Source organism: Mytilus edulis, chromosome 6, assembly GCF_963676685.1.
Source record: "Mytilus edulis chromosome 6, xbMytEdul2.2, whole genome shotgun sequence".
Lineage (NCBI taxonomy): Eukaryota > Metazoa > Mollusca > Bivalvia > Mytilida > Mytilidae > Mytilus > Mytilus edulis.
Window position 1 is genome coordinate 56,691,870 of NC_092349.1, and position 55,834 is coordinate 56,747,703.

Consider the following 55,834-nt stretch of genomic DNA (forward strand, 5'->3'; position numbering starts at 1 on the left):
GTTATCTATTCCTGGGGTAAAAAAATCCGTAGATTTTCGAAAAATTTTAAGTTTTGTCAATAGGAAATTTATTAAAATGATCATATAATTGATATTCATGTGAACACCGAAGTGCTGACTACGGGGATGGAGATACTGTCGGGGACGAAACGTCCGCCAGCAGTGGCATCGACCCATTGTGAAAATAGTTATCGCAGGTACCAGGATTATAATTTAATACGCCAGACGCGCGTTTCGTTTACATAAGACTCATCAATGACGCTCAGATGAAAAAACTTAATAAACCAAACAAGTACAAAGTTGAAAAGCATTGATGACCATAAATTCCAAAACGTTCTGCCAAATAGGGCTAAGGAAATCTATTCATGGGATAAGAAAATCTGTAGTTTTTGGAAAAAATTAAAGTTTTGTCAGGAAATTTATAAACAATTATAAAAATGATCATATAATTGATATTCATGTCAACATCAAAGTACTGACTACTGGGCTGGTGATACCCTCGGGTACGAAACGTCCACTTCAAAAGGGGATTATGGGGTAGACAGAATATTTTTTTTCTTCTTCAAACTGCGGATTAGATTTTTTTTCAGGAAAAAAACATACTCCAACTTCTTTTTGAAGTTAAATTGTCGGTCCCCTGACATTTCTAAAGAGCAATGTTCTACATTAGTTTAAAGTGAATTCACACAAATAAAAGTAGACTATTTATCTCCTGATAAACATTTTTTTTTCTAATAATCTTAACAGTGTATAACATAAACGCATCATAAATACCAGTATTGAAGATTGTACACAGGACGCGCGTTTAGTCTAAATGATCATCATTGAAGCACGAAACAAAAAGTTCATAAAGGCAAATAAAGTATGGAGTTACAGAATATTGAGGACACAACACATTGAAAGGGCAAATAAAACAAATGTGATTTGTTCCTTGGGTAGAAAATCCTTAGTTTTTCGATAAATATCAAAGTTTTGATAACAATAAATTTATAAATATGACAATAGCAATGATAATTCATGTCAGAACTCATTGTCAGAAAATAAATGAGCTTGTCCGAACTTCTATTTCTGAAAAACAATTCAAAGAAATACTAAAAATTCTATATTCAATGTGAATCAGTATTCTCAAATTCTATTATGGATATTAAATTATGATGATTTTGGTTTGATTTTCTATTTGTTTTATTTATGTAATTTATCTATGTCATGAATTGTTAGCTACACATAATTGAAATCAACAATACAAAAGTTTTGTTGGAATATAAAAAAAAGTTTTAATATATTTGTTAGATTATCCATAACATTCAATTTGTTTCCACTAACAGTGAAGCGCAAACATAACAGCATTTTGACATTTAAATTCATTAAATAAAAATGTCACCAAAGAAAAACACTTTAAAATATTACATGTATTATGTATGAAATACTGCCACTATTTATATATTCATATATATGTATACAACATGTACAATATAAAAGCAAACTACCCAGCAGAGATAAGCATGCCAAAATCTCACTAATAATGCGTTCTTAAAAGTATTATATAGTATTATGCATACAATGTAGTAGTCATGTCAACCCCTAGACATAACCGGATGTTTTGAAGTCATTTGAGTATGTACGTTCATATATAAAACCAAATAAATATTATGAAAAGATATATTAAGTTAGTCATCTATAATGATCCACTGTGGTTCAGTGTGGGACTTCTGTTATAGTGTAATTGTCTACTACATATTTATCGCTATATTTGTATAAGGATTCTCAAAAACACATAGATATAAGAAGATGTGATATGAGTGCCAATGAGACAACTCTCCATCCAAGTCACAATTTGTAAATAGTTAAACATTCATTATAGGTCAAAATATGGACTTCAACGGTACTGCATCTAGGTCTCGGATGTCTGGTAGTCTAAGTAATTACAGCTATGTCTCGGATGTCTTGTAGTCTAGGTTATTACAGCTAGGTCTCGAATGTCTGGTAGTCTAAGTAATTACAGCTAGGTCTCGGATTTCTTGTAGTCTAAGTTATTACAGCTATGTCTCGGATGTATGGTAGTCTAAGTAATTACAGCTAGGTCTCGGATGTCTGGTAGTCTAAGTAATTACAGCTATGTCTCGGTTGTCTGGTAGTCTAAGTAATTACAGCTATGTCTCGGATGTCTGGTAGTCTAAGTAATTACAGCTAGGTCTCGGATGTCTGGTAGTCTAAGTAATTACAGCTATGTCTCGGATGTCTGGTAGTCTAAGTAATTACAGCTATGTCTCGGTTGTCTGGTAGTCTAAGTAATTACAGCTATGTCTCGGATGTCTGGTAGTCTAAGTTATTACAGCTAGGTCTCGGATGTATGGTATTCTAAGTTATTACAGCTAGGTCTCGGATGTCTTTTAGTCTAAGTTATTACAGCTATGTCTCGGTTGTCTGGTAGTCTAAGTATAACTAGGTCTCGGATGTCTTGAAGTCTAAATAATTAATCTTTTAATCACTAGCCTGTCAGCATTGTGGTTTTGTGTTAGAATCCAGCATGTGTCAATTGTGCTTGATTCAAATCTCAATTGACTAGGTTTTCATGTAGAAGTTTTGATACTTTTTGCGGGGCACTCTGACTTCCTATGCCTATAATTACATTAGATGTACCTTTCATTATAATACATTATTCTGATTGGCTTATTGCAATCTCACGTTATTCTTTAATCAACTTAATTTCAAAATGAATTGTAACATGCAAGTTGCAGTTCTACAAATTAAAAAAAAAACGAACAGGTAAATAAAAGATAAAAAACTTGATAGTTATAGTGTCTTCCTGATCATGCTGATCGTAGCGAAAAAATGGAATTATAAGTATTGAATGCTTCTTTAGTAATTTCACAGTGTTGTAAAAGCGTTGACCGTGCGCACATACAAAATGCACTTCGGTCAACGCTTTTACACTCCAATGAATTTGCAAAAAGAAGCATTCAATTTTTAAATAAAAGTTAGCCATAACGATAAAACCAATAGTTCTGTAAGCTTTACACAAATACACTCAATCCATGTAATAACATAAAGATGGACATTTTCAATCTAGTTTGGTAGTTAAATACTTTAAATGGAACTAAACAAGATCAACGGGGAAGTGATTATTAGTGTATATAAAAATTTCATATACATAAAAAATTAAAATGTACATGCAGAGACATATTGTTTTGTACAAGAACAAACCATTTATACATCATGTTAACCGTAATATAAAAAAGAACTAGCTATGATTGTTAATGTAAAAGTTAAAATAGAAATATGTACATTGTGTGCTCCATTCCCGCCAATAGACGGACAGTTTGGCCCTTGGCACTCCATAGTTTCTGAAATAGAGAACGAAAATGATGATAAAAAGAATGATATTTAAAAATGGAAGGAATGTGACATATTCATCTTGGTCTATTTTGTTAAGGATGTCCGCTACTCGGGTTTAGATTTTTAGTCAGATATTCTAGTTTTATTTATATTGTGCCCTAGAAAATATTAGGCCGATAACCCTTACTTTTCTGTTCATAATTTTATAACATTTAGTTAAAAAGTTATTTTTGAAAATCCTATTCATTTTCAGTTTTTAGAATATTAAAAAGTAGGCCAAATCGAGAAAGCATTATTTCCCGCATAATTTTCATTTGGTCATATCATAAAAACAAGCACAAAGACCTGTCATTTTAATTTCTAATTTTTTAAAACCATCAATTAATAAAATTCTTTTAACTAGATATAGGAAGATGTGGTGTGAGTGCCAATGAGACAACTCTCCATACAAATAACAATTTAAAAAGTAAACCATTATAGGTTAAAGTACGGCCTTCAACACGGAGCCTTGGCTCACACCGAACAACAAGCTATAAAGGGCCCCAAAATTACTAGTGTAAAACCATTCAAACGGGAAAACCAACGGTCTAATCTATATAAACAAAACGAGAAACGAGAAACACGTATATATTACATAAACAAACGACAACTACTGTACATCAGATTCCTACTTTGTAATTTTGAAACAGAGGAGAGAACATACTAAACATAACAGAAACGCATTCTCTTGGGAATTTTTTGTCATAAAATAAAAAATAAGTGCAAACTTCTTTTATAAAATGAAAACATATACTTATCAGCATTCTATGTCTTGGTTTATTTTATTCTTATCTGCATCCTGTGTACATCCGTGTATATTTGGTGTAAGTTTTGAGATATCAAAAACAAAATTTTAAAAAATATAGGGTATTCGTTTTTAATTTCACATAAACCAAAAAGGAAAACATAAGTGTTTTCGTTTTTCGTATTTGATTTCACTTAACAAGAAACAAAATCCACATTCGGATTCAAACTCGGTATTGAGTTCTATTAATTTCTCGTTTTGTTCTTCAGCCATTTTTTTCGTTTTTGCTGTTATATTTCTTTTCATTAGTAATTCTGTTAGAGTAAAACAAATTAGACCACCGTGTAAGTCCTAATCGTAAAGGTTAGCGGAGTCATAACATAAAGCATCATGTCACAGTGAACTTGACATATACCAAATTAACATTTGGCTTATACCAGACAGTGACTTTAGTACCACTTTTATTACTGTAAATATACATTTATTTCAACATATACAAATCTTTCAACAAATTCGGAAACAATTACATTCATTCATACTCTAAATATAAAACCACAAACTACAATGAAACAAGGACTGACGGACTAATGAATTCGACAATGCACTTTTAAAATTACGCCATGAATTAATATCGCCAATAAAACAATTTCTAGCTGTAATTCAGTAATTTGAACTTTACCATAAAACTATGTAAAAAGTACGGAAAAGCCGTATTGCAGATTATGATAAAACTATCATAATATTTCCATTTAACTTTTAATGAATGAAACTCTATCGAGAAACTAAATAATATTTTCCAAATAACAAAATTAACTAACCTGTAAATATTGCTTTAGCTTTGAAGCGTCAGCTTTGAAAGGCTGCTATTCATAAAATTTAATGAAATCCTAAATCTCTATATAAAAATAAGGCGTACACATATTTTCCCGCGCTCGTGCAATAATACTTTATTTTATTTAAATCGTTCAGGTGTGAAGTGACGTGTATATGAAATTGTGCAGTGACGTATATTAGAAATGTCGTCAGTCTCAGTCAATCGTCATAATGAGTATGATGAAACAGACAATGGAATGAATGAATGAATGAATGAAATGAACTGATGAATAACCATTTAATATACACATAAATACGACGGTGACAATCATAATTTTTATGATAGAATGTAAGTTGTAACGTTGCACAGAATAACTTTGTTTCAATGAATATAGAGAGCTCGGTGGCCGAGTGGTCTAACTCGTTCAACTATTGTACCACCAAATCAGATAAAATTCAGATCTATCACACCTTGTGTGCTCGTCAAAGCATAACGAATTAATGAACACAACTATCCTGCAAACACTAAGCATGCTAATGTTGTGAATTTGAGCCCGCACGTGGCACGTGAGTTCAATCTTGATTAACAAGGATTGTTAGTTCTCCTGCCGAATGTCGATGGTTCTAACCGGGCACTCTGGCTTTAAACGGGGTTATACCTACCAATCAATCAGGGTTATACCTACCAATCAATCATATGAACGAATATGCACTAAAGTAAGCAAATACTAACATCATTCTATACAATGTGTACGCAATTTCCGGATATGTTCTCTTCCGTATATATATTCTGTCTACTCACCAAAAAGTACAAATGAAGCGTTCCCTTTACCAAACCGGTTCTGCGCATGACAATAAAACTTCCCAAAGTCACTACCCTGAACAGTCTTAATAGTTAGTGAGTACCACTTCTCGTCAGCTTTTAATCTCTGGTCATCTTGTTGATTCAGATCATATTTGTCATTATCCTGAATTTGGTCGAGAGAACCTGTAGCTGGATTTACTTTATACCAAATAACCTCTGCTCTTGGGTTTGCTGTAATATATGTCAGTTAGTTTTATTTGTCGTTTCATCCACACACGGAATATCTTTCTTTTGAGCCCTGCGTTTTTGTAATAATTATCATCATTTCCATGGGCTTTGTTTGGATAGTCATATGCATATTATTGTAATTGTAATTTAACATATTATGTTATATAAAAACACAAAGAGAATTTGATGAGATGCATGCTTAACGTCAAGTGATAAATATTACAATCAAAGTATGACTAGCACCTGATCATTTTACTAAACCCTAAATTGTAAATGATCGACTTTGCTCTGGAACATGCAAGAACTCGCTAACAAATTTTGTGTCTTTTATTCATATAAAAGTTGTGTTTTGGCTTCGTGTCTATGTTACGAGTTAAGCTATTTTCAACTGAATTTTTGAAGTAATTTCTTATGTCTGTTCTGTTACACCACTGTCCCAGGTTCATGGAGAGTTGAGTGCTCACAAACATGTTTGACATGGTCAATTTCTGTATGTGTCATTGGCCAAGTCTACATGGTTTTCTTTGGTTGCTGTCTGCCCAATTTTTAATTATTGTTTCGTCATAAATCAGGCCGGTTTTTTAATTTTTAAAATTTTAAATTGTTTCACATTTTTCATGTCGGAATATTAATAGCAGACTTTATGGTATGATGTTTTTGATGTATTTCAATACCGGAAAGTTGCATGAATTTCTTTGTCTTCGTATCGAAATAATATGTAAAAGTTCGACATGTACAAGTAATTATTTCGAAGCGTTTTGAACAATGTTTTCAATCATACCCTTACCTGCTACAATGCAGTCTAATTTGGCACTAAATCTCCTGTTCTGAACTTGGCCTACAGTATCCATCTGAGCCTCACAATATGGTGAAAACGTAACCTCTATCTGAACAGCATAATCTGCTGGGGGCTTCACATTATTGTCAGCTATACATAAAAACTGTCCACGGGTTGCTGCATTTATATTGTAGATTTCATAAACTCCGCCCTGTTTAGGAAGAAAAGTAGTCTCATACTTAATAATAGGATGATTTAAAAAGATGTGGTTAGGTGTCAATGAGACAACTCTCCATTCAAGTCACAATTTGTAAAAGTAAATCATAAAAATCAAAATTATATGTTTAACAATCAAGGATCTTTCTCTTCCCCACAACACCATGTAGAAAACTGAAGCAAAACACATTTGACATACTCAGTACTTGTATTTTGACATGATTGCTCAAGGTTCTGCCTTTCTCAGACTTTTAAAATACGCATTTATACAAAATCTGTTGGAGATGTACTGATTGATACTTAAATGTGGGAGAATGTGCTTTTAGTTGCTATTTTTTTTTTTATAGCTTCCTGCCAATATGACCAGTCAAACATATTTTCAACTGCTTTTTACCATTTGTTCTTTTTTTTGTTCTATTATACCAATGTCCATAGAGTTTTATGCAGAGTTTTGAGTGTTCATATGTTTGATCTCACCACATTCCAAATGTACCTATCCAAAGTCCAAAGTCTGTGGATGTCGTTGGTTGCTGTCTGGAGTTAAAGTCAGGAATATGACAGTATATCTATATTCTGTTGATGTGTTTGAGCTTTTGATTTTGTAATTTAATTAGGGACTTTCCGTTTTGAATTTTCCTTGAAGATCAGTATTTTTGTGATTTGTTTTTAATTTCTTTTTCGTTTATCGTTTAGTCATAAATCATGACCTCTTGTCTTTTATTTTTTGTTATTTCACGTTTTGTCATGAATAGACCTTTTATAGTCGAATATAAAGTGTGGGTCTTGATCTTTGTAAGCCTATAGTTACTTTTTTAAGTGCCAGTCTCTGTAAGAATCAGGCAATTTAGGTAAAAATTAAAACATGATCAGAAAAAACCCACCGAGCTTATCATGCTATTTAATACTAACCATCATCCTGAGTTAAAAAGTATTAGTCTTTCATTTGTGTGTGTCTGGTAATATCAAATAACTTGGTTAGAAAATTGGTTAGAATGATAGCAAATTACAGAGTTATCTCCCCTTATTCGTCAATTTCTAGTGCATTTCAACCAAATTGTATCTTCTATCACCAGAACAGAAAATGGAAATGAATGTTATTTTTGTGCATATCTACATATTATGAACTGAAATCAATGTCAAATTGGGTGGGTTTTTTGCATGAACCCCCTCAGGGGGTTCATGCTTATATATTGGCGAGATCCCAACCCTCCCCCTAACCTGGGACAGTGGTAAAACAGTACAACATAAGAACGAACTATCAAAATCAGTTGAAAAAGGCTTAACTCATCAGATGGACAAAAATACAAGTGGACGTGGCCCGGTACTTATACATCCCGACACAAAAAGACACAATGAACAGATGTTAGTATGGATTTAGAAGTCTTTGCTTATATTTTGTATAGTAATATATTCACATAGTGGAATGTTAGAATTTAAAAATAGATTCATTCGATAAATAAAAAGTCCATCCGTAAATACTTGACGTTCGTGTTTATTGACATTATATATATTCAAAAGAATTTGAAAAAAATTACTAACAGGAACGTTAGTTTATTACAAAATTTTAATTCAATTTTTGTTTGTTTGTTTTAATAGTTTAACCTTATACATGTAGCATCTAAATATTTGTACTATGGTACGGTTTTGAAAATTGTATTAATTGTGTTGACCAACTATCCTACACGTCTTGATTCATTCACATTATAGATCACATTTCAAAAGCACACTATATATATCGGTAAATGCGTTCTCAAAAATTCCGGATAAAATGTCAATTACAAAATAATCCGGAGTCAAACCATTTAATGTAGGCCGTTTGACATTCGATTTCAACTATTAAATTAAGATATGTGATGACGCAAATGCGTATTCTTTTCCTGAGTATCAGTGAGATGCTTTCTATTTACTATTTCGTGCGCTAAAATACTACTTGCATGCAATACTATTAAATTCACTCGTGGAAGCTTATTTTCGTTTTTGTTATCTAAATTCAGGACACGGCAGAAAGAGATTTACATGTGACTTTCAAGCACGGTCATCATTACTAACGGTATTCTGACCTCGAGTTGTGTCTCTTTTGTTTCTTTTTTGAGTCACTGTCCTCTTATAAACTTTGATCTTTTCAAAAAGCTGAGGATTGTCTACCCAAGGAATAGATTCCTTAACTTTGTAATGTATTTAGACTTTTAATTTTTTTTTCATTCGAGCGTCACTGAGGCTTTTTTTGTAGACTTAACTCGTGTCTGGCGTTTTTTATATCTACATACCTTTTTATATAAATTGGTTATTTTGAAAGTGTGTACAGGTATTCATAAACTTCTGAATTAAGAAATTCTTTGGCAAAACTAAGTTTCTCTGTATAATGTTTGAATTGATTTAAGTAAAATCAGGAAATCCTTAAAATTTGAGATGTTTAATGAGACCAAAATAAGTCTCTTCAGAAGAGGTCCCAATCGATTGCATACCACAGGTTTAACCGCAAACAACATCTACCATGAGTAAAGACAGCTTCAAATACGAGTTGAGAAGTTGATAAAGGCATTCATTTAGGAAACAAAATATAAAGATATGATAGATAAAATAAATGCATCCAGAATTCCAGATTATAAAGCAAACTGAGTGCATAAATTTATATTGCGATAGGTTTGTGCAATTTGCATAAGTCATCCGGTTAGTATAGAAATTAGGATTTGCCAATGGGTTATAATCGTAAAAAATATGTACATTCTCAAGTAATATATAAAATAGTCGAGCTTTAAAAATAACTATTCAAATAGAAGCTGTAAATATATACGTTCAACTGGCTTCTTCTATTCACAGTCAATTATTTCATTTCAAAAGCAATCACAAATTCAGCAACAATCTTTTGGTGACCCGGCAGTCAGCGGTCTTAGGTTCATGTATTGCTTTTTTTTTTTTTAAAGAAAGCAACTTGTTTGGTCATGTTTTCACCACTGCCTGATTCTTAGACAGACTGGCACTTAAATTCACGTCGTTTTGGTTATATCCAACTGGCAATCTCCTTATTTCATAATATGTGTGAACTCCTGTCCTCTTGTAAAATAGCAAAACATCAAAGGCTCAAAGACATCAAACGAATGGAAAACAACTGTCGAAATCAAGACTTGAGCTGCGTCGGATAGAAATCGACCGTATGCAAGAGCATGTACACATATACATATATAAAACTTTGATCGAGTTTGGAATAACTAAGATATAAAATCTGCATTTTGGTCCGTTTAAAAGGGTTGTCTTCTTATGAAAACCTACTTTTGGAACAATTACAGACTTTCCGTAGAAATTTTTTTATCCCAAAAAAAGGTTAACAGAGGTATTGATTTTCGTTTGCATAAGGTCGATTTCTACCCGACGCAGCTCACTTGTTACAGTCTTTTTCTTATGAAGAAAAGTGTTTATTAAACCTAGGTTTAAAGCTAGCTAAACCTTTCACTTGTATGAAAGTCGTATGAAAGTCGCATCAAATGCCATTATATCAACGACGATGTGTGAACAAAACAAACAGACATAAAAGGTAGTGTAAGCAGCATCTGCTTCAAATGTGACACCCGTCATGTTGTTTAAAAGTTTGGCAAGAGTATATAATCTATATAAGGATCTGTTATGTTAAAAGCAAATATCTAAACCACGCCTTACCCAATGTTGAAATCCTCCTCCTGGCAATGGTAGACCGTCGCCTCGTTTCCATGTTATATTTGGAGTAGGAATACCGTTTGCTTCACATTTCAGTGTTATATTAGATCCTTCCTGGACAACTATATTTGATTTACTATCTAATTTTACTGTTGGTGCAACTAAAACATATTTGAAAAAAAGATGAATGCATACAGGTTTGCTTATTTCTCTTTGATTATATGCATTGACTGAACTATAGTACCGTTTAAAATTATATGACATGCTTATCTTGTCCCTTTCTTGTAATAAATTGCCTTGGAAAGTCCTTGCTTGGATTTTTTTTTTGTCATTATCTAGAATTAGTTTTTACTGATGATCGTTGTTCAGTATCTTACCAAATTTGCCGTTTATTTCTATATTGGCGAATATTCTTGTTTTTTTCACGTCTGTATACCTGTAATATGCTTACAACCTGATGTGATAACTAGGAAAATGCATACATTTCGTTGATAATATAGCGTTCGGACTACAGCACTTAGGTATGTAGGGAAACAGCTGATGGATGCAAGAAGAATTACAATCACTAAATATAGCATATATATATCCTCCCCTACCTCACCGTCGAAACAAGACAACAAACAAACAAAAAGGAGAATAAACAGAAGTACAGAAGTTATCGAGAAAAAAAGGATCAGTAGTATACCGCTGTTCAACTGTCATAATTCGATTAAGTAAAAACATAATCGTGTTTAAAATACAAGGGTGTGCAATTCGCCGTTTCAGAATCAAATGCATTCTGGGTAATATTTTCAAAAATGTACATCGAAACGTCATGATTAGTTGAAAACGTCCAAAACAATGGAAATTCAACCAATGTCGTGACGTTATTTTCATTTTGGGATACGAACAATGAAATTATCCATAGTCCTTTAGATTCTGAAACGGCCAAATTGGTTTTTATTTACTTACTCTGAACAGTTAGAAGACCAAGCTTTTTCGGCCATTGTAAATAGTTCTGATTGGAGAGTCTGATCATACACGTATAAGAGCCGGCATCATTTTCAGTCAATGCCCGGATGACAAGTTGATACAGTTCTCTATTATTAATAACAGATTTTCTGACATAATATTTCGGATGACCTTCAACTACATCATTAACATGGATCTTTTCATTGGATGATATTAGTAATGGTGTTCCTGATGGTGTTGTTTGTTTAACCCATTGTAGCTGTAATACAGAGAGATATATGTTTTGTAATAACACAATCAGTTGCTGTTTTATACAAAAAAAATGAAAAAATAGAAGTTTGATATCTACCAGAGACAGTCAAGCTTAATACATTTTTTTTTTAATTTAAACACAAAAACAAGTCATGTTTTCTCAACACTTCATTGACATGTTAATGGGTCAGTTCACCTACATTCTAATTATTGTCAAAAAAAAAAAAATTTTAAATTTATTTCATAAGTGATTGAAAAATAAAAAATAGATAAATTTAATTAAATCATTTATATTTACTTAATTAAGTAATTCTTAATTGACTAGGATTGTCAGTTGTCCTATCGAAAGTGGTTTTTTCCAGACACTCAGACTTCCTCCTATTATAAAAACTGACCACCACGAAGTAGCCTAAATGTGGCGCTTATAAGTGGCATTAAAACACCAACAATCAATAATCAATCAATCAATTAAATAATTTATTAATAGACTTACTACCGCTGATGATGGGTTCAGGTTAATTACCGAGCAGTTGAGATACCCAATCTGACCTTGTTGTTTCACCTCTGGTAAAATAGCATCAACAATTTCTGGTCTCGTACCCATAGAGCTTACTGCATAAGAAAAATATCAACAGTATAAAAAATAATGTTGTATAAAAATAAGAAGATGTGGTATGATTTCCAATAACACAACTAGCTCTCTACAAGAGACACAGAAATTAACAACTACAGGCCACCGTTTAGCCGTCAACAATGAATAAAACCCATTCTGTATAGTCAGATATAAAAGACCCCGGAATGGCAATTCAAACAAGAAACCCAACGGTCTGTTTATGAACAAAAGTATGAATGAAAAACAACTACTATGGTATGATATACAGCAACAAACGACTACCACTTAAGTACACTCAGGTTTCTTATTCTACAGACAAATACAGAATGTGGCGGGGTTTGAAAGCACCAACCCTCCTCTTACTTGGGACAGTTGTGTAGAAGAAAAACATAAGAACAAATTATAAAATTAGCTGAAAAGGCTTAACTCGTTAAATAGATACAAAACAAAAATGCATCTAATAGAGTGGATGTGGCAGGGTACATTTTTGTACTTGTCCATACCCACAACAAAAATACAGTTAGTATAGATGCTGAGAGTACTTGCAGTTACTGGCAGCTAGTTTAAAGCCAATAACAACTAATTCTGAAAAATCTTGCATTTCATACAAAACATTTCTAACAGTACACATCCAACATCCAATGAATTAAGGGTATTCAGACGGACGTCATTAATTAACAGTTAGGGAAAAAAAACATGTAATGGCAATTTCGACAGATTGTAGAGCAAGTACATTAAAAATATTTTTAGATTATGTATAATTAACAAAATCAATATTTATATACTATTAAAACAATATTCAAAGATATGATTATAGTTTGAGTTGGTAACATATTAGAATATAGAATGCATTTCTTTCTGACCAAAATTTTGTAAACGTTGTGTGGCGTTTGTTGTTGTTTTATAAATGCTACAAAAGTATAAACAAATACATAAATCTTTAGTAGTTACTGACCCTGTTTGAACTTTCCAAATAATGCATGCACATGTTGTTGGTAAACAGACTTTTCAAACGTAGAAAAAAAATACATTGTTTAATCAGATTAAAGTTTGAAACAAATTCAGCGTGTGTACTAACAAACGATGAACGAACAGTAGACGCATCTTTAGCGAGTGCATAGTTTGTCAAAGTTTATGTAAACTTTACAAACGTATGCAAGAAACAAATGACCAAAACATGTGCTTGCCTATAGTAAGCCCTTTGCGTCTTTTGTGTTAGAAAAAATTGCTCCCAAAGTTTATTCAAAAGATCGATAGGTCTATCCGGTTTGTATATCGTCTGTAAATTTCCAGGCTCGGTAAACATCATCACCTTTAAAAATTAGGATGCGCTATCCCGTTTGAAATAAGTTTTACAGGTATTACCAAACCTCTAAACAGTAAAAAACAAAAACATATGCAATCAATTATTTTTTAAAACATAAAATTTTTTTTAAACTAAAACTCGGTTTTGAATTTCTTTTTTTTATTAAAAATTCAATGAAAACAAAGTTATATGTGTGTTCACTTCTTTTTCCCTTGCGAAACAAATTATATGTCAACTTTAAAAAAATCTTTAACCAAACACTCTTGAACTGAATTTTAATGTGCGTATTGTTATACGTTTACTTTTCTACATTGGTTAGAGGTATAGGGGAGGGTTGAGATCTCACAAACATGTTTAACCCCGCCGCATTTTTGCGCCTGTCCCAAGTCAGGAGCCTCTGGCCTTTGTTAGTCTTGTATTATTTTAATTTTAGTTTCTTGTGTACAATTTGGAAATTAGTATGGCGTTCATAATCACTGGGCTAGTATATATTTGTTTAGGGGCCAGCTGAAGGACGCCTCCGGGTGCGGGAATTTCTCGCTACATTGAAGACCTGTTGGTGACCCTCTGCTGTTGTTTTTTATTTGGTCGGGTTGTTGTCTCTTTGACACATTCCCCATTTCCATTCTCAATTTTATACTTTATTTATATCAAAAAAAGACTAAATCATGCCCCTAATGAAAGACGAAAGGGAGAATATCTTGCATATTTGAATTTCTGTTAAGCCATCAGTAAAGATGAAGGTACTTTATCGTTGATCATTGTTTGTTTACCATATTCATTTAAAACGCATTTAGGCTTTATCACTGCTGCTCAAGTCGTTCAAGCAGCAACATTTTTCTTTTCATATAATTTATATATTTTTATGATTTAAGTTTAACGTTACGCTAGATGAGTCAAAAATCTACATTTATTTAGCAATAGTAACGGGCATAATAGGTCACCCTAGACAAACATGGCGCTTATTTCAAATCCCACTCCTTGTGTCCGAACCTATACTGCCATTTTCCACCTGTTTATCGTGTGTGTCACAGTTTTCCGTGTGTGTTTTATGTATATTTTCTATATGTACATAAAAGACTTACCACATAAACATGTTGATGTCAAGACAGACAAAAAGGCAAAAAGTTTCATTTCATTTCTTTCTAACCATAATAACTAAAATTAAATAAATGGACGTCTATAAACAACTTTTATCAAATTTTATCTTTATCTCAAATATCTGTTATCACGTGTTATTCCGTCCGCATTCGTAGTGACATTGGAATTCGTAAAGTTAATCTATATTTATTGAGATATTTGTCCAATCACGGGAAATCCCGATGCTTCATTTTACAGTTATGGTAAAAAAAAACCTACGTACTAATGAATCATACTGATAGTATACATATAAAGTAAATGCCTTCGACTCTTAAGGGTATTATGCGCACTTCTTAATATTAGTAAATACATAAATTTTACTAATTCATAGGGTGTAAATGCGCATTTCTTTGATAAATAAATACAACATTTTACTAGTTTTTACATTTATTGAATAATCGTAGAAACAACATTATTGAATAATCGTAGAAACAACATTATTGTAAAAACGACAGTAAAGCTATCGAATGGAAGTATTCAAGTAGCATTTTTATTAGTCATAAGACCTTTATTTAGCTGAGAATGAATTATCTACCCTGATTCACCCAGTAGTGTTGTGACTCCTATGATGTTCCATTTTTTTTATATATATATATATAGAAAGAAAGGTGTGGTATATTTGCCAATGAACAAATCATAAATGGTGTAGAAAAAGCTCCGATTGGTCATCGTACGGCCTTGTGTCAGAATTGAGCAGTTCCGTGACTGCTTAATTTCATACTCTTTGTCATTTTTTTTTAGAGAATTATATCTTATTAATTACTTTTAATACTGAATTATTAATGAAAAGTTGATGTGTTGTGTCACGGTCAAGTCTATAAAAAAGTTTACATGATGGTTCAAAGTTTGCAGCAAAACTGCAGTATACTTTTGTCAACTTTTGGGTAATTGTTGAAATTTTTAAACAAGAATAAGAATTATTCTTATAACAAAAATTAAAATTCTATTGAAGTGAATATTAACGTTTCGAGTTTCTTCGTGTTGGGCACTGGTGTCAAAACGATGCAATATTTACAACAAAAAACAATTTGCTATGTAACATCAACACTGACTTCAACAACGATATACTATCTTGAGTTTTAGTCTAGAAAACGTTATAATTTATTTATTAGTTGAAATGGTGTTTTAACTAGCTCTAAGATCGGTTAATTGGGTCCTTTGTCTTTCTTTTATCTTTTTTAATGCATGCTGCATGAGGACCGATATAATGTGTCATGCCCTTTCCAACTGATATTTAATAGAGCGTGTTATTTTTTCTAATGCTGAGTACTGATTTAATGTGCCAGGAATTTTAAAACTGATATTTAATAGATACAAAAAAGAATATGAGCTAATCTATGATTTCCAATGAGACAATTAACTCTCCACAAGAGACCAAATGACACAGACATTAACAGCTATAGGTCACTGTACGACTCTCAACAATGAGAAATGCGCATAATACTTAGTTAGCTATAAAAGACCCCCAAATCACAAATGTATAACAATTCAAACGAAAAAACTGACGGCCTAATTAATGTACACAAAAAAATGAACGAAAAGCAAATATGTAGCACAGCAACAAACGACAACCACTGAATTACATGCTCCTGACTTGGGACAGGCACATACATACAGAATGTGGCGGAGCTTGTTTTTTTTTCTAATGCAGAGTAACGATGTAATGTGTCATTTTAATGTAATATTTGACATTACCATAAAAGCGGGAGGTTTAGCTAACCACAAAACCAGGTTCAATCCACCATTTCTTTCTTAAAATGTCCTGTACCAAGTCAGGAAAATGGCCATTGTTATATTAGTTCGTTTCTGTGTGTGTTGCATTTTAGTGTTGTGTTTCTGTTGTGTCTCCCTCTGTTTTAGTTTGTAACCCGAATTTGTTTTCTTCTCCATCGATTTATGAATTTTGAACAGCGGTATACGGCTACTGTATCCTTTATTCAAGCCCTTTTTCCAACTTTTAAATACAACTTGTTCGAAAGTTGTGCTTTTACACTGCTGTCCAAGCCGGGAGTGATCTAGTGCTCAAAAACTTGATTAACACCATGCATCCTTTGTGTGTCTATCCAAAGGTCAGGAGCCAGCTGCATGCCACCCATTGGTTGTCGTTGGACCCTGTATAATGATAATTTAAGAGAGCCGTGGTGTAGTGGTTATTGCATCGGACTACTAACACAAAGGTTCCTGGTTCGATTCCCGTTTGGGATGAAAATTTCAGGAACTCAATTTTCGGCTCTCCCTTGACACGTTCTGCGAGTATGGTCTTGAGGAAACGATGATAGTCCGTAGGAAGGGGACGATATATGGCTGACCCGTGTTAAGAGAGAGCCATATCTCTTGCACGTTAAAGACACCCTTGTAGATTTCGAAAAAGGGTAGGCTAATGCCGCTACAAGGCAGCACTCGCACCCTCAAAGTGGAAAGGGATTACTATAAGTTGCAAAACTTGTTTCCCAATCCACTATAAATAAATATGTTTAAATTAAAAAAAAAAAAAAAAATAATGATAATTTTTTCTTTGTTGTTTATAAAATAAATCAGGTTTTTGGTTTTCTCTCTTGAAATGTTTTTTTTTTAAATGCCGTCCGGTTTCGTTTAAGTTTGTTATGTGGTTTGAATTTTGCTCATTGTTGAAGGCCGTATGGTGACCATGCAGTGTACGTTTTTACATGCTCGTCTTTTGCAATTGGTATACGGTGGATAGTTTTCACATCGGCAATTATGTTATATTTTTTTTGTTTTTGGCACACACTGATTTTCACGTCAGGAATGCCACAGTATAAAAAGATAAAACCTCAAAGTGACCAAAAAATGTGCTAAAATCTATCTAATACGCAAAGTTAACGTATTTTGTATACGTTTTTAAAAAACTAATTGAATTGCAATTTCGAACAATTGATATAACGCGTACGTGAAGTAGCATTTGAATTTTCAGAGATATAGCACCCCCATTAAAGAATACAAAATATATCTTAATTTTTTTTAGAATGTACTCAAAATAAGGCGAAATTTAAATGTAGTCTTGTCATTTTAATTCTCTCATTCGAAATTCTGTTTTTTTGTTTTTGTCTCTAAAGACATGTATTTTTTGTTGATGTCTTTGTACGAAATTTCTCATTTACCAACCGTTTAACAGTTTGTTAGGGGCGACATCAAAAGTTCAATGTAGGATAAAAAAAAACTTAATTCATATAGTTTTTTTCTCTGACCCCCCAACTGAGTTACTCCTCTCTTAACTTAATTTGGGAAAAATTGATTAACCAATAAGGATATATATAAAATTGATGTCAATTAAACAAAACAATTTTGATCCCCCCCCCCCAAACTATTTGAATTAAGTTTGTTTTATCCTTCATTGATTTTTTGATGTCGTCCCTTAACAAGTACTCTAAGCTAGCTATTCAATCAAATGGACGGCCTTTCTTCCGACAGCAGAAATTCAAATGATTAAATAACTTTACCAAAAGATGGATCCCTTACCAGTGGCGGATCCAGGGGGGGGGGGGGTCCGGGGGTTGAACCCCCCTTTTTTTTGGCCGATCAATGCATTTGAATGGGAGCATAAAGTTGGAACCCCCCCCCCCCCCCCCTTTACTCTGGGTTGGGAATCCCCCCTTTTTAAAATGGCTGATCCGCCACTGCCTTACTGTCATTCAAAAAAAAATAGCGTACACTAAACCAAAAATATAAACATGAACAATATGAACAATTATCATAACAGACGCTGAAATTAAATTGTATTTTTGAAATATAATCCGCTTGACTTGAATATAAACATGACACAAATAGGGAATGAATATGTGGTGTGATTAGCTAACGAGACAACTCTCCACATGAGATCAAATGACATAGAAATTAACAATTATAGGCAAACGGTGCGGCCTTCAACAATGAGAAAACCCATACTACATATAGTCAGTTCTAAAATGCACCAAAATGAAAGAGTGTAGAATAATTTCAAACGAGAAAGCTTATAACCTCATTTGTGTAAGGAAGAAATATCGAAAAAACAAATATGATATACAGCAGCAAACGACAACCACTGAATTACAGGATCCGGACTTGGGACAGGCCTTTACAGAGGGGCCTGATTTGGGGGGGGGGGGGGTGTCTCATCACGATTTACGAGGTTTTTTTTTTTTGTCAATCACGATTTACAGAAAATAAATTTCCATGATAACGAATCACGAAATATAAAAAAAAAATCTGTAGAAAAACGGATGACGATAGCGAAAATGCGCCGATCACGAAGAACGAAAATAACCCATCAGGAATCTCTATACAGAATGTGCCGGGGTAGACTAGTTTGCTAGCTGGCGTCAAACCATCTTCAAATGTATATCTTCAACTATCGTATGCTGCGAGAGCTGGCCTATTATAATAATTAAACATCTTACAGTAGGACACATGTGTAAACGAAGTAAGTGACAAAGACATCAATGAAATGGTAACAGAAGTGAGGTCAAATTTATCCTGTTTTACCTTAAACGGTTGAACAGGGCTAAGGTAAACAATATTTGTTATTCTCGTGGGATTTTGTCTGATGCTTGGTTCGTTTCTGTGTGTGTTACATTGTAGTGTTGTGTCGTTGTTCTCCTCTTATATTTATTAGTTTCCCTCAGTTTTGGTTTGTTGCCCCGATTTTGTTTTTACGTCCCACCTACGATAGTAGAGGGGCATTATGTTTTCTGGTCTGTGCGTCCGTTCGTCCGTTCGTCCATTCGTCCATTCGTCCGTTCGTCCGTCCGTCTGTCCGTCTGTCCCGCTTCAGGTTTAAGTTTTTGGTCAAGGTAGTTTTTGATGAAGTTGAAGTCCAATTGACTTCAAACTTGGTGCACATGTTCCTTATGATATGATCTTTCTAATTTTAATGCCAAATTAGAGATTTTATCCGAATTTCACGGTCCACTGAACATAGAAAATGATAGTGTGAGTGGGGCATTCGTGTACTGAGGACACATTCTTGTTTGTCCATGGATTTATGAGTTTGAACAGCGGTATACTACTGTTGCCTTTACTTATATATAGCATCACTTTCATCATTACTTTATTATCCTATTTCTCGTGGTCAGGCGAAACTTATTATGAAAGGACAATCAGTACTTTTATGTTTTTGCTTTTTGTAATATATTTCTCAGAATAATAGTTATTATGCATTTTTTCAAAAAAAAGCAGCAAAACGGCGAAAAATATGTCAAAGTCGACTGATATATATACATGCACTATTAGTTTTTATTATGTTAGCTTTCTCGATTTTTTTTGCTTTGACCAAAATTTGTTTTTGTTTGTTTCGCAAATAAAATAAATAAGAAAAAAGATATTATTTTTTAAACATCTAACAATGAATGTTTTAGAAAAAAACTTAAAAGATTTGAAAATGATTCTGCTTGCGATTTAAAGAGAATCAGGTGCAGCCTAACGGAAAATGTCACACTAGTTTTGAATCACTGACTATCTTTATCCTTTTTTTTTAATTTTCACATCCTTATAAAGAGTATAAACTTGTACTGATTTCACCACTGGTTTCTTCTACTTGTTATTGATGCAATCATTACGTTCACACCTGTCATTACCTTAGGCTTTGTGAATAAGACACAACTTCCTGATTTTAAGTTACATATTATTAGTGCACGAATACATTGACAATGCACATGCACAAAATATTAAACAAAAATATATACATGATATATCATGAAAAATTAATACTCATGCAATATTTTAATTTTTTATAAAATTATTTAAGTATACCAGCTTGGTTGTAAATATATTCTGGACATTCAATACAAGTTCAATGTACATGACAATTTGCATTTAATATCGTGTAACGGTCATACGGAAATACGTGTACTTGTATTAATATTTTGCCCGAGGTAAAGAAAACCAGGATTTATTTGCTCAGACACCTATAAAATCAATATTTACATTTTTGTCACGTGTGAACATTGAACCCGCAACGTAAACCTAACTGAGATCATCATCATGGCCCTCGCAGAAATTGGATCGTCTATTGCAGGAACTTGGATATTGGTAAAAAATGAAAATTTGGATGATTATCTGAAAGAAATAGGTACGTAATTTAAGTTCACAAGAGTGAGGTTAATATCTAGTACGTGGTAGGTTTTTTTTGGGGGTCATAATCTGGAACGTGGTACGATATGTTGTATCCATGTTTTTTCTTTGTTTGCATAAATATTCAAAAATTCAAAACATGCATTAGAAAAATAAAGTGATGAACTTTTCTTGTATAATCTATGCTCATATATATCCTATATAAATGAGATGCGATTAATAAAACGACCTTATAACTGTGCCTCAGCAGAGAGACTTAGAACGAATCTGCAAAGACTGGATCTATGCATTGCATGCTAAAAGAACCCAACTTTTGGAAAACAAATGAACAATCAGTTGAGTTCTAAGCTTAAACTACAAGTGGCTGTCAGTCGTGGGAATGTAACATATAACAAGTATTATACTACTTTGTCTATATACTTAATTAATTTATTTTTTATTTATTGAAAAGCACTTTACGCCCATATGGACCAATGGCTTAAAACATTATACATAATATACAGTTTACATAAAACAATGAAAATAAACAATGGACACACTTTGAACTATAATTTGTCTTTTTTTTTAAATCAATATATATATATATATATAAGAGATTCAAATTATATCAAGGACTCCCTGCCCTCAGTCTTAGTGACTTTTTTAAAAAGGAGCCTAATTTGCAAGTGTCCTGTTTTGTTTCAGGATTGAGAATATGTTTTAATTTATCTATATCATTTAAGTTATTATATTTATTTTCATTTAAAAATTCTTTTCTTAATTGTTCATTTATTTTACATTTAAAAAAGAAATGAAACTCATCATCTAGTACATCACAATGTGTACATAGTCTTAAATCTCTGGGAATTTTCCTGTATCTTCCAGTTTCTATTAATACTAGGTGATGTAGCTAAGTAATTCATAGTTAAACCATAACTAGAGCATATGAATTAATTACCCCTGTAAATAATCTTATAGACCCAAATTCTAGTGACAAACTCTACTGTTTTACTTAAAACTAGTTTTTACAAGTTTCTTTTTTTATTGGTATCCCTTACCATTTTATCTTTTAATTACATATATATTTAAACTTATTAAGAAACCATACTAGTCCATAAATTTAACCTATTACTAGTACAGATTAGTAGTTCCTTTCACTTTCCTTTGCTAAGAGAATTTAAACAACTGATAAGATATTACTTTTATTCATTTTATAATTTTAAATGTATAGTGTACATACAAGTTCCTGTTTTTAACTAATTTTTAGTTTTATCCTATTCTAACTCTGTTAATATTATTTTAAATTTTAACCAGTAGATAGAATTTTAAATAACGCAATTTTAAAAATAAACAAAACTTTTAAATGCGGTGACCCTGCAGATAGGGTGGACTTCCAGAAGAAGAAGATGACGATTAAGAACTCCAATACCAGTTGCATGCATACTGAGCATTGACATATGAGGGGGAGGACAGGGGTAAGGGAGACAGGGAGAAAGGGGGTAGGAGAAAGGAGAAAGGGGTGGGAGAAAGGAGAGGAAGGCTGGGAGAAAGGAGAAAAAGTTGGAGAAAGGAGAAAAAATAAAATACCTCTCCTTTTAAAAAATGATCTAATATTTCAAGAAAAAATATCCCAAAAGGAGATGTTTTATTCTAATGGGAGAAAGGAGAAGAGGGGTGGGAGAAGGGAGAATGTTACCCCCCTGTCCTCCCCCTCACATATGAACCAGGCCAATACTGATAGGCAGGATTGATTTTGATTAAGGAGGGTTCGGGTGGAGGTTTACAGAATAGAGAATAAAGGGCTAAAATATAAAGAATAGATTAAAACTTGTAGTAAATTTTACTTTTTGTACTTTCAATAATATAGGTGTAAACTTTGTTTTACGGAAGATAGCCGCAGCAGCTAGTTCAACAATGATAATAAGTGTTGAAGGTGACCAGGTTAGAATTATCACAAAAGGACCCAAGGACTCAGACACCTCATTTAAATTAGGCGAAGAGGTGGAGTCAAATGATCCCCAGGACAACCCAATGAAGGTAAATGTAACAGTAAATATTGTTTCCTAGTCCAAGGCAACAAAAGTCCCTGCAAAATTTCAATAAGATGCAAGTATTTGAAAAAAAACATCTATATTTTAATAAAATATTGAAAGATTAGTTTATATCTGTAAAAAACATTGGGGTATTATGATTTTCGTCTGTTATTCCATCTGTTTGTCCTGTCCTGCCTCAGGTTAAAGTTTTTGGTCAAGGTAGGTTTTGATGAAGGTGAAGTCCAATCAACTTGAAACTTGATACACATGATACTTATAACGTGATTCTTGTAATTCTAATGTCAAATTTAAGTGTTGAGTTGACTCTAACTTCAAAGTCCATTTAACATATATAGAAAATAAAACTGCTAGTAGGGCATGTAGGGCATCAATGTACTATGGACATATATATGTTCTTGTTTCTATTTAAAGGAATTTTCCCAATATAATATAACATGTACATGACATGGTCATTTTTAACTAGGGACATTAAGGACATGAAAATATGCATCTATTGGGAAAATTTTAAATGAATAGTGTATGATACCAGTACATGACGTTTAAATTACCATCATTAAAACATGAATTATTCTGGCAATAATCCAATGCAGTAATCTTTATACCTATCCTGAACCTTTTTTTTTCTTTTCATTCACTGAACTTTAAATCATTGAATTTACTGCACTATTATAGTCACTATATACCTCTTTTGTTTATACCAAGTGCCATATAACATATAATGTATGTGTGTGGCATTCATTTTGACCTTCATTTCTTATTTTTGTAATATAAAATATAGATGAGTCCCAATAAACTCACTGAGAACCTTACATGTTTAACAAATATAATATAAATCAACATAGTCAAATACTATTATACTTTTTTTTTAATTTGAAAGCATCAGAATCAGTATGTGAGTTCCTTGAGATCGTTATGCATAATTCTACAGTCAGGTTTTATATGTCGAATTAAACAAAGGTAGACAAAATAAACACCATACTTGAATGTATTATATCCAATTTCAAGATTATACATTTAACACTAAATATGTGCATACATTGTGTAATTATATCCCATTAAAATTGAAGATATGACGGTCGTTAAATCTTATAGAATAAATGCTTCGGATTCGTTTGTTTAAATATGTAACTCATAATAACTATGGTATACTAATCACTTGCATAGGATTTTTAATGAAAAATAACCTTTATAAATTGTGATCGTTCGACCTGAGATTATGTGTTATAGCAGTCTCAGGTTCGACTAACCACTTTTCTTGATTTACCCTCATCACGAACGGGCAGATCTAAACATAGGAAAACCGTGTTCATCATCACTATACTCTTGTTTAGAAACTCTTACTTGAATAACTGTTTACTAGATTCTTATCCAATGAACATGTATAGATTGAAACATCGTAAGGTCATAAAAAAAATGTGAACTTTTAAACAATTCGAACTCGAATCTATATTTCTAGCCGGGTAACTGAGTCCACTGTTCTTTTAAGCTCAATTTTTTAAATGGGTTGTCCGATTAGGTGATGTTGAGTGTTGTGTCTGCGTGTTTATTTATTGTAACTGGTAGTGGGGGAAGGGACTCAAATCTGTTCATGGTAGGGGTGACCATCTGAGACATCCTTTACACTACTACCCTGTTCACATATTTTGGAATATCAAAAATGCATTCCTGATCACACCCTATCATATTATTTTGACAGAAATGCACATAGCACTATCAGGATTAGCGGTATTTTTCGGAGAGAAAAAATAATTAATTTTGACAAATATTTTATACATTTACGATTTATGAGTGAGAGGGAATAGACAATTAATTAGTTTCAGCAGTAACATGTACTATTCGATTTCTCTTGTTTTCAATGGTTTTATATATTCATTATTCATTCAACAACCTTTACCAATTTTCATAGTTCGTTCTTATGTTATACTGTTATACCACTGTCCCAGTTAGGGAGGGTTGGGATCCCGCTAATATGTTTAACCCAGCCACATAATTTATGTATGAGCCTGTCCCAAGTCAGGAGCCTGTAATTCAGTGGTTGTCGTTTGTTTATGTGTTACATATTTGTTTTTCGTTCATTTTTTTACATAAATAAGGCCGTTAGTTTTCTCATTTGAATTGTTTTACATTGTCTTATCGGGGCCTATTATAGCTTACTATGCGGTATGGGCTTTTCTCATTGTTGAAGGCCGTACGGTGACCTTTAGTTGTAATGTCTGTGTCATTTTGGTCTTTTGTGGATAGTTGTCTCATTGGCAATCATACCACATCTTCTTTTTTTTATTGTCATATATATATATTTCATCTCAAATTTTCGACCTTTTCTTAGATCATGTATATCATACTGAAATTTTAAATAGAGACAAATTCCAGTGGCCCTCGTTATCTCATATTTTTTCAATGAAGGGTTAAAACCATTTGTTTTCTTATATCAACGAATAAAAATATTTTCAGAACATGCAACTTCTTACTCCTTTAAATATTACTTAGCGTCTAAGTTACAATACCGTTTTCGAAGGTGTTATATAAATTTATACCTGGCTCGGATTTTCTTGCATTTCTAACTTATATATATAGTACTTATCCACTTGGTTCATATAGGGTCATTCCCAGTACTAAAACCACAGGTACTTGTCTCAGAATTTTGTTATCCTATATATACCTTGATATAACATATATTGGAATTTTTTTCTGAGACAAGTGCCTGTGACTAAAACAAAAAATGGTTCCTTCTATCATCCATCATAATCTCCCCTCGACCATTTTGTCGATGTCAAACTGCATGCACAATACTAGGATATTATGGGTGTACGTGATTAGTTTTTCCATCATGCTTTTTTCAAGTGACGGCTCAAGCAGTTCTGGGATGAAAACGCTTTCACGAAATTAGTTATACCAATCCTAGCTCTACAAACTGACCAATCAGGCCCTTTATGTGTTTTGATAAATGTCTGTGACAAATTCCAGATAAATATTCCTCAGCAAAATCTTCTCAGAGTAAGTCAACGTTTTTTTTAAACGTCATTGCTACATACTGTTTTAACCCTTCAACCCCCAATCCCGCCTGTAGGCGTGATGGCGACAACCATTCTTTGATGGCCCGTATGACCCTCCATACTTTTTTTGAACTGCCCCAGCTGAACTGTCATGATAGCAGGGACTTCAACCAAGCATTTCATGGTCCATCAACTCTTCTCAGATGTCTGTTCGTGAAAATATGACACTTTGAAAGCCGTTTAAGAGTTCAAAATCGGAAAAACATGAAAAGTAGCCAAAATCAGGTGGGGGTGGGCATCTTTTGATGGCCACTACGTAACTGGAAGTGACTGTTGGTAAAAACTATTATCATATATGCATGTATAGGTGGTATAGGAACACAACGAGGTATAATATGGCCAATAGGAATCTAGTCTGTAAAATCTAGGTCACCGTTTTGCCAAAAATCCGTAAAAACGGACATTTAGGCAGACCTGACTTGACAATAATAATTCCCAAGCAAGACACTGAAGTCCAATATACTCCCAGCTAGCATGAATGGACTACTGTAACTATAGGGTAATACTTGAATGACAAAAAAACACAGTCGTGTCAGTGTTCAACTCTCAAGGTCGTTTTGAAATCAGAAAATAGACGGAAAATTACCATTTTTGTCGAGCCTGCAACTTTTGTTGCAGAAAGCTGGACATAGGGATAGTGATCCGGCGGCGGCGGCTACGGCGGCGGCGTTAGCTCACTTCTTAAAAGCTTTATATTTTAGAAGGTGGAAGACCTGGATGCTTCATACTTTGTATATAGATGCTTCATGTTACGAAGTTTCCGTCAGTCACATGTCCAATGTCCTTGACCTCATTTTCATGGTTCAGTGACCACTTGAAAAAAAAGTTCAAATTTTTTGTAATGTTGAATTCTCTCTTATTATAAGTAATAGGATAACTATATTTGATATGTGCGTACCTTGCAAGGTCCTCGTGTCTGTCAGACAGTTTTCACTTGACCTCGACCTCATTTCATGGATCAGTGAACAAGGTTAAGTTTTGGTGGTCAAGTCCATATCTCAGATACTATAAGCAATAGGGCTAGTATATTCGGTGCATGGAAGGACTGTAAGGTGTACATGTCCAACTGGCAGGTGTCATCTGACCTTGACCTCATTTTCATGGTTCAGTGGTTATAGTTAAATTTTTGTGTTTTGGTCTGTTTTTCTCATACCATATGCAATAGGTCTACTATATTTGTTGTATGGAATGATTAAGTGTACATGTCTAGCGGGCAGATGTCATGTGACCTTGACCTCATTTTCATGGTTCAGTGGTCAAAGTTAAGTTTTTGAGTTTTGGTCTTTTTATCTAATGCTATATGCCATAGGTCAACTATATTTGGTGTATGGAAATATTTTATGATCTTTATGTCAGTCGAGCAGGTTTTATTTAACCGTGACCTCATTTTCATGGTTCATTGCACAGTGTTAAGTTTTTGTGTTTTGGTCAATTTTTCTTAAACTATAAGTAATGTGTCAACTATATATGTTGTATAGAAGCATTGTTAGCTGTACCTGTCTGCCTGGCATGGTTCATCTGACCTGGACCTCTTTTTCAAGGTTCATTGGTCTTTGTTTAGTTATCTTGGTTATTGTTAAGTTTATGTGACAGTTGTAATAAAGCTTAGCTTTATACTTAGGACTATCAACATAATATCAATGATTAGTATAGAAGGCGAGACATTTCAGCGTGTGCACTCTTGTTCACTGGGGGTGGGTTCAAACCCACGAGAAAAAAAAGTTTTTGTGTTTTGGTCAATTTTTCTTAAACTATAATAAGTAATGTGTCAACTATATATGTTGTATAGAAGCATTGTTAGCTGTACCTGTCTGCCTGGCATGGTTCATCTGACCTGGACCTCTTTTTCAAGGTTCATTGGTCTTTGTTTAGTTATCTTGGTTATTGTTAAGTTTATGTGACAGTTGTAATAAAGCTTAGCTTTATACTTAGGACTATCAACATAATATCAATGATTAGTATAGAAGGCGAGACATTTCAGCGTGTGCACTCTTGTTCACTGGGGGTGGGTTCAAACCCACGAGAAAAAATTCCACCTCCCACCCCACCCCCCACTCATGCCATCCGCCCCCAAATCCCAATAAGTAGTTTAATAGATGAGCATCAGTTACAGCATCAGGAGTTTGCTCATTTGCATATAATTTGCATATGTTTGCAAATTTTCGAAAATGCCTGATTTTCCAAAAATGTCTTGGGGGCGAATGAGTTAATATAAAATCTTCGTTGGTGAGACACTGTCAAAAGCTCCGTGTATCAGTGATTTAAATGCACATAGCCTTGCTTTTATATATGTACTAGTATAAGGGTTTCCAAACAGTTTTAGTTTCGAGCCTACAAGATGGAAATTTCATTTCAATTCGGTCTCGAGTATCATTATCAGAGATATACCAGACTCCCTAAACATGCTTTTGAAACTGATCAGTTTGATTGGTCGCAACTATTTGGTGTTTCAAATGTAATGTCGCCTAGGCTTTTTTTATTTATAGCTATAGATGTCATTTTGCCTTTTCCTGTTGTAGAGTACTATTAATGCCGCTGTTGTTATTGCATGCGGGTTTTCTTTAATTCTTGTCCAAGTAATATCCGTAATCCCCCTTTAGCACTACGCGTTTCCAGTATCACTGCTTTCATCTAATACCTTTTAAAGTTGTCTAGATGAAACGTCATATATCATAATATTTTTGTTTTCATTTTAAGGCTACTGTCAAATGGGAAGACGGCAAATTGATTACAACTGCTAAGCCAACAGAAGGATCAAAGGCTAAAGCAACGCGTGTAGAAAGACGGATAGAGGGTGATCAATTAATAATGGTAGGTTATGTTTATTACATCAGTGCTTCATTATAAATGGTATTGCTTTAATGGTAAATTACATATTGTCTGATCTTGTCTGTAACACGATTGGATCCTATTGTACGGTGGTATCTAATGATCAGTGGACTATGTAAGTGTGTATGGGGATATGTTTTTCCTTTCTGGTCGGATACTGAGTTTATACTCAATCAGTTGTGGCAGAATTTTTGATGGTTCTGATGTCAATACAGTTGTAAGTTGTAATGTCACATTACTTATTATAGTTTTCTATATATCTTGATTTTATTTTTATTCAGACTTTATGTCAAAGAAAAAACATGACATATGTAAAATTTAAAGTTTATCCTGCATATTGAAAATGGAAAAAAAGTATGCCCAAATTGAATAGATGGTACCTTCTAAAACGTATTTGTCATTTAATCGATTTCACCAAGCTCACTAGGGGCCTCGGTGGCCTATGTAGTTCGGTGCTACTGTAATCACTAACCAGTCACCTCTGAGGTTGTGAGTTCTAATCCCTTTCGTACGGGTGCAATCGACTCAAATCTTAATTGACTTGGATTGACTGTTTTTCTATTGAAGGTCAGTTATTTTTTTCTCCGGGAACTGCGGCTTCCTCCAATAATAAAACTGGCTGCTATAAAATGGCCTGCAAAGTGGAGCTTAACAGTGGCGTTAATCACCAACATTCAAACAAGCTCCATGTCATAATAGTTATTTGTTGAGTATACACATAAGGCACCACAAGAAATGGATGTTTAAACTAGTAAATATAATAGAGAACGAAAGGATATGCAGTATCCATCCATGACATTACTAAGTCTATTAACGAGGGCCCTCATGGGGTTTTTGATTATGTGATTACTTGGCCGTTTTTTTAATGATTATTTGATTATTAAGCCAAATATGTCATGATTATTTGATTACCTAGGACTGTATTTTTAGTTTATGATTATTTGATTACTAAAGATAAGCAAATATTTAATGATTATGTGATTATATTGGCAAAAAAATGGTGATTATGTGATTACTAGGACCCCCCCATGAGGGGCCTCATTAACATTTCTTTTATTATATTTCAGGATGTTTCTGTAAATGCTGTAATGATGAGAAGAATTTGGAAGAAAAAGTAAACATACTGACATTTTATGGTAGCATAGACTGAGTTTAGTGTGAACGTTGGTTGTGTTTCTTATTTTGATATACAAATCTGGTTGTCAATTTTTTTTTTAGATACTGTCATATTTTATCAATTTGTGAAATAATAACAGCATTATAAGGTTCTGAAGGGTGTAGAGAAAATTACCATATCACTTTGACAGCATTCACATATATTTAACATATTCAGAAGAAATTTTAAAAAATCAGATTTTCAGGGACCAGGCGCATAATTTCAAGATGTAAAATATTCTTTAATGAATTTTCTAATTTTATTATCAGTGTCAATTGTTGAAACTGTTACTTGGTACACAACTAAAACGTACCGTTAGAGTCCAACTATTGTGTCTATAGAGCTGTTTATAGTGCATAATTTAAATTGCTGACATTTTTTATGTCAATTGCTTACACAATTCAAGTATATTAATCAACGAATATGTGATACTTATCTAGTCATTAATTAATCGTCCCAAACATGCATGAAATATTTGCCACTGGACGTTAAACAACCAACAATCAATCGTGGTATATAACTACATTGTATATATATAGTACATGTTTGTATGTTAAGGGAGTAGACCTTGGTTCAGGGAAATAGCTCTTAAAATCATTAGTACGTTTGTGTCAACCATTTCCAAAAACATATTCTAAGCTTCTAGGTTACATAGATTATTTTCAATCTGTTTCAGGTAAATGCTTAAAATACATTGATGAACTTGACTTTTACAAACGCTTAACTGATTTAAAGAGTTATCTCCCTGAACCAAGGTCTACCACCTTAAGGAGACAATTGTTTCAGGATGCAAAGCATATCATGTCCAAGCATAGCAAGACAGCTGATTTTTTTTATGAAAACAAAAAGCCACATATCAGATCAGAACATTATAAAGCAATATTTTGTGAATTGCTCCTATTTAGATTATTTAATTTTAGGTATTTTTTAAAATTTTATTTGATGTTATGTAGAAGTTTTAGATATTATATTATTTTAGTGGAACCATTGGTAAAAAGTTCATGAAATAGTTCACATTGAACATCCATTAAAAAATAGTGGGATACCAATTTTCAATTTAATTCATCTGACCTTCATCCCACTTTAATTTGTTGTACATGTTTTATAAAAGTGGTATATTGATTTTAAACCATATACTTTGAATACATGATATATTATAGAAATGGGTATGTTCTTTGGCATTATATAAAAGAGTTGATACAGTTTTTGGCTTTAAACAAGTTTTGTTTTTTCTTTGGCATTATTTAAAGGAATATGTATTTCCTTTGGCATTATTTAAACGAATTTGTATTTTCTTTTGCATTATTTTAACGAATTGTATTTCTTTGGCATAATTTAACCAATATTTGTATATTTTTGGCATTATTTAAAAATAAATGGTATTTTCTTTGGCATTATTAGACATAATTATGAATAAAATGTTCCCTGACATATGCTTGATATTTGTTTTTTTTTATATACATAATTGCATAGTACATTTACTTTACAATATATGATTTTTGTGGTTATGTATTTTAATCAAGAAGTGACTGTTGCAATAGTATTATTATCATCCATGTCTGCACAGTATTATACAATTTAAAGATGATATTTATGAAACTTATTTATATAACTCAAACACCAAAGGTCGTTTAAAATAACTATATTTTAACTACATGCAAACAATGTCTTTAATATTTAATATTGTAACCTTAGTTTGCATGGATGAAAAAGTGGAAAAATTTAATACCAAGATAATATGTGGAATTAATTGACATTAACGCAACACCTCCTCCATTCAAGTATAAATATATAAATTTACATGTGTTGCATTGTGTAGTAGGACCAATGATATATTGTACTTTTTTGTTTTTCTTTAGAGGTGAAATAATGTTTTTGTTTGACTTAGATACGATTTATTTACAGAAAACCAGTGTAGTGATAGATATTTTATTCCAACACTTAAGTTTTCTGGTCACAAATTATTAAAGTATATAGACAATAGTCAATAATAAAGACCATTGTTAATATAAAGGTGTTTTTCTTTGCCCAATTGCATTATGCACTTAACCATTCACAAACCATGCGTGGTTAAAAGTTGTAATTTTATAAATTAGGCTGTGCCTTTCTTAATTGATTTATTGCATGTCAGCCTTTTGAAGCCGAACGTATGGTATGGCTTTTATCGTTGTTGAAGGATGTATAGTTGCCTATATTTTCTTAAATTCACATTTGAATTTTGGTTGATAGTTGCCTCATTGGCAATCATAACACAATATAAGGGAGCTACCATTTGAGTAAAAAAAAGGCAGGATGAGACACTTGCAAAAACAAAAGTCAGGGCGACAATTTAGGTAAAAAAAATGCAGGATAAACTAAAAAATAAAGGCAGGACCGAACAGAGTGAAAAATAAAAAGGCAGGACAGAGATTAGAGCTAAAAAAAATGCAGGACATTTTTCATCCTAGCCCCCCCCCTAAAAATCAAATGGTAGCTCCCTAAGTATTGAGCTTTTAGAATTTAGTTGAAACATGGTAATGACTATCAATTACAAATCTGCAACCAGAACTACCATTTAAAAATCTGCATATTCACTGCTAGGTTCATTCATCGATTCATCGAGGTAAGTTTAAATCAATCCCAAATCTAAATATTCCTTTCAAATACTTTAAATTAAATTAATTGATTTACCCATGTGTTAAAATGTTTATGAAAAAAAAACTGACAACTGAAAAATTATATGATGATACTCGACCAAGGGACAATGCAATCATCTATCAAAAAAGAATTATTATCATGGCAGCATCAGACAAAGGATTTTGAAAAAAATGGTCCCCGAAGCAAGACAACGTTTGGAGGTGGAAATATAAAACTCTATGCAATAATAATGCATGAACTTTTTTTTCGTTTGTAGTTCGGTCTACATTTTGTGTAAGTAACTAATGCAATGTGAAAACAAATCAAATATTTATAGTGCAGTTAAAAACCAGAATGTAAAATTAAAAGCTCGCAAATATAATTCGTTACATCACTTTGTCTTCTGCTACTCACACTTGAAGGCGTCGATTGAGATGCATGCTACAGAAGTTGGTTGCAGGTTCCATGATCGGATGGTGTCTGGGAAGAACGATTGCTGTTAAAACTGCGTTCGTGCAAATGGAGCAGTTGGTTATGGAACGCGTAAAGCACATTAATAGATAATCACAGTTTATCGGCGACAATGATAGATTATCGGTCGACCATTATAGATGTACGGCGTAAAGTATACTTTACGGTCGACCATCATAGATGGTCTAATTAATGTGACTCGCGCGCAGACAATGATAGTTACTTCTTTGATAATGCATTTACAGTCGACAAGGTGAATTGTTTCGACAATGATAGTTAACCTCGACCAAGTGAATTAAAACACAAGTCGTAAATTCGATAATTTTAGATAAAACCGGAAATGCTAGCCAATTGTAAAATCGATTTTGATTGGCGGTCAACTTTTTTCTTTGGAAGTTAATTCCTTGAAGTTAATTCCTTAAAGCAAAAGTTACCCTTTCTAAAACATGTTCAACAGGTGTTTTAAAAAATAAATTTCGGACTTCACATCCTTGTATTAACTATGATGGTAAAGTGCATCGGACTATTCGTGCAACAGAATGGACACAAGAGGAACATAGTTTCCAATTTTCAATCCTCGAATATTGAAGCTTCTTGTAAAATTTAAAAGTTCCACACATAAATAAAGTTTTGTTTTCTCTATCGTTTACAAAGTAAAATACCTTTTATTATCATATACATGTATATTTGTATTTTTTCTCTAAAAGGTTTGATTTTTACAGGTAAATGCATATTACAGGTGGCTAGATGATCACATGTTTACCTGTAATATTGCTAAGAGGTGTCAGAAGTTAAATTTCTATAACAACTGGCCCCAATAAACGTTGACATAACAGGGAAAAAGTGTTTTTTTAAGAATTTTATAATCAATAAATTAATTCGAGACTGTTTGACAGTAAGAAACAAATTTTCAACATTCATAAACAAGAAATCTTTAAAGATTTATGCTCTATGGTTCTTTTTTTGTGTGTAATTATTTGGGTTGTTCTTTTGTTCAGAAATCTATATATCATTTCATATAATAATATTTTATGAAGTTAGTGTGTCTTAACACTGATTAGGACTCCTAAGTGCACTAAAAACTTATAATATGACACTCTTGACAAGAAGGAGTACTATTAAATGTAAAAAAAAATCATGTTATGTTAGAAATTGATATTTAATGCATAAACTCAAAATAATAAAATAAACAGAATAACAAATAAATGAAGTATTTAACAATGTTAATCTTGCCGGTTTTTCTTTGATTTTACCGAAAATCGATGAACCGCAAGATATGCATGGGTCAAATTACATATCTGATTACTCTATTATCTTTAAAAAAAATGAAAATTTTAAACTTATTTGCATAAGAAACAAGTGTGGACACAGATGAGTGTGGATAGTATGTTTGAATGTTTGACAGTGTTTTATGATAAATGTAGTTCTATGATTTTCCTATATGTGTTATTAACTGTGTTGCACGATGACAACCAACCGGAGCATTAGGAGTATTGATTATTTTATATGTAGTTTAGTTTTTATGTTCAAGACAGGCATGGAAGAGACACTAATTGCATTAGTTACCAAATGATTATGATAGAATATGTTCCACATCTTTGATTTTGGATACATTTTATAGCTAGGAGAGCAACACATAATAGGTTCAATTTTTCGTGATTTTTTTTTTAATTGGGAGATGATATCTGAGAACATGATATAAGGAGCCTGTAATTCAGTGGTTGTCGTTTGTTTATGCGTTACATATTCGTTTTTTCTTTATTTTTTGTACATAAATAAGCGTTATTTTTCTCCTTTGAATTGTTTCACATTGTCATTTTGAGACCTTTTATAGCCGACTATGCTGCATTAGCTTTGCTCATTGTTGAAGGTTGTGTGGCGACCTGTAATTGTTAATTTCTATGTCATTTTGGTCTGTTGTGGAGAATTGTCTCATTGGCAATCATATCACATCTTTTTTTATATGTATTTGCTAACTATTTGTATGGTTCTATTTATATATACTGAGTGCCAATGAAAACGCAACACTTGGTTTTTCAAAAATAAAATTTATATTAGAAATCATGATCTTTCAAAATGAATTGTTCTTGAAAATTAACAATTCTAACAATAGATCGATATCAAACAAAAATGTTTCATTGTCATCTTTCGGGCGCAATAGATAAACGAAACATCCAATGTCGAATCATCAAATCACAGTCCTAACAAAAAATGTTACAACCCTGTTGTGCAGCGCAATCTCGACAGCGCCGCGGAATTAATCATCCCGGACGTTTAATGTGATCTCGAGGAATGTTATTCCACTTGTCCCGCAAAGCAAACTCAAGCTGACTTTTTGATATTGGTGGTGGTTTTCATCGTCTAAACCATGTCAAATCTGATGCAAAATTTGCTCTATCGGACCTAAATCTGGCGAAACGCATGACTTTTGGCCAAGGCGGGTGCCAAACGTCTATGTAACCACCACTGACGATTTTTTGCATAAGAAAATATCTCAGACATTATTATGTTTAACATAGAAAATACTTTAAGATTCCGTGATTATTATTTTTAATAAGACATCTATAGATAAAAGCTTAAGTGTACCTTGGTGAATTCAATGTTGTGATGTCATAGCAGATCTTAGAATACAGAAAGTTGTTACTTATAACGATATTTTTATGAATTGACAAAAAAAAAGTTTGTCCCGGGTAACCGCCCTCCCCCTCTATGATTTGGTATTGCCGGAGTGGGAGGTTAAAGTTTAAAAAAAAACGCGACCTAACAGACTACAGAACAGCAGACAGTGGATACAACATTTGATATGTTTTAAAGACACAGTTGGACACAAAATGATTGCACTGGGAAATTTCAACTATCACATGATGCCCTATGAATTAATTGACATACTTGAGCTCGTCTTAGGAATATATTCTCAGTGAACAAAAACGAATTCAGTAAATGTTTACTATAATTTTTACGGCTGTAATTTGTTTTCAGCTTTGCCAAATTAGTGGAGATAACTCAGATAAAGTATTTTTACAATTATAGAAATGACCTATTTTAATATGTAGCATTTGATTTTTTTTTTGGGGGGGGGGGGGGGGGGGGTGCTATGGATTTTTTTTGGGAAAAAAAGTTTGTTTCCAGGTTTTGGAGAAAAAAAATATTTGTTTTTGACCCTGAGAAAAAAAAGTGTTTGTTTCATCCTCAGCTGCCACTGTATGTAATTCTAAAATTGAAAGAAAAAAATTGTTTTCATCTTTTCGCCAAAAAAAAGTTTGTCCAGAAAAAAAAATCCTTGCCCCCTCCCCCGAAATTCAAATCTGCCTAAGAGCTATATACCGTAATTTTGATTACTTTTTTCTCAGTAAATTTTTAAATAGATATAGAATTAATGAGTGCAATTTAGAAAAAAGGAAAATTCATTTACATTCTTCAAAAATGAATAAAAAAAAAAATATGTATTAAAGGTTATTTTCCAATATTCCCGTTGTTTGTGCATGACTCTTCGATAACTAAAAAGAAGAACCAGACTTTCATAAAAAAAAATTAAGAAGATGTAGTATGATCGCCAATGATTCAACTCCAAAATAGACCAAATGACACAGAAATTAACAACTGTATGTTACCATATGGCCTTCAATAAGGAGCAAAGTCCATACCGCATAGCTATAAAAGGCCCCAAAATGACAAATGTAAAAACAATTTATGCACGGAATAATGAAAACAAATATGTTTTACAGCAACAAACGACAACCACTGAATGGATCTGCTATCTACTGCTATCACAATAGGATATTCATTAAGTAACTGCAATGATTGCAGGATATTCATCAAGTAACTGCTATGACAATAGAACATTAAAAAAGAACCTGTTATAACTATATGATAATCAACAAGCAACTGCCTTACCTATATGATATTCGTCAAGTTACTCCTATGACAATATGATGTTGAACAAGTACCTGCTTTGACTATAGAATAATCTTCATTAAACTGATATGACAGTATGCTATTCATCAAGTAACTGCTATGACTATAGGATATTCATCCTTTCTCGCATTTGAATGTAGGAAATTCAAAAAGCACCTGCTTTGACTAAAGGATATGCATCAATTCTCTAATTTGAATGTAGGATATCCAACAAGTAGCTGCTAAGAATATAGGATATCCATCCAGTACCTGCTATGACTAAAGGGTATTCATCAAGTTACTGCTATGACAATATGATGTGGAACAAGTACCTGCTTTGACTATAGAATATTCTTCATTAAACTGCTATGACAGTATGATATTCATCAAGTACCTACTTTGACAATAGGATATTCATAAAGTACCTACTATGACAAAAAGATATTTCTCAAGTAACTACTATCTTAATAGGACTTTTATCAAGTAACTGCTATGATTGCAGAATATTCATCAAGTAACTGCTATGACTGCAGATTATTCATCCAGCATTTGCGATGACAATAGGATATCTTCAAGTAACTGATATGATTATAGGATATTCATCATGTACCTGCTTCGACTATACGATATTCATCAATTTTCTTATTTTAATGTAGGATATCCAACAAGTAGTTGCTATGACTATCGGATATCCATCCAGTACATGTTATGACTATAGGTTATTCAACAAGTACCTGCTTTGACTATAGAATATTCGTCATTAAACTGCTATGACAGTATGATATTCATCAAGTACCTACTTTGACAATAGGATATTCATAAAGTACCTGCTATGACAATATTATATTTCTCAAGTAACTGCTATCACAATAGGATATTCATTAAGTAACTGCAATGATTGCAAGATATTCATCAAGTAACTGCTATGACAATAGAACATTAAAAAAGAACCTGTTATAACTATATGATAATCAACAAGCAACTGCTTTGCCTATATGATATTCGTCAAGTTACTCCTATGACAATATGATATTCAACAAATACCTGCTTTGAGTGAGTATATGATATTTATCAAGTACCTGATATAGCAATAGGATATGCATCATGAACTGCTTTGACTATAGGATATTCATCAAGTAACCTACTTTGACAATATAATATTCATCAAGTATATGCTTTGCCAATATGATATCCATCAAGTAACTGCTATGACTATAGGATAGTCATCAAGTACCTGCTATGACAATAGGATATTCATCAAGGAACTACTATGACGATCGGATATTCACAAAGTCCCTGCTTTGACTATAGGATATTCATCAATTCCCTTATTTGAATATAGGATATTCAACAAGTAACTGCTATGGCAATAGGATATTCATCAAGTACATGCTTTGACAATAGTATCCATCAAGTAACTGCTATGACTATATGATATTCATCAAGTACATGATATGATAATATGATATTCAGCAAGTACCTGCTTTGAGTTAGTATATGATATTTATCAATTACCTGAAATAGCAATAGGATATTTATCATGAACTTCTTTGACTATAGGATATTCATCAAGTAACTGCTTTGACAATATAATATTCATCAAGTACATGTTTTGGCAAAAGAATATCCATCAAGTAACTTCTATGACTATAGGATAGTCATCAAGTACCTGCTATGACAATAGGAAATTCATCAAGGAACTACTATGACGATCGGATATTCACAAAGTAAAATTGAGAAAGGAAATGGTGAATATGTCAAAGCGACAACCACCCGAAAGTCCCTGCTTTGACTATAGGATATTCATCAATTCCCTTATTTGAATATAGGATATTCAACAGGTAACTGCTATGACAATAGGATATCATCATGTACATGCTTTGACAATAGGATATCCATCAAGTAACTGCTATGACTATAGGATATTCAACAAGTACCTGCTTTGAGTAAGTATATGATATTTATCAATTACCTGATATAGCAATAGGATATTCATCAAGAACTGCTTTGACTATAGGATATTCATCAAGTAACTGCTTTGACAATATAACATTCATCAAGTACATGTTTTGACAAAAGGATATCCATCAAGTAACTTCTATGACTGTATGATAGTCATCAAGTACCTGCTATGACAATATGATATTCATCAAGGAACTACTATGACGATCGGATATTCACAAAGTCCCTGCTTTGACAATAGGATATTCATCAATTCCCTTATTTGAATATAGGATATTCAACAAGTAACTGCTTTGAGTTAGTATATGATATTTATCAATTACCTGATATAGCAATAGGATATTCATCATGAACTTCTTTGACTATAGGATATTCATCAAGTAACTGCTTTGACAATAGTATCCATCAAGTAACTGCTATGACTATATGATATTCATCAAGTACATGATATGATAATATGATATTCAACAAGTACCTGCTTTGAGTTAGTATATGATATTTATCAATTACCTGATATAGCAATAGGATATTCATCATGAACTTCTTTGACTATAGGATATTCATCAGGTAACTGCTTTGACAATATAATATTCATCAAGTACATGTTTTGGCAAAAGAATATCCATCAAGTAACTTCTATGACTATAGGATAGTCTTCAAGTACCTGCTATGACAATATGATATCCATCAAGGAACTTCTATGACTATCAGATATTCACCAATTCCCTTATTTGAATATAGGGTATTCAACAAGTAACTGCTATGACAATAGGATATTCATCAAATACATGCTACAACAATAGGATATCCATCAAGTAACTGCTATGACAATAGGATATTCATCAAGGAACTGCTATGATTATCGGATATTCACCAAGTCTCTGCTTTGACTATAGGATATTCATCAATTCCCTTATTTGAATATAGGATATTCAACAGGTAACTGCTATGACAATAGGATATCATCATGTACATGCTTTGACAATAGGATATCCATCAAGTAACTGCTATGACTATAGGATATTCAACAAGTACCTGCTTTGAGTAAGTATATGATATTTATCAATTACCTGATATAGCAATAGGATATTCATCAAGAACTGCTTTGACTATAGGATATTCATCAAGTAACTGCTTTGACAATATAACATTCATCAAGTACATGTTTTGACAAAAGGATATCCATCAAGTAACTTCTATGACTGTATGATAGTCATCAAGTACCTGCTATGACAATATGATATTCATCAAGGAACTACTATGACGATCGGATATTCACAAAGTCCCTGCTTTGACAATAGGATATTCATCAATTCCCTTATATGAATATAGGATATTCAACAAGTAACTGCTTTGAGTTAGTATATGATATTTATCAATTACCTGATATAGCAATAGGATATTCATCATGAACTTCTTTGACTATAGGATATTCATCAAGTAACTGCTTTGACAATAGTATCCATCAAGTAACTGCTATGACTATATGATATTCATCAAGTACATGATATGATAATATGATATTCAACAAGTACCTGCTTTGAGTTAGTATATGATATTTATCAATTACCTGATATAGCAATAGGATATTCATCATGAACTTCTTTGACTATAGGATATTCATCAAGTAACTGCTTTGACAATATAATATTCATCAAGTACATGTTTTGGCAAAAGAATATCCATCAAGTAACTTCTATGACTATAGGATAGTCTTCAAGTACCTGCTATGACAATAGGATATCCATCAAGGAACTTCTATGACTATCAGATATTCACCAATTCCCTTATTTGAATATAGAATATTCAACAAGTAACTGCTATGACAATAGAATATTCATCAAATACATGCTATAACAATAGGATATCCATCAAGTAACTGCTATGACAATAGGATATTCATCAAGGAACTACTATGATTATCGGATATTCACCAGGTCCCTGCTTTGAATATAGGATATTCAACAGGTAACTGCTATGACAATAGGATATCATCATGTACATGCTTTGACAATAGGATATCCATCAAGTAACTGCTATGACTATATGATATTCATCAAGTACATGATATGATAATATGATATACAACAAGTACCTGCTTTGAGTAAGTATATTATATTTATCAATTACCTGATATAGCAATAGGATATTCATCAAGAACTGCTTTGACTATAGGATATTCATCAAGTCCCTGCTTTGACTAAAGGATATTCATCAATTCCCTTATTTGAATATAGCATATTCAACAAGTAACTGCTATCACAAAAGGATATTCATTAAGTACATGCTTTGACAATAGGATATCCATCAAGTAACTGCTATGACTATAGGATATTCATCAAGTACCTGATATGATAATAGGATATTCATTAAGGATCTTCTATGACTATCATATATTCACCAATTCCCTTATTTGAAGATAAGGTATTCAACAAGTAACCTGCTATGACAATAGGATAATCATCAAGTAACTACTATGACTATCGGATATTCACCAAGTTCCTGCTTTGACTAAATGATATTCATCAATTCCCTTATTTGAATATAGCATATTCAACAAGTAACTGCTATCACATTAGGATATTCATTAAGTACATGCTTTGACAATAGGATATCCATCAAGTAACTGCTATGACTATAGGACATTCATCAAGTACCTGATATGATAATAGGATATTCATTAAGGATCTTCTATGACTTTCAGATATGCACCAATTCCCTTATTTGAATATAGGGTATTCAACAAGAAACTGCTATGACAATAGGATATTCATCAAATACATGCTATGACAATAGGATATCCATCAAGTAACTGCTATGACTATAGGATATTCATCAAGTATCTGATATGATTATAGGATATTCATCAAGGATCTTCTATGACTATCAGATATTCACCAATTCCCTTATTTGAATATAGGGTATTCAACAAGTAACTGCTATGACAATAGGATATACATCAAATACATGCTATGACAATAGGATATTCATCAAATACATGCTATGACAATAGGATATCCATCAAGTAACTGCTATGACTATAGGATAGTCATCAACTATATTCACCAATTCCCTTATTTGAATATAGGGTATTCAACAAGTAACCTGCTATGACAATAGGATATTCATCAAGGAACTACTATGACTATCGGATATTCACCAAGTTCCTGCTTTGACTAAAGGATATTCATCAATTCCCTTATTTGAATATAGCATATTCAACAAGTAACTGCTATCACAATAGGATATTCATTAAGTACATGCTTTAACAATAGGATATCCATCAATTAACTGCTATGACTATAGGATATTCATCAAGGAACTACAATGACTATCGAAAATTCACCAAATCCCTGCTTTGACTACAGGATATTCATGAATTCCCTTTTTGAATATACCATATTCAACAAGTAACTGCTATCATAAAAGGATATTCATTAAGTTCATGATTGACAATAGGATATCCATCAAGTAACTGCTATGACTATAGGATATTCATCAAGTACCTGATATGATAATAGGATAATCATTAAGGATCTTCTATGACTATCATATATTCACCAATTCCCTTATTTGAAATAGGGTATTCAACAAGTAACCTGCTATGACAATAGGATATTCATCAAGGAACTACTATGACTATCGGATATTCATCAATTCCCTTTTTTGAATATAGTATATTCAACAAGTAACTGCTATCACAATAGGATATTCATTAAGTACATGCTTTGACAATAGGATATCAATCAAGTAACTGCTATGACTATAGGTTATTCATCAAGTACCTGATATGATTATAGGATATTCATTAAGGATCTTCTCTGACTATCAGATATTCACCAATTCCCTTATTTGAATATAGGGTATTCAACAAGTAACTGCTATGACAATAGGATATTCATCAAATACATGCTATGACAATAGGTTATCCATCAAGGAACTGCTATGACTATAGGATATTCATCAAGCACCTGATATGATTATAGGATATTCATTAAGGATCTTCTATGACTATCAGATATTCACCCATTCCCTTATTTGAATATAGGGTATTCATCAAGTAACTGCTATGACAATAGGATATTCATCAAATACATGCTATGACAATAGGATATCCATTAAGTAACTGCTATGACTATAGGATAGTCATCAAGTACCTGCTATGACAATATGATATTCATCAAGGTACTAAAATGACTATCGGATATTCACCAAATCCCTGCTTTGACTACAGGATATTCATCAATTCCCTTATTTGAATATAGCATATTCAACAAATAACTGCTATCACAAAAGGATATTCATTAAGTACATGCTTTGACAAAAGGATATCCATCAAGTAACTGCTATGACTATAGTATATTCATCAAGTACCTGACATGATAATAGGATATTCATTAAGGATCTTCTATGACTATCATATATTCACCAATTCCCTTATTTGAATATAGGGTATTCAACAAGAAACTGCTATGACAATAGGATATTCATCAAATACATGCTATGACAATAGGATATCCATCAAGTAACTGCTATGACTATAGGATATTCATCAAGTACCTGATATGATTATAGGATATTCATTAAGGATCTTCTATGACTATCAGATATTCACCAATTCCCTTATTTGAATATAGGGTATTCAACAAGTAACTGCTATGACAATAGGATATACACCAAATCCCTGCTTTGACTACAGGATATTCATGAATTCCTTTTTTGAATATACCATATTCAACAAGTAACTGCTATCACAAAAGGATATTCATTAAGTACATGCTTGCTTTGACAATAGGATATCCATCAAGTAACTGCTATGACTATGGTATATTCATCAAGTACCTGATATGATAATAGGATATTCATTAAGGATCTTCTATGACTATCATATATTCACCAATTCCCTTATTTGAATATAGCATATTCAACAAGTAACTGCTATCACAATAGGATATTCATTAAGTACATGCTTTGACAATAGGATATCCATCAAGTAACTGCTATGACTATAGGATAGTCATCAAGTACCTGCTATGACAATAGGATATTAATCAAGGAACTACAATGACTATCGGATATTCACCAAATCCCTGCTTTGACTACAGAATATTCATCAATTCCCTTATTTGAATATAGCATATTCAACAAGTAACTGCTATCACAATAGGATATTCATTAAGTACATGCTTTGGCAATAGGATATCCATCAAGTAACTGCTATGACTATAGGATATTCATCAAGTACCTGATATGATAATAGGATATTCATGAAGGATCTTCTATGACTATCAGATATTCACCAATTCCATTATTTGAAAATAGGGTATTCAACAAGTAACTTCTATGACAAAAGGATATTCATCAAATACATGCTATGACAATAGGTTATCCATCAAGTAACTGCTATGACTATAGGATAATCATCAAGTACATGCTATGACAATAGGATATTCATCAAGGAACTACTATGACTATCGGATATTCACCAAGTCCCTGCTTTGACTATAGGATATTCATCAATTCCCTTATTTGAATATAGGATATTCAACAGGTAACTGCTATAACAATAGGATATCATATAGTACATGCTTTGACAATAGGATATCCATCAAGTACCTGATATGATAATATGATATTCAACAAGTACCTGCTCTGAGTTAGTATATGATATTTATCAATTACCTGATATAGCAATAGGATATTCATCAAGAACTGCTTTGACTATAGGATATCCATCAAGTAACTGCTATGACTATAGGATATTCATCAAGTGCCTGATATGATAATAGGATATTCATTATCTTCTTTGACTATCAGATATTCACCAATTCCCTTATTTGAATATAGGGTATTCAACAAGTAACATGCTTTGCCAATAGGATATCCATCAAGTAACTGCTATGACTATAGGATAGTCATCAAGTACCTGCTATGACAATAAGATATCCATCAAGGAACTACTATGACTATCGGATATTCACAAAGTCCCGCTTTGACTATAGGATATTCAGTTATGACTTATTAACTTTGTCACGGTAAAATTATTATAAGTATAATAATTAATAACTGTAAACTTGCATGTAATATAATTTCGTCTCAATTTTTACAGATAAACAGTATTCTAAAATACTATTAATTGCCGGTTGTTGAGATCTAGCTAGACGATCAATTTGACTTAAACGCGTTGTCATTTGAATCGATGGATATGATTGGACAAAATTAATTAGCATTGTCGATAACCTATTGTGATTGGGTACATATGAATTGCTATCGAAAACAGGGCGTAAATGCATTTACGAATCGCCCGTTAAACTGTAATTATCCAATAATATGGTTCCCGCGTTCCTTTATTATAGATTGTCGACTGTTAATGCATTTATGATCGATAATGATAGATTGTCGACGATAATTTCGTAAATGCATTTACAACCGTAAAGTATACTTTACGCCGTACATCTATAATGGTCGACCGATAATCTATCATTATCCCCGATAAATTGTGATTATCTCATTTATGTGGTTCCCGCGTGCCATAGTTGGTTGTGTCCTCTAAAGGTTGCTGCTGTTAGAATTAAGCCAGATGTTGTTATTGGAACCAGGTGGTCAACTGCAATATTACATCGTTATCAGTTTATTGATAGGTTTACGTTCATGCAGGGTTGGTTATTACAAGTGTTTTAAAAGGAATGTTACACTGGTGATTCGATAGTCTCCAGAAACAATCCTGGCCGCCCTGCATTGTACAATTTCAATGTTATGAATGTTGCAAATGTTAGCAGTGAACGGATCCCATATGATGCTGGCATAAACGGGGTACCATCTGGGGTCCCACAAGCGTCTTGCAGAGTACATTGGTTTTCAAGAGGCGTAGGTTTGGTATATTTTTTATGCTTCATTGAAAGGAATCTCTTTAACTCACCATGGATACCAGGATTAAAATTTTGTAATAACGCCAGACTACAAAAGACTCATCAGTGACGCTCAAATAAAAAAAAAGTTAAAGAGGCCAAATAAACTACGAAGTTGAAGAGCATTGAGGACCTAAAATTCCTAAAGTTTTTCCAAAATACAGCTAGGGTTATCAATTCCTGAGGTAGAAAAGCATTAGTAATTCAAAAATTCAAAAATTCAAAGTGTTGTAAACAGTTAATTTATAACTATGATCATATCAATGATAACTCATATCACCACATAAGTGCTGTCTACTGGGCTGTTGATACCCTAGATGTGTTGGCTTTCCTCACAATTTGGTCTATGTAGCTCCATTGCAGTTTGAGGTGGATGTTTGTAGTCCCATATATTGAACGGATTCACGACCTTGGATGTTATACCCTAGTCCCACTAGGCCACGATCGCACTACGATCTGTGAAAAAAATGAAAATATTGATGATCGTGGTACGATCGTGTAGGTCGCAGTAAGGTCGTACCACGGTCGTGGTGAGGTCTTCAAGATCGTGAAGAGCGTGGACAACTTTGAACATGTGCAAAACAATCGTGGTGCGGTCGTGGCGAAATTAGGTCGTAGTAGAAGCGTAGTGAGAGCGCACTAAGATCGTAGTAAGATCGCAAAGGTCGCTGTACAATCGTAGCGAAAGCGTGATTCTATTCGGAGAGACAGCGCTACGATCTCACAGCGACGTTATGACGACCTTACTACGACCATCACGTTCTCACCGCGACCCAACTACGCTTCCACTACGACTATACCACGTTTACACCACGCTGTTCAAGACCATAGTACGAATCTAGCACGCCCTTGCCGTCCTCATCACGCTCTTCTTACGACCTTACTACGTTCACACTACGACCATCATTTCTATTGTCATTTTCACATAAAATATATAAAAAAAAACTCCCTAGATTTTGTTTGTCTGAATGTATTTATTCATTTGCTCTAACGGCTCAACCATGCTTCTCGTTTTTATATAGATTAGACCGTTGGTTTTTCCCGTTTAAATGGTTTAACATTAGTATTTTTTGGAGCCCTTTATAGCGTGCTGTTCGGTGTGAGCCAAGGCTCCGTATTGAAGGCCGTACCTTGGCCTATAATGGTTTACTTTTATAGATTATTACGTTGATGGAGAGTTGTCTCATTGACACTCATACCACATCTTCCTATATATATTGACACATCTGTGTCATCTCTGCTATCGTTCACTAAAATATCGTCATTTGAGCTTTATGGACCAGCAATAGGTTGTAATTTAGGTTTGATTGGTCATCTCTTGATGACAAGTATTATACTACTTATGTGTATAGTATCAGTTTAATTGGAGTCTGGAGCTGGCATGTCAGTTAACTGCTAGTAGTCTGTTGTTATTTATGTATTATTGTCATTTTGTTAAATATTTTCTTTAGTCACATCTTCTGACATCAGACTCGGACTTCTCTTGAACTGAATTTTAATGTGCGTATATTTATGCGTTTACTTTTCTTCATTGATTGGCTAGAGGTATAGGGGAGGGTTGAGATCTCACAAACATGTTTAACCCCACTAATGTTGCGCCTGTCCCAAGTCAGGAGTCTTGTACTATTTTTAATTTTAGTTTCTTGGAGTTTAGTATGGCGTTCATACTTTGCTCCCTCTGCCTCTACATCAACCCCTACCACCACGCCCACGTGTTCTAGTAGATTTTGGTGGCATGACTGTATTGTTTCCGAGAAATCTCCGTTTTAATCAGAAATAGAAGGAATGGAACTATATTGATATGAAACACGATATTGACGGTATTGCTGATAACGTAGTAAGATCGCGGTATGAACGTAGTATAATCGTGGTAAGAACGTGCTATAATCGCAGTAAGATCGTGTTGCAATCGGATAACTCGTGGTATGGTCGTAGTGAGAGCGTGAAGAGCGTAGAAAGATCTTTATAAGCGTAGTGAGGTCTCAGAATAAGCGCGATGAGAACGTGGTTTAATCGTAGCGGGATCGTTGTAGAAGCGTAATTAGGACGTAGTAGCATCGTGAAAGCAACGAAAATTAACATTTTCATGCCGTTCATACCGCGACCTCACCACGATCTAAATTTATTTTAGATCGCGGTGAGCGTGGTGCGATCGTGGTCTAGTGGGACTGGGGCTTGTATAATGTAGTTGTCTTATATAAGTGTTATTAGTGAAGTGACCAAACCAACAATCTTTTAACTTTAATGGACCACCCTACCTGCAGGCTAAATCATGAATTTTTGGAAAGAGAAATGTTTATTCTTGAATTTTTGTCTGGTCGTAGAATTGAAATATGGTGCATTTTTTTTTAAAATAAGGTCAAAGGTTAGTGATTGAGTTTTTCACTATTGTCAATTTATTTCACAAGAGGTTATAAAAAGTCTCCAAAAAATATCTGAATTGTTACTAAAGAAATTCATAATGAAATAAACTGTAAAAATTCATTTTCAACTTAATTTGAAAATAATGAAACCACCAAATGCACATTTTAAAGGGAAATTAGACTAGCTACAATAAGAAAATAGAAGACGGAACAACCGACTCTCAATTAATTTTTTTTTACATCGCATGAACTTCTTAAGATGTATTTCTGAATTTTACGGCATTTATAAAAAGAATCGAAGTCAATTTGATTTTTTTTATGTATATTAATTGCCAGTCACAAATATTTCACAAGGCAATTAAATCAAAACAAGTTAAAAAAAAAAGAGGGACGAAAGATACCAAAGGGACAGTCAAACTCATAAATCTAAAACAAACTGACAACGCCATGGCTAAAAATGAAAAAAGACAAACAGAAAAACAATAGCACACACGACACTACATAGAAAACTAAAGAATAAACAACACGAACACCATCAAAAACTAGGGGTGATCTCAGGTGCTCCGGAAGGGTAAGCAGATCCTGCTCAACATGTGGCACCCGTCGTGTTGCTTATGTGATTACAAATCCGGTAAATAGTCTAATTCGGTAGGTCATTCATGAAAGGGAAGGGGATTGTAGTTACGACGTAAGGAACATATCCGATATCATTTGTGAAACGGTTATTCCATAACGGTCAACCAACTCGTGATGGCGTCTGTAAAATTTACGAAGGGATGATTTCAACTTCGCCATTTGGAACTCTTGGTTTAATAGCTTCCTTGTGAGCAGTAACCCTCTATCAAGAAAATCATGATAGGAAAGGCAAACACGGGAATATCGTATCAATTGGGAGATATATACCCCGTATGCAGGTGCTGCTGGAATGTTGCTACTTAGAAATGGAAAGTTCACAATTGGAAAGCTGAAATCATCTCTTTTGTCGTAAAGTTTTGTTTTCAACCGACCCTTATTGTCAATTTCTAGATGTAAGTCAAGATATGAAGCCGACTTAACTGTATCTGTAGTATCCTTTATATCCAATTCGATGGGATAGATGCGTTCCACATAGTCACCAAATTTTGAATTGTTTAGTGAAAGAACGTCATCTATATAGCGGAAAGTAGAGTTAAAGGATATTGCTAACTTCTTATCTTTCTTCCTAAGAAGTTCCTGCATGAAGTCAGCCTCATAATAATAAAGAAACAAGTCGGCAAGTAGAGGGGCACAGTTTGTTCCCATTGGGATGCCGACAGTCTGTTGAAAAACACGTCCTCCGAACGTTACAAATATGTTGTCAATCAAGAAATCAAGCATCTTGATAATATCGGTTTCAGAGAATTTTTTGTTTGAATCAGAGTGATTCTTTACAAAGTATGATTTATCCCTCCCTAAGACAAGATACTTGTATCTACGTTGGCCATTCTTTTTTATGAAGCAAAGTAATACCAACTCTTTCAATTTGTCTTTTAGTTTGGAATGTGGAATACTTGTGTACAGAGTAGAAAAGTCAAATGTTTTAATACTGTTACAAGATGAAAGAGAGTTAGATTGTATGCACTCTAAAAGATCTTTGGAATTTTTAAGTATCCACATCTGATTCACGCCACCTCTAGAATAGGCAGTTTCACAATAACTTTGAAGCCTGTCTTTGATTGCTGATAAAATAGATGTTAATAATTTAGAAAGAGGTTTCGTGGAGCACTTGGAAGACCCAGCAATATACCGTTGTTTGTAAGGACACTTATGTAGTTTAGGTATCCAATACAGTGATGGAAGATCCAGTTCTTCATCTTTGGTTGAAATACCAAAGGAACAAAGAACAGACCTATGATTATCCAGGATTTCCTCTTTGGTAAGTGTCGTGAGGGTATATGTTGAGTTTCCAAGTGAATTGTCTATACCTAATTCGTTTATCAAGCAATTAATGTAGTGACTTTTACAGACAAAAACGATGTTATTTGGGGCTTTGTCTGCGGGGACAACAACATATTTATCATGGAGGTCGGATAAGTGTTTAGCAACATTTGGGTCTTTAAAGATTGACGTAGCATGGGCATTGATGGACCCATTCAGTTTCTTAATTCTGATTTGTATTAACGACCTCACTGCCTTAATCCATTCGGATAGAGTGTCTACGTCTTCCTTTTTACGTTTAGCCCATTGCCTGGCATAATCCTCGACTGAGTCCATCAAAATTTTAAAGTTGTATTTCCAATTGATGGATTTAGGCTCACGATATTTCGGACCTTTCGATAACACATTTCGTAGAGAAGTGTTATTAACAATGTTAAGGTCACCGGTAATAACATGGCCAGCAGGATTATATGTGAATTGGGAACTAGCACAAGTGCAATCAGGAGGTTTAGACTTTAAGTCGTCAATATCGAGATTCTGCAAAACGCGTTTGTAATTGAAAATTTTAGTTGCAATAGGTTTGGTATAGGTATAAGAAATTATTGGTACAGACTGGTCTTTGAAATAAGGAGTTAAATGATGGACTAAAGTTTCAGCGTATATTCTAGCTCTATGCAGTTTTTAGCTTTTATGTTCCTTTGTCTTACAAAAGCACACATGGACCCCCTAGAAAGAGGTTGTATGTGGTATTTTAACAAACAAAGGGCATGACAACTTTCGAAAACCTGATATCGTCATCGTTTTCATCGTCGTCTTCTTCCAATATTGCTAAGTTTAATACATGTAATTTCTACAACCATCAGACCCTTCATATGAACAAATATTGGTATACTCGGCTTTCTGTTGGTTGCATACACAGTTGTTATTGCAAGCTGTTTCCATTGTCCGTATACGTACAAACAACGTCTTGAAGGAAATCTACTGACATAGGTCCCCCAGAGAAAACCGAGAGCAAACCGTTTAAACCCTCTTACCAACCAGAGTCTTTGGAAAGTATTTTCAATGGTTTAGCAATATGAGAGTTTATCCAAATTTGCGTTTGAAGCATTGCACGTGGTATGTCCTGTAAAAACGTGTTTTCACATGGGGGAATTTTCACAAGACTGGCATCCTTTATGGCGGCAAACTCTTCCCTTAGCTTGTTACAATCATCATGAAGATACCTGAACTTTCCCTTCGGATCATACAATGAGGCGATAAATGCGCTTCCAATGTTAACGGCGATTCCTAATCTCCCGTTTGAAGACATCGGATATGGTACATTTTTTTGGATTTTTTGTCCTCAATGCTCTTCAACTTTATACTTGTTTGGCTTTCTAACTATTTTGATCTGAGCGTCAATGATGAGTCTTACATGTATGTAGACGAAACGCGCGTCTGGCGTATCAAGTTATAAGCCTGGTACCTTTAATGAATATCATCATAACTTGGAAGATTGAAAGAAGAGCAATTTTCCTATTAAAGGAGATGAATTATATCTCATTCACAACATTTCCACATGGTACCATCATCATACAACAATAGACTTTGCCAATATCCTGACTGACTCATTCCCGCAAACAGTAGCAAGAACTAACGTACGAAGAACTATTTTTACTGGGTTTATATGTGCCTTAACAAAGTCACCTGATTTACACTTGAGTTTTGAGGTCTTGGTCGTATCATCGAAAGTTTTGAGAGGAGACCTCGACATAGGACTGTAGAGGACATGGGTTTTAGACTCATTCGAGCAGAAAAGATCTAACCAGCTGGTTGACACGTTCAAGAGATTTAAGAAGAGTATCAGGAACATTTATTGAGGCTTCCATTTCTGTAGAAATACTAGTATTTATCAATGGATAAGGATGATCGGCAACGTTTAATGGATCGGTCATATTTGAATGCATATACCCTATCAAATCAGAGACATTCTTCTTGTCTCGTGTCATTGTCGTTGGCTTGTTTTCTTCGTGTTCAATTTCTGCATCTGTGGCTAATCCCGATGTTGATCTCATTCAGAACTAAAATGCGCAAGGCTGTGTCTTGACGAAACATATCCCAAAATGGGAAGGTTTATGATAGTTTATAAGAGTGAATTGTGAATTCTTTAATCAATGGCAACATACATTCCTTAAAGGGGCACTAGCTACGAGATATATAAAAAATCTAAAGTTTGATTTTTTTCTGTTCAATCAATAATGAAAGTGAAATAGTGAAATAATAGTTAGTTTTTTGCAGCCAAAAAGGTTCAATTTTGTCAAATTACGCTAAGAAACATTGATAATTACTCATTCACTTGCAAGTGAATTAGTCGACCTCATTAAATCCGTATTCATGTGAACTTCAACTTAACCCCTTGCTAGAGATTGACAACGCATGCATTGTACGTGTACTGGTTATATAAAGAAAAAGAATGTCAACAATGAAAGTGAAACTACGGTAAATCATTTGATTACTGTTTCGATCCATATAAAATCACTCTTATACGTTTAAAAACAATGAGAAACATATATTTTGAATCTATAAAATAAACTCAAACAGACCTAAAAAAAAAACCTATTGCACGTGCTGGTTTAATCTATTCATATCTTTATTTATGTTTACATCGCTTATATGGTCATCTGAGGTCAAATCGATAGTTAATTAGATGGCGTCTGGACTAAAATACACAAGAAACGAACCTTCATATTATCTACCCCATGCTCTGTAAACTGTTTATTTTAGACTTTTGGTAGTAAGGATAAATGTTTTACATTATTATAAATCAAATATGAGAATTTGAGTCAAATCGGTGACTACGAATTTGACAGCTGGTTTATGTACCCTTCTGTATCCATTTTTGTACGAATTTTTCAAACCTCAATTGTATCAAAACTAAAGATATAATAAATAATAGAGATAGGCCATTTAGTACATGTTCCAATGGGAAACTTGATGCAAAGCATTAATTTTTACTGTTTCATTGCATTTGATAGAAAAAGAGGATTTTGTGGCAAATAAATCAAGATTTTTATATGACCGGTTTTTAGATATTCTAAAACTTGAATAACCGTGCAATATGCTTTTTGCTATCCGCCGTTTTCTCTCTACCTTCGAAAATATAGTTTAACATGTGACTATCCCTAAACGAATCAAATTTGCTAAAATATACGAATTAATAATATCAAAAAACATATACATTGTAACATATTGAAATTATTATTAAAAATTAACCGTAATATATCAAAATAAAAACCTTAATATGTTAAAACGTTAGGCATAAAAATATTGAAATGTTAAACACAATATAATTAAATGATAAGCACAATATAATTAAATGATAAGCACAATATAATTAAATGATAAGCAAAATATATATAAAATAATTGCTTTTTTGTTTTTAATACTGACTTTATCAGTAATAATATCAAGCGAGCCCTTTTTGATACTGACTTTATCAGTATTAATAATATCAAGCGAGCCCACAAGGGCGGGTTGATGAAGTCAGTATGAAAATATTAAAAGGCATAATGATTATTTTTTTATCGGATTGTTTATGCAATTGTTTTTAGGTTGAGAATATGAAATAAAATGAAATTGTCATTAAAACTATTTTTATGTGTACAATCGTTTTGATAAATTTTTGTCGATTGTATGAACATGATGAATGAAGTCAAATGTTAGGCACAATATTTTAAAAATAAACATTTTATTTACAATCTAAATTTGGATGGCATCGACTATAATACATTTGCCCTGCTTTCCTCCAGGCATATCTATCAAATTCACATCTGTTTTTACCACAATATCAACATTTAAAAAAAACCTTGTCCTCCATATCGAATCAGATTTTACGGCACGTCTAAGAGAAATAGAGTTTTCAGCAAAAACATCTGAAGGTACCAATGAAGGGAAATCAGAAACCTCAAATGATTTCTTGTATTAAAGACCCGAGCAGGATTCCAAGCTATATGGCAAGGCGATATCCTTCATCATTCTTTTCGTGAATAATGACCATTCGTTTTTTGGGATCTCCCGTTCCTGGAACCACTAGTGGTATGAGATATGCATATGTTGCATTTTGCCAAGCTTATTTGTTAGTGACATAATGAGGTTCAACACTTGAATAAAATATAAAGAGAAAAACTCATCACATCGTAGATCAGGAATGAAAAATGTTTACTTTTGTAGAATAATAATCAAAAATTATCAGTGATTATATAAAATCACTGGTCATTTTTAGGGAATCTATATAATCACTAATGATTTTAGTGATTCTATATAATCCCTGAAAAATCAGGGATTCTACATATTCCCTGATTATACAAATTCCCTGTAACAGATATACAAAGACACAGGACGCTGCACTCGGGAATTAATATAGGACAGGTGCCGTATTGGATCGTCCGTTTTCGATGACGACATGCTGTGTTCACTCGTGTAAACAATCTTTAATCCAGATGTTAATATTGCCCCGTATTCCATAGTGATCTATGTAAAGGTCTTCTTTGTAGTTCCCTTGTCAAATGCTTTTAAAAAATTCCCATGACATCTGTTTGTCCGGTGTTATCGAATGCTTTGAACAAGTCCCCAAAATGACATCTGTTTGTCCGGTGTTATCGAATGTTTTGCCAGGATCCTAGACAGTGATGATCCATGGTGATTTGCGGAATCGGTGTTCATGGGAGCCATGCTTTGTGTCTGTTAGAATGGTTTTCTGGACAGTTCGTAGCACATATAAAATTAAGAATAGAAAGGGGGAATGTGTCAAAGAGATAACAATCCGACCAAAGAGAAGAAAGCCGACGAAATCCACCAATGGTTCTTTAATCAGCGAGAAAATCCGGCATCCAAAGTCATTATTGATAGTCGTTTTGGTTAGTGATGATCGGTAATGAGTCCAAGTTGATTATAGCATTCGGGACACAGGCTAAAATTGAGTTAAACTTTTTTGTGTTATGAAATACACAATGACATGTTTCAAGTAATTCTTGCTAATTTTTTTCAATAAACCCTGTTGGTGTTATGGGCTTGATTTATCCGTCTTTCGTGTAAAAGTATAAACCTTTGGTGTGTTCTTCTGGTCATTACTACAAAATCATTGTTAACTAGATTCACTTAATGTTATAAAGTGGACCGCTTTGTTTATACTTGGGTTTTTCAGCTCCTACTAATTTGCAGCATCTCTGCCATGGGTGAGCATTTGAATGTTCTCTGTGATTTATTACAGGTTTCTTGTGATGTTATACGCTTATAAATATATTTGAAGGCAGTGGATATTTGACCGGCACCGGCAAATTAGCAAATTTGCTATTTGACCGGCACCGGCAAAATAGCAAATTTGCTATTTAGCCGGCTCTGATTAAATTATATCTTACTGGAATTAAAATGGAAGAATAATGATTAAAAATATCAAAATTTTATATGTGAAAACTTTTGTTACTGATACTCATATCAACCAACACTTAAACTTTTAACTATCAAATTAAGTATATTCTATGTGTTCTATCATATGTACACCAAAAAGAGTGAGGAAAATGACTCAAATATAAAAAAAAAAAGAAGATGTGGTATGATTGCCAATGAGACAACTCTCCACCAGAGACCAAAATGACAAAGACATTAACAACTATATGTCACCGTACGGTCTTCAACCATGAGCAAAGCCCATACCGCATAGTCAGCTTTAAAAGGCC

The 55,834-nt window shown here is 33.2% G+C and overlaps 2 protein-coding genes across 2 annotated transcripts; one reads left to right on the top strand and one right to left on the bottom strand.

The window, feature by feature from the left end:
• Window positions 1-1,394: 1,394 nt before the first annotated feature.
• LOC139527932 (lachesin-like) lies at window positions 1,395-14,969 on the bottom strand. The gene is made up of 7 exons (XM_071323616.1): window positions 14,819-14,969; window positions 12,308-12,426; window positions 11,563-11,821; window positions 10,615-10,772; window positions 6,754-6,955; window positions 5,736-5,969; window positions 1,395-3,344 (listed from the first exon to the last, which is right to left on the bottom strand). The coding sequence occupies exons 1-7, from the start codon at window positions 14,865-14,867 to the stop codon at window positions 3,220-3,222; spliced, it is 1,146 nt and encodes a 381-aa protein (XP_071179717.1). The 5' UTR covers window positions 14,868-14,969; the 3' UTR covers window positions 1,395-3,219.
• Window positions 14,970-20,772: 5,803 nt separating this feature from the next.
• Window positions 20,773-32,023, top strand: LOC139527936 (fatty acid-binding protein, adipocyte-like). The gene is made up of 4 exons (XM_071323626.1): window positions 20,773-20,937; window positions 22,786-22,955; window positions 28,723-28,836; window positions 29,922-32,023. The coding sequence occupies exons 1-4, from the start codon at window positions 20,850-20,852 to the stop codon at window positions 29,970-29,972; spliced, it is 423 nt and encodes a 140-aa protein (XP_071179727.1). The 5' UTR covers window positions 20,773-20,849; the 3' UTR covers window positions 29,973-32,023.
• Window positions 32,024-55,834: the final 23,811 nt, after the last annotated feature.

Excerpts from the sequence above, each read along its gene's own strand:
- LOC139527936 (XM_071323626.1), top strand. The coding sequence starts at position 20,850 with ATGGCCCTCGCAGAAATTGGATCGTCTATTGCAGGAACTTGGATATTG. Across the intron at positions 20,938-22,785 it reads TGATTATCTGAAAGAAATAG|GTGTAAACTTTGTTTTACGG; the intron begins GTACGTAATTTA and ends TCAATAATATAG. Across the intron at positions 28,837-29,921 it reads AGGGTGATCAATTAATAATG|GATGTTTCTGTAAATGCTGT; the intron begins GTAGGTTATGTT and ends ATTATATTTCAG.
- LOC139527932 (XM_071323616.1), bottom strand. The coding sequence starts at position 14,867 with ATGAAACTTTTTGCCTTTTTGTCTGTCTTGACATCAACATGTTTATGT. Across the intron at positions 6,956-10,614 it reads GAGGAGGATTTCAACATTGG|GGCGGAGTTTATGAAATCTA; the intron begins GTAAGGCGTGGT and ends CTTCCTAAACAG. Across the intron at positions 5,970-6,753 it reads ATTAGACTGCATTGTAGCAG|CAAACCCAAGAGCAGAGGTT; the intron begins GTAAGGGTATGA and ends CATATATTACAG.